General features: G+C 39.4%; 1 protein-coding gene and 1 long non-coding RNA gene across 8 annotated transcripts in view; one reads left to right on the top strand and one right to left on the bottom strand.

The window, feature by feature from the left end:
• The first annotated feature begins 12,086 nt into the window (after positions 1-12,086).
• LOC129449260 (uncharacterized) lies at positions 12,087-23,408 on the top strand. Of its 7 annotated transcripts, none has more exons than XM_073872458.1 (10): positions 12,087-12,106; positions 12,668-12,700; positions 13,028-13,109; positions 15,744-15,835; positions 15,938-15,997; positions 19,656-19,718; positions 19,830-19,889; positions 19,998-20,060; positions 21,911-21,970; positions 22,429-23,320. In XM_073872458.1, the coding sequence occupies exons 3-10, from the start codon at positions 13,102-13,104 to the stop codon at positions 22,641-22,643; spliced, it is 621 nt and encodes a 206-aa protein (XP_073728559.1). In that variant the 5' UTR covers positions 12,087-12,106; positions 12,668-12,700; positions 13,028-13,101; the 3' UTR covers positions 22,644-23,320. The 7 variants fall into 7 exon arrangements, with proteins under 7 accessions (XP_073728559.1, XP_073728596.1, XP_073728582.1 ...); XM_073872495.1 differs by lacking the exon at positions 12,087-12,106 and having other exon boundaries at positions 12,192-12,700; positions 21,914-21,970; positions 22,429-22,484; positions 22,524-23,408; XM_073872489.1 differs by lacking the exon at positions 12,087-12,106 and having other exon boundaries at positions 12,200-12,700; positions 22,429-22,484; positions 22,524-23,362.
• Positions 23,409-55,573: 32,165 nt separating this feature from the next.
• Positions 55,574-61,009, bottom strand: part of LOC141367294 (uncharacterized) — a 9,763-nt gene continuing 4,327 nt past the window's right edge. The window contains exon 2 of the long non-coding RNA XR_012371617.1: positions 55,574-56,162. This is a non-coding gene — a long non-coding RNA (uncharacterized lncRNA). The remainder of the gene's footprint in view (positions 56,163-61,009) is intronic.

The raw sequence follows: 61,009 nt of genomic DNA, 5'->3' as shown, positions 1-61,009 counted from the left end.
AATCCATTCTGGGCCCTGATATGTAACGTGGGCTTCATTACGTGGGTGCAATATGGGCCCTATGTGTGTTGCCCACGTGTGCCCCACATAGGCCCCACTCAGTTTCTATATCAAATTCATGTGGGCAACCCAGGTGGGGCCACAGTGGAACCCATGGACAAACCCATGTACAGCCCACATTGGAAGCCCATATGGGGCCCATATAGGGCCCACATGGGCCCCATGTGTGTTGCCCAGCTGGGCCCCACATAAGCTCCACTCAGTTTCAATATCAAATTCATGTGGGCAACCCACGTGGGGCCATAGTGGAACCCATGGACAAACCCATATAGGGCCCACATAGGAAGCCCATATGGGGCCCACATGGGCCCCACCTTGCAATGTTGGCTGGGGTATAAGGAGGAATAAAATAATGTATTTAAAACGTCTAATCTTGAATGTATAACTTGAATTGCATTCATTCCTCATTTGAGCCTCATTTACATGTCTGAAAATACACCTACAAGACACTTTTGTGTTCTGTTCAAATTAGTTTTGCAAATACTGATTTCAAATGGTTGGTATCTTATTTTATATTGTTTTAATTGGAAGTTTTACAATTACATTGTAAGTTTTACAATTACAATTTTAGAATTTTAAATATACATTTTTAATTTGACATAAAATATGATATTTAAGCATAATATTGGATTACTAATCAGAAAGTGCTCTTGAAAGTGTATGGCGCTGGTACTGGTATCATACATTTTACAGCATGTTTTGGATGTGATCATAATTTGTATGTTTCATGGTTATATTGGTTTCATCTGATGGCATCATTATGTTGTTTGTTTGTTTAAGGTCTCTCAGGTCATATATTTGCCACTTATCAAATGTTTTCCACCCTAGCCCATCTGTTCCCTATCCACGGCCTGCTTTAGTAGCAGCCTTAGTTTTGCAAAAGATGTAAAAGTAGGGCTAAAAGAAAATATAAAAGAGGCTCGTAATGCCAGGTAAAAAAGGTTCTTGAAAGATTGAAACACTCCTCTTGACAGGCTTGATCCTTCGGTCAGCCTTTAAAGTGATAGTTCACTCAAAAATCAAAATAATGTCATTATTGACTCACCCTCATGTCCTTCCAAACTCATAAGTCCTCTGTTCTTCTTCAGAACAAAGTTAAAGATGTAAAGCGCGACTTGCTGAGCAACCTGAATGACTAACTAAAAGTGTTGCTACTAGTCGGTTTGAAACATTCAAATATAAATGAAGCAGCAGTATTGCACAATGTTTCATTGAGTCTTGAATAGGCTTCATGCCCAGCTGCACTATACTTCTACCATTATTGGACAAACTGATTAATCCAGGTGTGTCTGATTATTGTTGTTGTGACTACTGAGGTCAGGCACACCTGGATTAATCAGTTTGTCTAATAATGGCAGACAGGAAACAAGGAGCTGGATGAAGTTCGGGAAGTAGTGTAGCTGGGCATAAAGCCTATTTTCACAGTGATTTGTTGCACAGTAAAACGTTTGAGTTCTGTAGCCCTGTTTAAGCTTTTTGTACGGCTAACAAATGGGTTATTTGCAGCTTAATTGATTAAAAGGGTGATAGAGACGGTATTAGATCTGTGACAGATACTCAAGGTTGTGGTATCGACATTGTTAACAGACATGAAAAGTTGTATCAGCCCAGCCCTAATAAAAACATCATCAACGTGTGACATTAGTGGGTCAGTTAGAATTTGTTGAAGCATCCAAAATACAATTTGGTCCAAAAATAACAAAAATTAAGACTTGTATTGTATCAGCATTGTATTCTGTTCGGGATCTGTGAACCACGTACACGAGACTGCCGTGACGCTGCTGCTGACGTACAACGCTTCTGACATGTTATCTTCAGACATGTTTGCAAAGTTTTTTTTCCAAACTTACACAGCGTCGTACGTCAAACACGTTGCTGCAGTCTCATGAAATTATTTTCTTTTAGAGAGTCTATGCTGCGAACTTTGCATATTTTTGAGAATCCAATGTTTAGCTGATCATGATAACTGCTCATTATTATCCACGTGAACACGACTGATTCTCTTCCTCAATGGAACGTCAGAGCTTTGTTTTCCAGGGACAGAAACTAATTGCGACACTCGCGTCTCCTGGAAATCCTTGTTTATTTCAACCAATCAAAGACGACTTTGACATTCTCACAGGGTTTCCAGAAAAGTGTACGAAAAACATCAGATGTTTAGCCAACAGTCTGTGGGCGAGACGTCTGAGGCTGAGACTATGCATCGGGTGACCTGGGCTTGATTTCTGTCTCAAGGTCCTTTCTCCTAAGTTTGCTTACTGTCGTCTCTATCACTTAAGCAAAAATGACAAGCTGATTTAAGCTGAAATTCTCATCACTGTAACATATCCTGATTTGTCTGAGTGCATTATATGTTGTAATTTAAACATACCCATATAAATTTCTTTGTTTTGAAGAACATGAAGGAGGATATTTTGAGGAATGTTTGTAACCAAACATTTGGTAGAGCCATTCACTTCCATAGTAGGGAAAAAGAAGTAAATGGGGTCCACAAACAGTTTGATTACAAACATTTCTCAAAATCTTCCTTTGTGTTCATCAGAACAAAGACATTTATACGGGTTTGTAACAACATAAGAGTGAGTAAATGATGACAGGATTCTCATTTTTGGGTGAACTATCCCTTTAATGTCTTTAAACATATCAAACATTTTATTAAATGCATATTCAGAAGATTTGTTAATAAGTGTTTTTAAGAAAATCATGTTGGATATCTTGAAAGCAAGATTTTGTGAGAATCACCCATGTATATTTTGGACGTCATGATCAAATTCTGAAAATTGGTCTCATTAAATCCACTTGTTGGAAAAAATGTATTAACTTTCAGCAATATATATTTTATGGTTATTAGCTAACCTTGCTAGCTTTATTCTTTTTTAGGTGTATTAAGCTATTTAATTAAAGGTAGGGTATCTAATTTTGAAGTATGCTAACGGTAGCTGACTAGCAATGAAATCACGATCCTTCGCCATCCAAAGTCACACCTCTTTCAAAACACATGAACACGCACAGATCAGACGGTCACATCGCATGTCTCATTCACCAGTGAGAAAACTTTGCAGTGCAAAGTGAATAACATTACCAAAATAAACAACATAAACAACTGGTTTACATCAGAATTAGTTAAAGCACACTTTCGGTTCTGTAGACAAAGTAACTATATCGTTAAGCTACTACCCAGACAGCACACGTACGTCTGCCCGACGTCGGCTCAAGAGCGTACGTCGGCCTCCTTATTTAAAACATCTAATAAGTATCGGCCAGGCATCTGCCAAATCTACAGTCAAGTCGACGGTATTTCCCGCTCATCAGGCTTGTCTGTTACGTCGGCTTTGGGTCGGATAACTATACCGGAGGCCGATGCCACGCTTCTCTCTGTTGGTGCGTGCCCAGTTATTCCTCCCTTTGCAACCACCAGAGCAAAGGCAACATTATGGGTGTAAGTATGTACAAAAACTAAGTAAATGATAATAAGTGAAGAAAAATGGAATCCGTTAAGTAAATGTAAATGTTTTAATATAATATACAAGTAAAATAAATAATATAGCAGCGCCTTCTTTGCTTTTAATGACACACAGCTGCTAAGTTCCATTATTCCGAAGCAGAAGGGGGCAGTAATGTACATACGCTGGTTGCCAGCCGCCGTTAATACTCAAGTAAGTTAGAGAAAATGCAACTGGGGAAAGTGAGGAAAAATAAGGAATTATTGGCTTGTTTTACACGTATCATTGTTTTGTGTTCCCCTCCTTCATAAAAAACAAATAATTCCACGTCAACTCGAACACGCAAAACCCCGGTATGAAGCATTGTCATGAGCATGCCAAACCAACAGATGGCGATATATTCCTTAACCCAGAGAAGCCACTCCAGTCTCGTCTTGCCATGAACAAGGAAAAAGTGCGGGAGCTGGCTTCGCAAACGGCCGTGGTTCAGGTAAGTTTTCGACAAAAATCTTATATTAAATGTCTGTGACTCTTAAAAGTTAGTATAAGGCACTCCGTCTACTACAGCACAGCAAATAAAGTCATAGTTAGTAACATTTGTAGTACTTGCAGCGCTATTCAGACTTGAGGCATTTTTGCTAAAATGTTTGTGTATTATTATAATTTCCATTAATTTTTGTTGTTCTAAAATGTTTCTGTGAAGCAATACGTGTCAGCTTGTTGTTATGTATAGTCTGACCGACTAGAGGTAATGTTAACGTTGAGGACACAAATGTCATTTATCGTCTAGTTTTTTATACTATGACAAAATGTGGTACTTGAAATCAATCTAAATACCCTTTCACTTGTTCAGTATTGTGTTTTTGTTGCTATATAACGATGCACTTAATATAGGCAGATGGCCATTGCTTTTCTGAACAGCAGTTGGAAATATTCTGAGGTAATTTAAATTTTAGGAAAAATATGAAGATGAGTATCGATGATTATATAATTGAGTTCAATAACATAGTAATTTTGGTTGTTTAATTTCTTTATGAGTGTTTGTTTGGTGTTTAAATTATCAAGTTTAAATCATCAAGCAGTTTTAGTTACTGTATAAAGTGTATTATTATGATCTGGATAGTTTGAGTGCTTACAATGGCAGCAAATTTAAAAGCAAAACAAACAAGATGTTTATGTAAGTTAGTTCAGATACTTTGACAACCATTTTGTTATGCACAGTGCAATCTGATTTACGTTATTGTATGTCAGATGTATGAAATGTACAGTGATTTAATGAACAGGTGTTTCATATCATAGTCATTTGCCATACTGTGTATTTTAAACACATCAAGGGCTGGAAATGACTGAATACATTTCTTGCCTTTTTCCTTAGCTAATATTTCCCTCAGCTAATATTTTCCTTATATATGTTTCCTCTCTTCTTGTGTGTAAACAGGTCATTGGCACTGCTGTGTAAGTATTTCACTGACAGACACCTCAAGACATTTTAGTGGGTGTAACTGGAAATCTTTTATGTAAATCTGTAATATTCAATTGTTGTTTTATGTCTTTGCAAAACAGATCACAACATCATTTGCTGTAAGTTGTTTTTAACCAGCTGTTACAGACATTTTTATTATTTGACTTTAACCCTAAGTGTTTTTAATCTTAACCATACTGTCATATTAGTTTTATCGGAGAAAGGACATGCCACCTCTAAGCCATCTGTTTCTCTGTGCAGGGCATGTACATCTAGGATGCGGCCTATCCAGATGAGATTCTCTCCAATGCCAGCAAACCGACAGTGGAAGACACGAGCCAGCACTTCTCCCCCCACATTGCCTCAGGCTTTGGAGATAACCACTTATAACTGCTCCCTCTTCATGAGACCGGATGCTATGTTGGGATCACCGGGGCCTCCATCGCCCGGCATGTACACGCTACATCAGGTGTAGGTAAGACGCACACTCACTGCTTCCCTGGTGCTTGTGTTCTTAATGTTTCTGTGCAGGTGCCTGGGATAATGAAGACAATTTGGGTTGTCATGTTAAACGCTAGGTGAACAACATCAGAGTGCGGCAGTCAGAGATCCTAAAGAAGGACTCCATATGTTTAGTCGAGACAGTACGCCGTACATCTCTTATGACGAGGATATTTGTGTCAGGACCGCTTTCCCGATACTGACAAGGACATTTAAGGTTCAATGGACAACTTGCTTTCAATGAATGGTTAATGTCTGTAGCCCTTTTCACACACATTATGGAAAAAGTACAGAGTACACTTCCGGGAGTTGTTCGGGATTATTTGATTTTGGTTAATTCACGCTGCCAATATATTTCTGGATTTGTTTGTGCTTTCACACACATGCCATAAAGACAAGACATATTTCTCATTGTGAATGTTAATCTGCATTTAAATCTGCCATGTCAAAGGGGAAAAGGCTATATTTTTGTTGTGATGACACAATATTTTTGTTGACTAATTATTGACGTTGAAATTGACACCGCCGAGTCTATCGACCAAACGCAACAGCTCTAAGTCTAGCATACACATAATTGCATTCACTAACCTTTGCCTCAGGTTATAAATAACTTAATAATCACAACTATCCACTACCTAAAATGCTATGAACAGCAGTCATGCAAATTTTCTCACTTTGCTTTTCTATTTCTACTAGCAATTATGTGTGCTGCAGTCTGGATCCTGCCTCTGTCAGATGACCTAACACAAATTGAAAGATGACATCGGCCCTTGCAAGGACTTCAGACAATGCCAGCACTGGACTACATACAGTGGTAATCATGTGCATTTCATGTTTAACCTTATGCCTTTTGGAGATCATTTCATCTTCCCCTCGCTTAAATGTTTACATTAACAGATTTTTTTTTACCAGGGGTGCCCAAACTTGTGCATGTCACTGTACTGATATATACTATACAAATAATGTAAGTTGAATTTACTTATTTAAAACACATTATATTAAGCACTATACTGCAATGTTGTTTTTAACGTTTGTGCATAATATATTATTTGTCTTTTTCATTCATTAGATTTTCAGTAGTCTGTGTCAAATTTTATTTCAAGGTAAGATAGCTTTACATGTCTTTCATTGTGCTTTAGTGATCAGACAGGCCCTGTTTATGTTCTTAACCGGCATGAGTTTATTTATTGTGATATACACAACACAAGATATTTTGATAAATGATGTTAAGTACACAGCTGCTCATTTACTTCAATAAAATTTATTTTTCCTATTATGGAAGTCAATGGGTACCATCAACTGTATGATTGACATCATTTATCAGATTAAAGAATTTCTGGCAAGTTTATAACAACATGAAGGTGAGTAAATGATACAATTATAATTTTTATATAAACTTTTAGCTTTGCAGGATTATTTACTCAACCCCATGTCATCCAAGATGTTTGTCTTTCTTTCTTTAGCCAAACACAATTAGAGTTATATTAAATACTGTCCTGGCCAGTGGCGGCTCGTGACTGCTCTTCTGAGGGGTGTGAATTCAAAATAAGTGTTCAGAGTGTCATGTGTGTTGCTCGTGTTTTCAAAAATATGTGTTTGTTGCGTCATGTAAACCATGTGCATCACGTGTCTTGTCAAAAGAAGTGCCTGCTGCACACGCGTCAAAACCGTGTATGATAAAAGAGATGCTCACGTTCACAAAATACACACAACACATTCACTTAACATTAAACTCTGATTACGCATGAGAGAATGCAGGTATCTTTTATCATAAACCATTCAGACGTGTGTGCGGCAGGCACTTATTTTGACATGACACCATGTGATTCACATGGGTTTATGCGATAGGCCTAACACATATTTTGAAATGACGAGCCACACACATGACGGGCTACATACATGTTGGGATGAGCTTCGCAATGCATTGTCTCGGAAAATCAAGTAATTGTCCGCCACTGGTCCTGGTTCTTCAATGCTTAATAATGGCATTGACTTGGCATCAATGTTTTGAAGTTCCGGGGGTGCATCCATCCATCAGTAAAGTGATCCATATATAACCCAGTGGGTCTTCTGATGCAAAATGATAGGCTTGTGAGAAAAACTTTATATTTTAAGCTTTAAGCGAGTTATGATGCATACGGTATGCAATGTAAACAGACTACAACAACTCAATCGCATTGTTTCTCATGTGTCTCTACTGTGTTTCATCACAATTCATATTACGACTTGTCATGAGATACATAACATCCAATGCGATAACATGTGCCGCCATATTTAAATTGTCTTTTTAACTTTGTAAATGTCTTGTCTCTATCACAAAAAGCTATAAATATGACGTTTTTCTCACAAACGTATAGTTTCGCTTCTGAAGACATTTATTAATCCATTGGGTTGTAGATGGATTACTTTAATGATGGATGGATATACTTTTGAGCTTTGAAAGGCATTGATCCCAGTCAATGCCATTATAAAGCAAAATATAAATACAATATATAAATGTAAAGAACCAGGAAATTATTTAATATAACTCTGGTTGTGTTCTGTTAAAAAAGTAATAGATAACTTCTTGGATGACATGATGGTAAATAAATTTTGGTGGGAGGAGTAATCCTTTAACTCATTTGAGTCATCTTGTTGCTTTGACTGAATTCAGTTACAGATCAAAATCTCTGGTGGTAAATCAACACTGCTCAGTCTTATCTATTAAAGTACACTGATGATACTGAAGGTGTGTTTAACATTAATAAAATAATGAAGTAATGCATAAAGTGATAATTGAACATTACTGATGATGTGTGTTAACAAGCAGAAGGGTAAAGATAAACTAAAACAACGACGTCAAAGCAACAAGATGACTTGGTTCAGACAACTCAACCCTTTAAAATGTATTTTATTTAACGGTGCATTTTATCCTTTATCTTAGAAAAAGCAGGCCATGCTAATTTCATTTAATACATTCTGGAACAAATCTGGGTCCACTTATCATTTCTACTTACAAATTAACATTTCTGTTCTGCTCCGTTTACAGTGTTTGGGTGAGATCTAGACCGAGGACTAAGGCGTATTCTAGGACAGAACTAAGTGTTGTGGCCCACAGGTGAGACAAACTTTGCTACTTGGTATCTGTTAGACACGATACATTGAAGAAGGGCCCATTCATATTATACTTATTAACTTGGTCCAGGACCATTTGATTTTTGGTTCATTCACACTGTCAAATGATTTTCCGGAATCTGTGTTTATGCCGTAAAGACACATGATGTGTTTAAAGTCCTGCACTTGATAGGTTTTATCCACAGTGTCTGAAGGTTTGTTGTTATTGGTTATTTCTCTCTGCAGAAGACTGCATTTTTGTTTATGATAAGACTATAATGGAATGCGTGATGCGCTGTTCTAGTATGCACATGAATTAACCCAATTTCAAAGTGGATATTTGAAACTCCCTGAACTCGGTCCTAGTCCAGTTTGCAGACATTTCTCATCGTGAATGTAAATGTTCATTAAATCCCCCGTTTTAAAGAGCTGAACGGTATATCTTGTTGCGATGGCGCACATGTATTTTGTTTAATATAAGCTCATGTGAGCGCCTGACACGCTAGAACTGTTATGCTGCTAAATGATCTCTGCTTCAGCGTGGATAGTGACGAGCTCCATGATCTCTGCTTCAGTACAGTTTGCCGACCTTTGTAAAACCCTTGTTTTAAAGAGCTGAACCATAACTTAAAAACTACGCCATTGTTTCTGCATCTCATTCACAAAGAGGGCTTTCCAGGTATGTTACGGTAATGATACTAGGTCCTCTTTCCTGGAACAATCCCAGAACATCTGCAGCACATGTTTGCGTTCACACAAATGCCTGTCTGCCAATTTTATGGATATTTTCTGGGACCAAAGTGCTGTGTGAATAAGGTTATACTTTACTCGATTACACGAACACTGATGCAAGCACTTGTTCAACACAGTTTGGTGGTAAGCAAGTGGGTGACTGTTATCTTTAGATATCTTTAACAATAAAATGTATAATTTTCAAGACATTTGCATTAATTCCTCCTATAGCACTCATTTTAAGTATAGCTGAGGATGCAAAGAAGAATTAACTCTGTTTATAATGCACCGCCAGACATTCAGGAATGCAACAACACAGTAGACCAGATGTTTTATATGCTTACATAAAGTGCTGTATGCTTTGTGGGTCCACTTTTTGATTATCTATCCAATATACACGATTGTTCATGTTTGCCATAGGCACCTAAATTTAAATATAAAAATGTGATCGTATGATTAATAATTTTTGGGATGTTTCCATTTCAGGTGATCCTAAAGCAACAAAAGAGGAACAATGGATAGGAAGAAGTGGTGTCCAGGGGCCTCATGTATAAAACTGTGCGTGGGATTCTTACTAAAAGTCTACGTACGCACAAAAGCCAAAAATGGCATACACCAAAAATTATGAAGACTTATAAAACAAAGCAATGTTCCCTTTATAAATCACAGATCACCTGCAAGTGTGTGTACATGAATCATCCTAATATCCCACCCTGCAAGCCCATTCTCCCATCAAGTTTGTTTTTTTATAAATCACAACCTTTGCGTGGGAACTGGCGTACGCACGTTTCCAGCCCTGTTTTGTGCGTACGCATGCTTTATACATGAGGCCCCAGATGTTTAAAAGGCGGCGTTCGGGACAGGAAACAAAGGCAAAAAGAAGACCTCTAAGGTTTAAAGGCGCTGCTTGCAGAGACAAGTGTAGGAAACAAAGACAGAAGACCTGACGAGAATGTTTTATGATTAAATGTTTTTGTTATGTACATGCACATTATTATTATTTACAATATATTTCTAAGATACATAAATATGTGACCTTGTATATGAAATCCAGGCTACTGTCTTAACATCTAATGACATCTAAAGTTTGAATTTACTGATTTAACATTAAGTTCAGTCTTTGGCATGACCTTACTCAGTCAGTATTGAAGATGTCAAGATTATATTTTCAGAGAATGTTTTCTGTATTGTGTAGGATGATTTTATGTAGAAAACAGTAAGTCACAAAGAAATACTTTGCTGGGTTTTCACAGGCTGTGTCCCATTTGTACAACATATGTGAATTATCTTGAGACTAAAACTTCTGAAATCCAAACTGTTATATTTTAGCATTTCAAATGCAGCCACCCTTTGCCTAGAATTTGACATATATACCCTTGGGTTTTTTCAGTAATTTTTTGAGATCTTACCCTGAGATATTTTAATAGAAATTTCCATGTATTATGGGCTTGAATTACTTGTTTATTTTATCATTTTGTCCAAGTAATTTGAAAAAAGTTTTAATTTAAATTTTAGTTCTCAATTGAAATAAATGTATATGTTGAGACTATTTTTGTCCACAAACGTAATTGAATCATATACCTTAAGAGTAAATTATTTTGAAGGGTATAAGAAATATTTTAGTTAAGTGTTTAAAAACGTTTACACAGTAGTATAGCAGTATATAATAGTTACAGAATATGTAATTTATGTGTGACACATCTAAATATTCTGTTACTGATTTATTAATTTGACCTGTTTATATGTTATATTTGTCAAATGAATAAATTTGCAACGGTTATTGACAGTGGTGTACTTGTTTTAAGTTGTTATTGCACAGAAGCACATTATTCTGAATAAGTGTGAATGAATAAAGGTTTAAATTAATAAATAAATGCCCGGTAAAGCCCGTGCAGAGCGGCTGAAATTGCATCGTTTAAACATCGGCCCGAGGGCATTTGCGACGAGATGCCGACATCTAGACGACATCTTCCCAATGAGCAAACGCTCCCTGAGCGACATCTTGCCGATGGAACTTTGAAAGTCGGCACAACGTCGGCCAGATGTATGTGTGCTGTCTGGGAAGTTTCTCACTGATGAGATGTGACCGTCTGATCTGTGTGTTCATGTGTTTTGAAAGAGGTGTGACTTTGGATGGCGATTTGAATGGAGGGTGGGATTGTGATTTCATTGCTAGTCGGCTTCTGTTAGCATTTTTCAAAATTAGATACCCTACCTTTAAGCGAGTGACATACATCCGCTTGGGAGGAGTAAAGTGCGGATGCATGTGGTTTCAACAACCAGAGATGCATTTACATCTGTTTAGTTTTGACAGAATAAAAAACTTAAAAGTTGTCCATATGGTGTTGGTGTGGATGTTAGGCTACTTATGTTAGGCATAAATAAAGTGAAAAAGTCAAAACCACATTATCAGTTTTTTACTAATGTTTTTCACTTTTAATTAATATTACCCTTCTATCTTATCTCATTATATCTAATCTATTTCATCTATAGGCCCAATTTAATTGAGCTTGCATGCATTTATGTGGAAAGTGATTTCATACTAAGGGTGTAAAACTAATATAATAAACTAAAATTAAAATCTAAAGCAACACTATCCCCAATTAATAATATAGAAAGTGTAAAATAAAGTGTAAATGCATGTTGAGTTATTGCTGCAGTTCAGATTGTGAAATTGGTGAAGCACAGCTAAAGCAGGATGGGGGAGGGGAGGAGAGGCCACGTGGGGGATGGTAGAGCACGTTGCTGTGTGGGGGAGGTGAAGACATTTTGGCAGCTTTACTCACTGTGCAGAGAGACTGAGTGACAGAGTCAGGTAAGACATGCTTAATTTTAATTAACTTTGAGCTGTTTTTATAGTCTCTTCAGGATTGTTTTTAAACTGTTTAAGGTTTGCATTAGTTTAATTAACAACATTACATGAAGTTCTTACATTTGGTAGCAATTGTGTTTTTCAATTAACATCATTATTCTAGTCAATTAGAACCTAAACTGTCTGTGAAAACCTTGCTAAAGTCTTGTTTAACTTTTTAATACAGTTGATTTTCTACATTAAATCATCTTTCATAGTGTAATTTTTATCAACATTTTGTGAAAACATTGATATCTTTAATATTTACTGAGTAAGATCGTCTGAAATATTGAAGTCATAAAGAAATTGATAACATTAGGTGAAATCAAACTTTTAAAATGTCTCCAGTTTGAGGATTTAACGTTTTATTCTGTTTTTAACGTTTTATTCACATTTATTAACTGAGTGGTACTGGTTATATTTACTACATTCCTGTGAATGAATAATTTAACCCATTGTAATTGAAATAATGTGATGATTTACTTTGTGGTGATCTTGATCAAATAGATTTTTTTTATTTAACAGATAATGGAAAGACAGAATCAAGAAAATGAGCAGGTATGTCTGTAGCACCTCAGTTGTTTACAGGCAAAGTTGTATTTGACATTAGCATGTGTTATGAACATGAGGAAAATCGTCTTTAATACACAATAAAATCTTCATAAGAGTGTGGATTTAAATGACTACGTGCTTATACCACCATTAATGTTTTACAATTTCATGATAAAAGTTCAGTTTCATTAATTAAAGGAAAATATGATTAATTTGTATGCACCACATCTCTTTTAATGCTTAATGTCTCTTAGGTTTCATAACACCTACAAGATTAACACGCTGATCAATGTAATCAATCAATAAATAACATAATTATATGTATTTACACAGGTATCAGAAAAAAAGAGGCAGGAAGAGATCAAGAGAGCATCATAGCCCTGGACAGGCAGAGAGAAGTGAAGAAGATGACCAGGTAAGCATTTTAAATGTATGTTTTAAAGGAAAACACCACCCTTTTTCAATAGTTTACTTTGTTCTTACCTCAACTTAGATTAATTAATACATACCTATCTTTTTCAATGCTTGCACTTAATCTTTGTACAGCGCCTTGTGAATGCCTTAGCATTTAGCCTAGCCCCATTTATTTCTTAGGATCCAAACAGGGATGAATTTAGAAGCCACCAAACACTTCTATGTTTTCCCTATAAAGGGTCATTTCATCAATAGAAACATTAATCTTTATTGAAAGTGGGTCATATTTGTAGTCGAAATGTAACATAAATTTAGATTTTTTTGCCTATTTGACCGAGAAAAGACAGAACGTGACTTTAGAGCACATTTGTATGAAAAACTATAACTCCCACTATGCACCACAATGCACAGCTCTGCAAGCCACTCCCATTAATCGGAACACGGCTCAGATATGCTATTGTGTACATAAATGCCACGTTAGTAAAACAAAGAAAATAGCCATCACCACTGTGTCTGACAGACACCAATCATGATTTACTTTTAAACTTGATGTTACGTTGTGTTACACACAATAACACTCTGGCCTGGTGTGTAGCAAAGTCTTATTCAAACAGTAACGTGCGGTGCAGATCCGCAGTACAAATGTCTTTTCAAGTATTTAAAAAAGGGTATGCATATTAAATGTTTATTTAGTTTTACCAATTTTCTTTTTGACTCTTGTTTACTGTAATTACTGTAATTACATATGTTTGTACAGTGTTATATCAGCCTCATTGCTTTCACAATATCTACATAAAAACCGCTCAGATATGATATTGTGTACATAAATCATTGGTTATCCACAACGGAGTAAAGACGCAAATCTTTAGAGATAAAACCCGCCACTGACCTGATGATTTGATTGCCTTCTCCAAATCTACAGCCAGGTGCTGTTAGCCGTGCAATGTGTGCTCTCAACATGGCACGAACAGGCTAAACACGTGGAAAAGTAGCGCTGCGTTCTCTGTGAATAACCGGACCTGTCACGTGCCACAAAGCTCCGTATAGTAATCAAAACGGGTGCCAATATGCACAACATGGGCATGAACGACAGGATACATTTCGGTACATAGCAAAATCCCCAGAGGAATACACAACGGATTTTCAATATTTTACCATGTTCTTACCTCAACTTAGCAAATTAATACATCCCTATCTTTTTTCAATGCTTGCACTTTTAATCTTTGTACAGCGTGTCGTGAATGTGTTAGCATTAGCCTAGCCCTATTTGTTCCTTAGGATCCAAACAGGGATGAATTTAGAAGCCACCAAACACTTCCATGTTTTCCCTATTTAAAGACTGTTACATAAGTATTTACACCAGTAAGTATGGTTGCACAAAATTAAACGTTTGTTTGGATCTTAAAGCATCATGAAACGCTAACTTTTTTAGATGTTAACAAAGTTAGTTGTGTTGCACGTCATAGAAGACAATGTCAGTATCTGTTAATTTTAACATCAGGAGAAAACTAGTTAATTTTCAGCTTTGTTGTGATATTTTTATCTTCCGGGTTTAAACTCCATATCTTGTAAACGTCACGGGCTGTGACGTGGCAAACATGAGAAAAAGCACAACGCGTCATAACCTGAAAACCACGCCCACTGGTGTCTCATTATTATTTATAAGATAGCGTGTTCTTATCCAATGCGGAGATGTTGTGTGTGTGTGCATGTGCTCCGTGCGGCCAGGTCGTTGGATGACTTTCCCCACGTTGCAGTCAGGATTAGACTCACCATCAACTAAATTTGCTCTGGAAAGCTACGGGAGGCAGGTGGACTTTGATCTGTTCTGAGGTACCATGTCCTGAGGACTTTTAATTATCTTCAAACACGCTATTATTTCAACTATAACAGTTTTACTTGACCTTTGTTTTAATTAAATATTATATTCAGTTGAATTATTTCTGTAATACTGCTAATCATAGAAAATCTTATCTTATTTCAGTTACCCCGCCCACTCATCATTGTTCTTCTCACAGCGTCCACGCCCATTTAAGTTGCATTTTTCAAAATGATAGTGAGGTAGACTGGAACTGAAACAGCTGGGTCTAATAAATGGGGCTAGGCTTAATGCTAACACATTCACAAGGTGCTGTACAAAAATTAAAAGTGCACGCATTGAATAAAAATAGGTATGTATTAATTTGTCTAAGTTGAGAAGAACATAGTAAAATATTGAAAAAAGGTGGCGCTTTCCTTAAATCAACTCTGCTGGGTGTACATATTGTCTATTGATACTGTTGGAAAGCATCTTTTGCAGCGATTTTTGTGTGAGCATATCAGTGAACACCCCTGACCACCCGATGAGTTTCACGTCTTTGTAAACGAAAGTTTAATGCATTTTAGGAAGGATTGTTCCTGTGCACCTATACACCCATTGTAGAGGTGGGAGGTGATACAACAAACACCCGGAAATTCTCGGGCCAGAATCATTTGTCCAAATTTCAGTCAAAACTGTTCTATTTCATAATAAACAATCTGAAAAATAAGGCTTTAAGTGTAAAATACAGAACATGTCCTTTAAGATTGCCTTGAAAGGTTGTTCAGGAATTTCAATTAGTATTGCTGTGATAATTGATTGCCTTTTCCAATACAGATATACAGATGTTCTCTTTCCTCTTCGAGAATATTCCAGAACCCAGAAAGAAAGACCTGAGCCAGATGAGCCTTATGATTCCAACTCAGATGGTATGTATTTTATCAGACTTTATAAAGACTTTCAGACATGTAGAGCCAAGTATGTTTTGACTTGATTTGTGCATATATCATGATGTCTTGTTCTTCACACAGAAGGCCCTGACTCACACATAAAGACCAAACACAAGAGATCATCAAAGACTGAGAGAAATGGTAAGATTGTTTGAAGTTAATTCATACAAAAAAGTCCAGTGTTAAATTAACTCTCACGGAGCTGATTTCAACACTTTTTCAGAGTTTATATAGCTCCACACTTATCAGAGTTAAATGAACACTTTCAAGAGAGTCAAATTTTTAACACTAGGCCAGAGTTTCATTTTTTTTTACTTAAAATAGTGTTAAAATAACACTAAAAGGGATTCAGAAAATGCACACTGTTCAGAGTTAGGTTTGACTATTTAGGAAGTACTAGTGAAACTCAGTGCAGAGTTAAATATTTAACACAATGCCAGAGTTTCTTTGACTCATAGAAGTGTTAAAGGGGTCATATTATGAGACTTTTTAAAGATGTATATTAAGTATTTGGTGTCCCCAGAGTGCATATGTGAAGATTTAGCTCAAAATACCCCAGAGTAGGGCTGCACGATATGAGGAAAAGCTGCGATGTGCGATGACGTTGTTTAAAGGCGCAAAAGAGGATGTTTCCGCCGATTGAGAATCCAAAGACCGTTACTGAGTTTTTTAAATAAGCGCATGCGTAAGAACAGCATCCCTCCTTCACAGCTCATTTCTAGGGAACACCTTCCAAAACTCGTGCACAAGTATTTGAACACGAGTGTTTGTTTACCACCGGCATATGCTGTGTCGCGTCAGTGGATTCATTATGTGAAATGATATGATAATAAACACATAAGACGTAAAGTTAGATCAGTCGACGCTACTCCCATTTCAACTAGCATGTAGCAGACTTACAACTACAGTACAAGAACAACGTCAATATACCTGAATAACAGTACAACAATAATTATTCCACAAAGAAAGAATAATCACTGTTACCTGTCGAGGAGAATTTTTGCGAACTGCGCGTCTGTCTTGACATCTCTCTGTTCCTTCATTGCTCTCCAGCATTGAAATGTTTCTCCAATAATGACTCTGGCTAGATTACGTTATTCTGACAATTTTCTCCTCTTCTCAGCGACTTAAAAAGTCTTTCTTTTACATCCTCCTTCGGGTTTCTTCTCTTCCATGGTGCAAATTCGAGGAGGAAAGGAGGAGCGACAATGAAAACATACCGAAACTAAAGACGGAGTTTCATGCGCTATGCGCATGCGTCACTCGTGTAAAGTTACTGGAGCGTGGTTTTACTTAGCACTTTACTGTATACGTTACATTATTAATACGCTTGCTTGTACGGTTTAACCTTAGCCGCTATATTCTACATCTTATATTATCTATTGATTTTCTGTGTTCTCCTCTACATCTATTCATGTAAAGCTGATTTGCAACAATTAACAATTGTGAAAAGCGCTATATAAATAAAATTGAATTGAATTGAACGTTTCTCACAAGGAACGGAATGGCAGTGATTGACAAGCCAGAGGGCCAATCGCTGATGCGATGATTGCGTCAACGATTGGCTGATGTTTTTAAGGCCCTACCTTATGCACAGATGGCATATATTAATAGTATTACTTTCAGTGCACCTAATAAATAGTCTTTTATCATTTAGTAAAGACTTATTATGTAAATGTATTAAACAAACATCCTCTTTTCCACCTTTAATGTTGCGATGACAATGTGATTTGCAATAAATATTATATAATTTTTTCATGTTTTAGGTGCCTAAAAATGCGTGGAAAATGCTCGGCACATAGGTTCTTGAGTTTCGTTTTTAACTTGATGCAGTGCGGACACGCCTGGAAAAACAATTGCATTGCACTGTGTGAGTGTCACGACCGCTTCACTTTCTGTTATGAGCGCGCATACATTAGAAATAACAAACTTGTACGTACAAAAGACACGATATGTAAATCATCCCTTACACAGTACCTGTGTTTGTAACGCGTCATCTCCCCTAAATCCAAATAATTCCATATAGCTGAAGTGCTGTTCCTTTTCACCACAAGGTCTTCGTCAGACACCACATTTTCCTCACTCATCTTTCCTTCCTCCGCTATCGTATTTGCTAACGAGCACAGCGTCACAACTAAATTGACACCTCACAAATCAATCAGAGCATAGCTGACCTGGGGGTTCCCCTGATTGGCCTAATAGCATGAACGCGCCAACCATGTCTTCAGGGCTAAAAGTGATAGGTCAATCGGTTATAACACGCGCTTAGCGTGTTTTCCCTTATTCATCGTGTTAGGCTGTCTGTTGTGATGTGTTCATATTGCAATGATGATAAAAATTCTATGTATCGTTCAGCCCTACCACACAGATATTTTTTATACCATGTTAAAATTGCCACTTTGTAGGTGTGAGCAAAAATGTGCCGTTGTGGGGTGTGTCCCTTAAAATGTGAATGAGCTAATGAAATGCAAACACTGATCGCAATGATGGTGACTTTAAATGAAACAGCCAATATCTAAACTAAGTTAAGAAAATAACTTTACATGTAAAATGCAAGTTTAGGTTTCAAACATAGATGGTGATAGAAAGGATAATGTTACAGATTGCAGCTTTTAACTCTGCATCAGTTTTACTTATTTAACACTCTTTAAGATTGGGACAATACACCCAGCAGTGTTCACCCAGCAGTGTTCAGGATTTTGATTTGTGTTCAGATATAGATACTGAACATTAGAAATAAGCATAGTATGCAGCCACAGAAAATAAGTTTATAAAATGTAATAAAAGTTAAAATCAGAGCATTAAATCTAAGTCTAATAATTTAGTTTTACTTACCATTCAATCAGCAGGACACATGGAAACAGAAGACTGAAATGTGTGGGCGGAGTGTAATTACATCTCTAATGCTGCTCACCAACCGCGTTTGAGGCGTCAAAATCGCATCTACCGCATCTAGTTTGCCGCTTGAACAGTTTGAATGCATTCGCGTGTCTAAAAAAAGCAAGCATTTGACGCACATCAGAGGTAAAATCCGCTTCTTGTGAGAGGGGCAAGTGCTATGCGGTTGTCTGTTTGCAAGATGACTGATGTTGATTGTGCATTTATCGAAAGGGTTACCAGTTTGTATTTGGTAACCTTACTATAGGGGGAAAATAAATGCAGTGGGTCGATAAACGTCACGTGACTCAAAAGTGAAATGTGTATTACAACTTACCAGGTTGCTCAATGTCCTCACTAACACTCTTCCAAGTGAGGTCCTTTTTATTTCTGTCTCTATAGAAATAAGAACTTGTGTCGTATAGCTCCAGGTGACTGCTCACGGACAATATTAAGCGTTCCTTTAGGTTGAATGAGTGACTCCACAGCAGCAAGCGGGCTCCTGATTGCTTAACGCGGCGCGAAATTCCGCCAAAGTTAAAAAATTTGCGTCAAACGCAAAATGCACAAAAAGCACCATTCGCATGTACCGCGCCAGGCGCTCAATTCGCGGCATTTGTGTGAACTAGACGTGCGAATGAGGCAGAATTGCGTCTTCGCGCACTTCACGCCTTTACCGCGGCTGGTGTAAACGCAGCATAAGGAGTTGGGTTAACACTGGCATGATTAACTCTGGCAATTAACTCAATTAAGTTAAATTTACTCTTTAGGTGTTGAATTCAACTCAGAAATGTTTAACACTGATATTTTAACTCTCCAATTTTTGCTGTGTATAGTTGATTGCTTTGTCCACTGACATTATTCACGTTTACCAATACAGATGTAACTTGTAATGTGTGATCTTCGCTTTCCTCTTTTCCAGAATATTCCAGAACCCAGAAAGAAAGACTTGAGCCAGACGAGCCTTATGATTCCAACTCAGATGGCATGTATTTTATCATACTGTATACAGCTTAAGACTTTCAGACATGTAGAGCAAAGTATGTTTTGACTTGATTTGTGCATATATCATGAACTATCTATGTTCTTTACCCAGAAGGCCCTGACTCACACATAAAGACCAAAGACAAGAGATCATCAAAGACTGAGAGAAATGGTAAGATTGTTTGATGTAAAGTTAATTCATATAGTTGATTGTCTTCTCCACTGACATTATTCACGGTACCAATACAGATGTACAGATACTTTCTTTTCTCTTTTCCAGAATTGTGCAGAACCCAGAAAGAAAGACCTGAGCCAGACGAGCCTTATGATTCCAACTCAGATGGTATGTATTTTATCATACTGTATACAGCTTACGCCTGTATCACACATACTCCGTATGCAGTACGTTTGCGGTGCGTAATTTTTTACGTGCCCATGTTAACAGGTTAGAGACAGTTTCAGCAATAACAACATAAACAAGCGGCTGTCGCGATCCGCACGTAACTTCCGGTAAACTCCACTAAGAATAAATAACAACAAAGTTCTTTAAACGTAGTTTATTTATATAACAAGCACAAAAAAACAACACATAGATTACCTAGGAAACCAAAACATTTGTTATTTTCGACGAGGCATTTGTTCAAGAGATCAGTTTAGCAACTAGTCAGACCATTAAAAAAACGAAACCGGAAGTAAGGTTCGGATCCAGACGTGTATCACGTGCATCCGATGAAACCGTCTATACGTATGCGGCCCGCCCGGTCCATTGCAGATGCGGTGCAGCAGTGCTGCGATCGTTTCGGCAGCGAGTCTATTTTTGCTGTACGGCACGCAAGCTGCACACGCTGATTTAAAGTGATAGCGCATGTTTTGTGGTCAGAATAAACACAGATTTACACAAAAATGCAGAAATTTCACCCTAAATGGATGTAAATACAGTTTTTCAGTAGTTTTTTCTGTATTTGTTTAATCCCCGTATGAAGCAATTAAAGAAAAACACTTATCACGAGTTGAAAAATTATATGTATAACATCTTGTTAAATATTCTACCGTGTATGTATGCTATTAATTTTACCATTGTTTAATATACTAACATAGTCTTTTAGTTTTTATTTGTAGTAAAACACCAGTAACCATATACTATTGTCTCACCACAATAACCATAACCATGGAATTTGTAGTTAAACTAAGGTAATACAAATCATAATCAATCTGACAAAAACAGTTTTTATTATATTAAAATTATTGTTAATTTTTCTAAGGAGAGCTATAAAAAAATGATCTGTTTGAAAGACGGGAAAGCGCACCTGTCAATCAGCGCTATTATAACAGAGTAAGGCCAGATACGAACGTGCTCAGTAATATGAAATAATGTGTGGATCTTGAATGATTGTAAGAATACATTTGCTTTAAATATAATGTTTGTCATATAACGTTTTGAGAGATGATAATGTTTTTTTTCAATTGTTATTGAGCTTATTTAGACTTGTTGCAGTTAACAGCGTTTGGCGTATTTACCTCAGAGTTTATTTCAGTAATATTGCTGTATTTCCCGTAATAATAATACAATTTGCATGTCTCTCTTGCTTCCTTGTCTGTTTATTCATGTCATTATGCTCTTACTTTAATTATGGGAGAATATTTCTTGCCATATGAGACATTCATTGCCATTATATAAATACTCTCATCTATGCAAATACATAAATAGTAGGAAATGTATAATGTAATTATGCCTGTGACCTATATTTTCTCTTCAAAAGTTATAATGCTAATTTATATTTATGATATATGTGGAGATAAATAGACCTTTGATCCTTTCATGTGTCCTGACCACTACACTAGAGATTTTAAACATCCTAAATAGTCTAACAAATAATATCTAAAGTATATTGTTTTGTGAAGAAAAAGACACAGCAGGCTATTATATTGTTTATTGAGGAGGTGCTTTTCAACAGAAAGTGTCAATCACATGATCATTTGATACGCAGAAGCAGCGGTTAGCAACGCACTGCAAACGGAGTAAGTGTGAAAGCACAACACGGATGCTTGACGGATCCCACCGTATACATACTGCAATATGCACTGCATACGGAGTATGTGTGAAACAGGCGTTAGACTTTCAGACATGTAGAGCAAAGTATGTTTTGACTTGATTTGTGCATATATCATGAACTATCTATGTTCTTTACCCAGAAGGCCCTGACTCACACATAAAGACCAAAGACAAGAGATCATCAAAGACTGAGAGAAATGGTAAGATTGTTTAATGTAAAGTTAATTCATAAAGGTCCCTACTACATATTAATACTACATAAAGGTACTACATATTAATTCGGTTGTCACTTCACCTTTTAATGCTTAATCCTGTTCTGTACACACACAGTTCAGTAATTTTCGGAACTGGTTATTTTCATATTTAAGTAAATTTAGTTAAACATGTAGCTATATACAATCTATGAAACATGCCCCTTTCAAGAGCTGACCCGGACTCTACAGTTCCAAGCCAGTTCCAAAATATATTACTATATTTTTTTCTTGAGTTTAGGTTTAATGCACATATAAAATATTATAATACACAAAAATTATAAGACATGCATACATAGTGATTTTAATGATGTTGCTTGCTATAAATATTTACATACTGTTTGCAATCATTCTATGGTTTTATGACTTGGAGATTAAACTTGTGTCTTTCTGTTTACTGTTTTTAGGTTCTCCTAGGCAGAAGAGTGGGAAAAGGCCCTGGAGTGATGCTGAAAAAAAGGCAATTTGTCGGCATCTTGGAAACACGATCATGTTAATGAAAGTTCCTGGCAAAGACAAGTGCACCAAGAGAAAGAACCAGTGCTACAAAACAGGGACTGGAGAGATATTAAAAATCATGTGCACAATACCATTCAATCTTAAAAGAAAAAAAGTTGATTAACTTTTTGTGTGTAAAACATGTTTTTTTCTGCTTAAAGAGATAGTTTATTCAAAATTGATAATAAGTATGAGTAATTTGACATCTTACATTTTTGGGCAATTTTTTTACTGTTTAGGAGCACGTTTGTTTGGAAATAGGCTTATTCTCCCACTCCCCCACTGTTAATAAGTTAGGTTTGACCCTTTTGGAATCTATTCAGTCGATCTCCGGGTCTGGCGATAACACTTTTAGCATACATCAATAAATCTAATTAGACCATTAACATCACATGTAACCTGGAGATCAGCTGAATAGATTTAAAAAAGGTTCAACTTAACTTATAACTGCGGGGAAGTTGGAAAACAAGCACATTTCCAAATAAAGGGAAGTGTTGGCCTTGTAAGCCATTGATATATATTGAGGTTTGATTTTGACTAACACGGTTTGACAGGCTTTGGATTCATCATTTTCATTAAAATTATATATACAAGTATATATTCTTGAATATTCAGATAAATGTCTTCTGATTTCTTATTTTGGAGATTGAATTGTGATGGATGTCAAACCTTTTATCTTAAGTTCATGCAACAGGTTTAAAATTATAATTATACAAAAACTTGGAATGGTATTGGTTAATGTAAATGTTCATCATAGATTTATTATATATTACAAACAAATTTAACAGATTAATTTTGTTAATAGCACTTCACCATTTTATTGATTCTTAATTCACTGATACACAACAAATATGTAAAAAAAATTAACCATGGTTTTACTACAGTTAAAAAAACAAAAACATGGTTACTATAGTAAAACCATGGTAACCACAAAATAACCATAGTTTTGACAACCATGGTTTTCAAAAACCATAGTTATCCCATGGTTAGTGTAGTAAAACCATGGTTTTGCTCATAGTAATCAATACACCAAAAAAAACATGGTTACTACACTTTTACCACAATAAAACCATGGTTAATTTTCATAAGGGTTGTGTCAATGACCATCAATCAATAAACGAGACTATATAACCTACTATATAAGAAACTTGAATTCAAAATTTATTTGAACACAAAAGTGGCTTGTAGTGCAATTACATTCATTAGAACACGTTTATATTAGTCATGTTTTAAATGCAACATTTAAATAGGAATCAAATTACTGAAATACCGTAAAACTTCAAATAATAGCCTAGTCCCAAATAGACGCCTGTCTCTTTTAGACGCCTGGTGTGACGACAGGTTTGGGTAAATAAACGCCTGTCTCAAATAAAGGCCTGGTCTGTTTTTTAGTTTCGGGTTGTATTTAATCTTCTAAAACCCATCAGATCATCTGTTTAAGCCAGTTCTATGGTGCAGATTGCGCTAAAGTTTTGATTACCTGTAGATGTCACGTGACGGACGCAGTCGTTCCTTTACTCATCACTATGACAACACAACAAGCTTCGTCGTCAGGATTGAGGTGATGATGACAGTAGCAAAGTGGCAATCGGGAGAGTCAGGACTTTTCCCGGTGGGCCGGTAGTGTTTTGGGGCCGCTGATAATAGCCGGGCTTTCAGTCTTTTGTCATGCATGCACTCCCGCCACACATTGTATTTCTCACGCGGAAACACTATTTATCATATTTAATATGCTGCAGCACCCAAAATGTATCTGGCCGCACTGCTCTCTCTCTCTTTCAAGCCCGTCTTCCCTAGAGTTCTAGTCGAGCGAGCCAATACAAAAAAAAAGAGGCTACACAATAGCCAATCAGAAAATAACACTGTTGTATCTGGGTAAGATTTCACGCAACAACCAATAAAACAACATATCCTTGTTTGCTTTATTTATACTGCCAATAATTTAAGGCTGTTGTTCTTACACAAACTAATTTGTTAAACGCATTCAAATTATAAATAAAACGTAATATGTAGTAACCTCCTGCTGTCATGCTGGAACAATTAAATTAAAAGCCTGTCTCTTATAGACGCCTGTCTCTTTTAGACGCCTGGTGTGACGATAGGTTTGGGAAAATAAAAGCCCGGGCTATTATTTGAAGTTTTACGGTAGTACATAAAAATAAAATAAGTTCATTAAGTGATTAAAACTGTTCTTTAGTCTTATAAAGATTAGTACCTATATAACTCTTTAAAACCGCGTCCAATGAGTCTTTAAAACCGCCATTATGTGATCTCAAATCTGCATAGCAACCGCCGTGTCCTCACAACCCCGACCAACTTCACCAGTTTCGCGAGTATCGTGTTTGTTGGAATTTTAAGTGATATTCTGTTTGTCTACTCCCCCCTAGTGGTCAAAATATTTTTTTCATTGTCCTAGTGTCAGGGGAACACTGGGTCCTCACAACACACCCTCGGGTCATGGTCCTCACAAATGTACTAAAACACGTATGTGTGTGTGTGTGTGTGTGTGTGTGTGTGTGTGTGTGTGTGTGTGTGTGTGTGTGTGTGTGTGTGTGTGTGTGTGTGTGTGTGTGTGTGTGTGTGTGTGCAAAATCTCACAGAGTTCGTCACTGTACATTAAAGGGGTCATATGATGAAAATGTTAGCATTGCCACTTTGTAGGTGTGAGCAAAAACAGGTCATTGAAATTTGGCTTTCATTATGATGTCATAAGGATATCTTATTAGAATAATACCGCCTCCTTAATCTGAACTCTCCAATCACTGCACTGCCGTTTAGTGCAGAGAGTAAGAGAGAGAAAAGAAGGACTTGACAGCACAATTGAGTTTGAATTACAACAAACCACCATCATTGTGATCAGTGTTTGAACTTTAACCGCTCATTTGCATTTTAAAAAACACACCCAAAACGACACATTTTTGCTCAAACCTACAAAGTGGCAATGCTAACATTTTCATCATATGACCCCTTTAAAATCCCACACAAACATTACAGCGTAAATGCTAGGATTAAGATTGATTTTATATATAACAGATAATCTAGATACATTTATCCTAATAAGTTTTTTTAAAACATGGTAATGTTTTAATGTTTTGCTTTAGTGTTTTAATGTCATACAATCATTGAATGGGAAAAATGAAGAGAAAGGCAGCAGATATAGCATCCTTCTTCAGAAAGAGTAGCAAGAAGCAGCCAAATGAATCTTAGTAAAATACATTTCAGTGGCCTACAAAATTCACGTGATTTTCTGGTCTCTATAGTTTTTTCAGCAATGGGAGATATAAATTATGGTTTCAAAGTCAATTTCAAAAGTTTTATTTGATTAAATAGTTTAAAAAAACATGAGGTTGAATTATGACTATAAATTGTATGTTAATCTCAATTAATTTTAATTAAAATTAAAGTATTGTGGCAATTGTATGTTATACATTATTCTGATTAACACACCTATAATACTTAAAAGGATTTTAAGGTTGGATGATATAGAGATTTTATATGCCACCCCAGAGTAACTAGAGTAACCCCTATGAAAAAATCCCTTGCTCTGCCACTGATTAGCAAAACACAAAAAATACATTATCTTATAAATCTTTACCCGGACAAGTGACTTTTGTGCATGGACATGTGAAACACAAATTTACTTGTCCAAAGGACAAGTTCCTCAAAAAGTTAATGTCAAGCCGTGTCAATATTGCACCAAAATACGAAATTTTACTTTCTTTACATGAAGTTGATAGGAATAACTGTTCTCAAAATATTAAAATGCAATTAGAAAGACAGACAGACAGACACACACACACACAGAGGAGATTCTTGCCTCAAGTGTGCGTTGTTCTCATAGCATGCCTGAGGCACGTTGCCTCCGGCTTGCACTGTTCTGTAGTTTATTAAAGCGTAACTAAACCCCTGGTCAGAGCCTGACTCCACCCACTGGCAATATTTGAAAAATGCAAGAAAAGTGGGCAGATGCCAACAGAGATAGAGGGGACGAACTAAGCTCGTACCAAGTGTGCGGTGAGATCGTAACAAGGGCGTGGTGAGCTTGAACTTGCTTACGTCACGAGTCATTTTTTGGACCCAACATCCCAGCCACCGTTTAACCTGAAGAGGGCAGCACTCAGATGTTTTTACACCATATATTGTAGTATTGAAACACTTTATGGGCCCTATTTTAACGATCTGAAACGCAAGTCCGAAGCGCAAAGCGCAAGTGACTTTGTGGGCGGATCTTGGGCGCTGTTGCTATTTTCCCGGCGGGAGAAATAAGTCTTGCGCCGGGCGCAAATCAATAAGGGGTTGGTCTGAAGTAGGTTCATTATTCATAGGTGTGGTTTGGGCGTAACGTCAAATAAACCAATCAGAACGCTATCCAACATTCCCTTTAAACCCAAGGGCGCAAGTTCCATGGCGGGTTGCTATTATTATGACGGATTTGACAGCCGCACGCCAGGAGCGGTTCACAGCCGAGGAGACCGACGTTCTTGGAAGAGCAGTCAAAGACAGAGAAGTTGTTTTGTATGGGGATGGGAGAAACCCGCCCAAATCAGCGTCGGTTAAACAGGCGTGAGAGGAAATAGCTGCAATTGTCTCATCAGCTACGCCAAGCACTACAATGATGTCAGGAGACGGGGGGATCCCAAGCTTGCCAGCATAAATCGGGCACGCCGGGCACACAGGAGGACATCGCTGCGTCCACCCTCACCGCTGAAAGGGTTTGGGGGCTTTGAAATCGGACACAAGAAACGCAAGCAAGGTCCAACCCCAAAGTACACTTACAAATCAAGTTCACATACATTAAGGTTTCTTATGAAAACATTTTAATTATTATTTAGATAAAATAAACGTAATACAGCCACACAACAAACTTATGAAAATATTTTTATCGTTATTTGCATGATAATTGTTTAACGCTGCCACACAAAATAAATAAAAACTATCACCACAATGCTCACCACAATGATTTCCCTTATCTCATGTATCAATATTTTTTATTGTAACAATTTATGATTTAATGATTTCCCTTATCTTATATTTTTTATTGTAACAATTTATGATTTGCAAAAATAACTGTTGCATCTGTGTAGATTAGATAAGCAATGCGCGTTGTGCACGGTCGAGCATGCGCCCTTAAAATAGCATAATGAACCACGCGCAACGCGCCACTGACTTTAGACTAGTTTTTTTTGGTTAGTAGCGCAATTGTTTTTTGAAACTGCAAAATAGCATAAGAGATGGTTTGCGCCGGAGCACGCCTCCTTTTTTGCGCTGAACCGCCCAGGGAGCGCAAGTTCATTCCCTATTTTGCCGACGTGCGTCTGTGGAGGGAAAAACCCGCTGTGCGCCGGTGCAAAATACGAAATGATACGTGCGTCACTGACAAAGTCAATTGCGCTGGGTGCAAGATAGGGCCCTATATCCAAATGTCCAAAAACCTACCAAATGCAATGAACAGCACTAATAAACCATCATTCTTACAGACCAGTAACTAAAAAAAAAGTTGGATTAGGGTTTAGTTACTCTTTAAAAGTTTATTCATTTTGAACGTGTCACATGTCCATACTGCACCAATATGCAACACTACACTCCCTTGGGTCCGCAGCAACACACCTGCCCAGAGCACAGAGATTCCTTCCTTTAGAGAGAAACATATGAAGAGTTTGGTTCCAAAACGCAATAAATCCATTTTGACAAATTTCGGTAAAAATGTGTTTTCTATACCAAGAAAGTGACAAGATGAAAAACACTATTTTCTGTTACAAACTTTCACATAGCATCTTTAGGTTATAAAAACATAAAAAATTCAAATCCATAACTTGATTTTCAAAGATTTATTATAAAAATGAATTATTTTTTTCCACAAAATCCAATAAATCCATGACAAGTTTTTTTTTCAAAATGCTATAAATCTATTTAATCAATGTATAAAAATGTGCATTCATCTTTGCCATGTTATATTCATTTAGTTGAACAGTGGTATACACTAATAAAAAATTAACATTATGGCATTAATCAAAACACTTACTTTGTTATATTAATGACACTGTCATTGCTGCGGTTATACTTGACGCTGTCGCTTAACATTTTTCAAAGCGATCCGCTGTAAAAAGGTTTGGTCCTGCTCGATTTTCGTTGACTTTGAGTAAAATAATGGAAATAATGGAAAGATCCCCTGGGGTCAATGTGTTAGAATCACATAAACTTCACAGATGCTGTCAGGAGAACAAGCACCCGTCTCCCAAGTGCCTCTCGCATTGGATGTTGATGACTTACAATCTTTCCCGTCACAGAAAACCACCACAGGTTTATCAATGCCATTAAAGTATTATTTTGCTTTTGTTTGTTTGTTGATCACGAAATACTAAGTAGATGAGGAAAACTAGGATTCCGTGTACTCAACGTGCCGTCATTGTTTGTTTACATTGCGTGGAGGAAATGGTGCGCTGTAATATGTGGAGTGGATTTATTGCGTTCTGTAGAAAAGGAGGAGTGGCGTTTATCGCATTTTGGGAAAAAATTGAGAAAAGATGACAGAATAACATTGAGGATATTGGATTTTGCGTAAAATTAAGAATTTACTTTTAAATACTGACCTGATATAATACTGATGTTGGCGTTTATCGCGTTTTGGAACCAAACTCTTCATATATTCAGCCCCTCCTTCCAAAGCTTTGAATATTCGCTTTAATTTCTACTAGAGCTTCGAAGCTCAAAAAATGCTATTTCGGACCAGCCCTAGATAAAACACGGATATTTTACACATCAGCAGAAAAATAACAATAGTTCAAGATGAGTAATCGGGAGGCTCAACACAATCTTCCTCGGCCGGACAATCGAGGAAGCCAGAGGTAAGTTTGTAATAACTAACAAAGTAAATAGAAAAATCGCAATGCAAGTTTTATTCATGTGCAGTTGTGCAGAGCAAAGATAGTTACGTAACAGACCATTTGTTCCTACTTGGTCTACTTTGGCACGTGTTTTAGGCTTACAATGGATAAGCAATTCTATCTTTATTGTTGTTCATACAAAAACAAATGTAAGATTTTAACCTAATTCCGCTTTTCTTTTTATATTACTTGTCAGGACCAAAAAGTTTCATTTCTCCAGGTAGGTACTGAACCAGTTCATGTTGTTCTCTGTATATAAAATACCAATTTAAAGGGGCTCTGGTAAATTTTTAGGTGTTTTTAGTTTTGTTTATTAGATTTGAAATGTAACAAGTTCAGCATAGAATTCATGTTAGCTTACTATGCATTATTCCTACAAGAATGAAACTATATGGATTACCTTCTGGATCTTACTCAGCAAGAACTAACATTGGCAATTGCTGCATCAAATCATGTTGATATCCCAGGGGAATTTGCATCCATGTACAACTAAAAAATAGGGCTAGCCCCATTCATGGTAAATAAGAAGAATTGAATGGCTTTCAGTGTTACCACGTTTACCACAGGTGATGGTTTCAATTTCAAAAACCCTCAACTGATTTCCTGAAGATTCTGTCAAACTTGGAGACATATTAATTACGTTTATTAACTCATGTAGACCTTTATTTATTATCCTAGGAATAAAACTTTGTTTGTGCAAAAAACAAACAAGCACTGTGCTACAATGTTAAAATGAAGCCTTGAAAGTGGTAGTCATGTTTGCTGTTACTGGTGGGATAGAAAGCTCTCATTGAAAAGAAAACATTTTAAAGATCTTTACTTGTGATCAGAAGATGAACAAAAGTCTTAAGGGTTTGAAACGACATGATGGTGAGTAAATGATGACAGAATTGTATTATTTAGGTGTATTAGCAGCATTCTAAAAGTACATATCTGCACCACATAGGTGGTATTCCACCTACCTGCCCTTAATGTACTAATTTGGTATACTATAATACTTCACATGATGATTTACTATGGACAAACATTGCTTTTTTATAGGCTATGTTTTGACCATACTTATGTTTCACTTTTGTTTTAGAATTGAGCCTCTATGGCGTGATGTTGGGTCAGCCAAGCCGTCTCTTGTACTATGAAGAACTGCATACAATGGAAGAAGAGACTGTGCTTGATTTGTCAGATGAACTGCACCTATTTTTTAAGACCAGATTTAATTTTAGAATATTTATCAAGAATAAATGTGAAAAAAACATTTATGAATGTACGTTTCCTTTTTCATCTTTTAATTTTATTCATAATTATAGCTGGGTAGCTGGCATGACATTAAACTATTAATAAACAAAATATTAACAAACAATGTAATAATACATCCTTTCCCCCCACACTTTTTTGCAAAGTCATCATTAAGCTATTAATTGTCATAGTAAGTAGTGTGCTGTCCCCTTCCCCTTAAAGCAAATGTGGTCTCAAGACTCATCCAATGCCATGTGTAAATAGGGCCTACTTTATATTACATGAGGTTGGGACTGACATAATTCATGTGTATTACAATTAAATTTGTGTCCGTTCATAGAGGAAAAAAACCAACGTTTTCTATCTGTACACATTTCCTTGCAAGTACAGAGAATGAATGAAAATACCCGGATGTGTTCTTGACATCGAGGATGCATCGAGTGCAGACTTGCGTGCTGAAAACGTGTTACGCCCCAGAAGTCATTGCGGCAAAACAATGGGAGAGGTCAGGTGACCATCAGGAAGATCGCACTTGATCTCACTTGTCGTCGTCTTGTTTTTTTACAATGGTTGGCATCCAGCTTATTGGTGCATTACCGCCACCTTCTGTTCCGGGGTTCCAGTTCGATGAACTGTCAATCAAAATCTCACAAGCAAATAAGTGCGAACCGCTGTTAAGCCCGCCCCTCACGAGAGGTATGTCAAAATGGCGAACGTAAATGTTCGATGTGCAAACAAAAACTTGGAAATCGAAAATGGAAACACTGGCAGTGCATTCAAAACTATGTTTATTGAAAGTGAAGCTTAGAAAACCATAAACAAACAATGCAGTATATTTAAAGATGATGTAAATTTTTTGGCTAGTTAGTTGGATGTTTTTATATTCAGAGTGTTTTTATCAATGTAAATTTTTGATAGTTTTTGTGAAACTTGCGTTCGTTTTATTTGGCACAAATCTAATTCCATAGATTTCCGTCAGGCTGTGGGAGTTTGCAAAAGTTATTGTACTTTTCTCCGCCTACCTGGGGATAAACAGCAGATTCTGAGAAAGTGAGAATGCTGGGTTGTTTCAACCCATGGTTGGGTAAAATATGGACACACCCAACTGTTGGATTTAAATTAACTGGATTGTTCCAACCCACAGGAACAGACATTGATCAAGTTTGTTCAAGACAACACTGTAAAAAATACTTTGCTGCCTTGTAAATCCGAGTCGATTCAACAAAAAATTATAAGTCATTTCAACTTACTATTATTTATCTTGACTAGAGATGAGTTGTTATAACTACAGGTGAGTTGTTATAACTTATAAAATTCATCTCATCTGTGTTGACATGACTTGTAAATCTGAGTTGATTCAACAAAAAATTTTAAGGCAGCAAAGTATTTTTTTTACAGTGAATGGGTCTCATTCACTAATAATTCCATATGTTTTATACGCACACTCTGACCGGAGTAACATTAAATAAGTTTTGGATACGTTAACAAATATGAAATTTAATCAATATGACAGAGACGGGCATCTGTATCTAAAATGAAACAGACAGGAGATCAAGTGATTGATGTTTGGACTCATTACATTTATAATATTTGAGTAAAAGTACAGATACCTTACTGTAAAAATTACTCCACTACAAGTTACAAGTCATCAATTTAAATACGACTTGAGTAAAAGTCTAGAAAGTCATAGTCTTTTGACTAAAATTTTATTTAGTTTTAGTCATATTTTAATCATCTGAATTGATTTAGTTTTAGTCTAGTTTTAGTCTACTAAATGCCATGAGTTTTTAGTCGACGAAATCTACATTAAATTGAATTCAAACCCATTTAATTTGAGTCTAGTCTCATTGTATACTTGAATGTGCCATGCTGATAAATATGTAGCCTAACTGTTGTGATACAAATATTCTTATATAGGCCTATCCTAAAAAGTTATAATCTTAATATTTCAAAAATTCCAGTATTAGAGTCCAGTAGGTTGTTACAGTAAATATACAGTAACAGAAAGTTGATAATGCATATAAAAAACTTGAAGTTGTTCATTTGAAAGATTAATTGAAAACACATGTAGTAGACGTAACAGCACTATCTCAAATTAAGTGCACTACATTTCTTCAGTCATGCATCCCACTTTACAGTAAATACATTACAGCATACTTGATTAAATGTGAGGACAGTGAAATTGTACACTTATTATCAATCTTATAATGTAACGTTACTTAAGTTACACAGGCAATCAGTACAGGACATCGCTGGTTTATTTTGGCTTATATAGTAAGTTATATCAAGTTATGTACCAGCTCAGGTTAGCTGATAAAGTAGCATCAGTATATAAAACATTTGTTCTTTCTGACCCTCCTGCAATCGTGCTTCACTTTGGTTTTGATTGTAGCATCACAAGTTAAACAAAGGGTCCCTTTGAAACTATATTTTATGTCGTAATAGCACTTTTGGGAGTACTTGGACTCGCCTGAAAAGTCCGCTCCCCTTCTCACTCTCATAATGGGAGAGGGAGGGTGTTACTGCGCCGAGTCGAAGTACTCCCATAAGTGCTATTACGTCATAAAATATAGTTCCTCTTTTAAATCCGCTTAGAAAAGCGCTACGTTTTATTTTGTACCACCAAACTTGCTCGTATAACTACTCGTCTTAAATAGGAAAAACGTTGATGTGTTTGGTCACTTCTAACTTTATCTCTAAATGGTACAATTGAATGAATGGGGCTAAGCTAAATGCTATCGAAGCGTCGCAGCGCGCTCCAGCGCTTACGTGCACGCACACAGATGATAGAGGGATGTATCAACTAGGGATGCACCGAATCCAGATTTTTTAGGTTCGGCCGAATCCCGAATCCACCGTTTAAGATTCGTCCGAAACCGAATACCGAATCCTACTCGCATCCTTATTCCATTAACACAGTAAAGCACATTAATGAAGTAAACAACGTCCACAGCAGTGTATTTTTCATTTTATTTAATTTTAACTGTACATTATGCCAGGATGACAAGTTGGAAAACTATTTTGACAATTACCATAAGCCTATGCATAATGAAAGCGATGCGTTGTGACACGCTCGTTTTTCCAATAAGCAAGCAGCTCCGCGCTGAAAACTATATACTTTGAGTTAGAAGCTCCGCTCGTCAATGTCACAGTCTTCACACGGCCGTCCAATTACAGTGGAGGAGGGGCGGGACATTACCACAGCAACCAACCGGCTCACAGCTGAAGCATCACTGCGACCAAGCGCTCGGCTGAAAAACAGCTGGCATTTGGCGTCCTCAAGACTTTTTCAGCCGTGTTTAAAAGTTTTGGTGTGTCCAGCCCCTAAGGTTTACCGAAAGAAAAAGCTCATCTCCACGTCAGCACCCGATGTGTGTAATCAACGGCCGCGTGACGTCGACCAGCGTAGCACAAGCCAAGGGTTCGGTTCGGTGGAAAAAAAGTCTAGGATTCGGCCGAACCCGAACCCCGTCAAAAAGCCCAGTATTCGGCCGAATCCGAACCCTGGATTCGGTGCATCCCTAGTATCAACAGTTCTTAGTTAAGGTAATAACATATTTTAATATTGAAAATGAGTAGACTATTCCTTTAAATCCTTTTAAGTGTAATCTACAAAGCTCACATATGGTTTAATACATTTCTGACAGATAATATCTGATCACATTGTAAAGGCTTAATATAACTGCATGACAGGTACCATCTGATCACATAGTAAAGGTTTAATATAACTGCACAACATCTGATCACATAGTAAAGTTATTTTATAAAAATAACTATGGATTAGAAACAGCTAACTTTTCAGCAAGACCACCCTGCAATAAATAAAGACACAGCTTTATCAGAGTCATCAGGAGCTGATCCCAAGTGTATATCTGGAAGCTGTTGGTGTATGTACTGGTAAAGTGCTTGGCAACTGAATGTAACATGCAATATCAATCCTGTGTAAAGCTGACAAAGATGGTTGTTTCTCAGCAGAGAGAGATATGTACATTTGTGCCAGCTCAACACATTGAAGCAGTTTCAGACAGGGTTTACATGACTAGGCCTTAATTATATTAGGACATTTTAGTTTTTACAAACAAACCCTACAAAAAAAACAAGACTGGTGCGCATCTTGTGACAAAACAATGGCACTCTTATATGTTGATGTATGTCAGTAAAAGGTGTTTTCAAATTATTGTAGCTAAAATATGTATTTTAGCCTGGGACCAGGATAAGCCCTGTCCGGGAAACTGCACCATTGTTTTCCCATATCAGATGTAGGTTGCTTCAGGCTGATTTTGAAATGATTGGTTGTGATGATGGTTGTGATTTTAAAGTGTAGTTGTGGTCAGAGACGGATGGATCCTCCCATTGTGTTTCTGCATCACAGTTTAGGAACATGCTGATTGTATCATCCTCACATTTGTCCACTGCATCACTAAACATTAATGCATCTGTGAAAACAATATAACCATAAACATTTTTATGTTAGCATTTAAAATAAACTTGCATCATGAGAATCATCTAAAATCTCGGTAACTTGTAGGAATCACGTGAGTACAGTAATGTACTATAATATCTCGTTGAACTATTGTAAATATAAAAATATAGGTGGGCAATGAAAATCATTCAAACTAGTTGCATTTTATTAGCTAACAGTACCTATCCTAATTGTATTCGTAGAACAGACACAAATCTAACGTTAGGCGAACAAGCACATAGTTAGCTTACCTGAAACTGACCACATTTTCAACACCCGGGATTTCTGCCTTATCTATACATATACCTAAGACATAAACAAATGTTTTTATTGGAAAAAGAATACTGTGGAGATCATTTTGTTTGTATGTGTCCTGTCAAGAACAGAAAGATTTTATGTTTGCTTGCTTTCTGAAACGCGTCTCTCCATGTGTGCACTACTGAGTGCACTTAAATGCGTGCGCACACACAGATGGAGGAAAAATTACAAATGGCGCAGCATAAAAACGTTTTTCAGTGCTCTATTCCTCAAATGTATGTTAATGGACTACAGTATGACACACAGTAGCATAACTCTCTCTAAAGTGTAAACATTAAGTGTTCTGATCTCTAAAGGGCATAGTGAGGATCACGTCTGACTGAAGCTGGACACATTCAACCGCATGTGCGTCCAGAAAGCTGCTCACTTTAGCACCTTTTTGTGGGTTAAATAGTTTAAAATCACTTGAAATGTTAACATTTGCAAGCCTTTGAAACGTGCAAATTATAAACTTTCCCTATTTAAATTTGAGGATTAATCCACGAATCACATGCGTGTCGAACCGTGGGTCTGTCACACCACTAGCAGCTGCTGCAAAAATTAAACATACTGTAAATAATCATGCAAACATATCTTTATCTTGCTCTTTTTACTACTTCTCTTTACTTTTCTTCTTTCTCTTTTCAGCACCAGAGGGATACATCCCTTTTTGTGACATCGCTTATCATTTATTACAGTGACGCGCACTTGCGCGCCGGCATGAATTGTCAATGCAGGCGAGGTGTCTATATTGCGCATGACTCAAACGCTAGCACTGCAGACACACAGCAGTTGTCTGCAAATCAGAATTTTCTTGTCTTGAATTATAAATGTATTCATTAGTATTCATTCAATTCATTCATTCATTTATATTACTTGTTTAAGTTATTTGAATGTTTAAAAAAACGATTGAGATTGAGTTCGCTTATGCCTGGGGCCAGCCCTGGTATATTTAGAAGACATTTTGATATGAAGATTTTTGTTGAATCACGATTTGTTTGTGAAAACATCCGTAGTACGCACACCTGACGAACAAATTTGTGCGTACGCATGCTTAATGAATGAGACCCATTGTTTGTTTGAATTAACTTGTTCTGTCCTTGCAGAACTAAATGTGTGGAAAAGTTTTCTTAAACTTAATTTGTTAAACAAGAAACAGAAGCATTTACATTTATTAAGTTGGTGTAACAAAATAAATTTTGTTAAAATGAACTTATTCTATTTTTGTTGTACAGACCTAAACTAATTGCATGGAAATGTTTTCCTTCATTTAATTAAGTTGATTGAACTATTATGAACTATTTTGCATGGTTTGTGTAAAATATGGACGAACCCAACTCTTGTTTTAAATGTATTTTTTATTAAATTCATGTCCATATTTGATCTTATATATATGATGATCTAAGATGATCTTAGATATTTGAATTACATTTCCAACGGGCATTTCAATTTGATTTTATAAATTATGTCAACTTTTCACAAGCGTAAACTTAACTAAGATGTTTTAACTTCATGCTGCATTTTTTTACAGAGCAGGGTCTGGAGTATTTATGTATGGAGGAATAATTTTTGATCACTTGCAATGAATTCTTCAACCTCCACAGACATACAAGACTGAGCTGTTATCCTTGAAAATGGAGGTACCAAAGAGGATTAAATCAAGAGTTCAAAGTTGCGAGTCAGTGAGGAGAGAGGAGAGAAATTCATAGCGCACACCTGAATGCACGTTCCAGTTTTGTCAGAAGTAGGGCTGCATGATATACTGAAAATGTATTGTCATCTCGATGGGTGTGCAATATACTTATTGCAGGGAGCTGTGATAACTCACATTTATTTTACGTGTCCATCATTTGTGTGTTGCATGCTTAGGTTGTCCAAATTACACCTTACACATCAGAAGGTGTTTCCCACAAAGTAAAAGCTCAGTGTCACATTGTATCCTTCCATGTTCCTGAACTTGATAATTGTATCCATTAGAGGTCTTCACGGAGGACACGGGTCTATATTTTGAAAGGTCAGTCGGGTCTGAGTTGGCCCCATTTTAATTATTTCAGGTACCGGGTCTGTTTAAACCCGAGTCGATCAGAGAACGGCCGTGAACAGAGTCAGTCAGTGCTAACGCGCTACAGTGCATGTACAGTCTCAAGTTTCTATAGCGATAAAACTAGCTCTTGTTTATATAAAGTCACGGCCACATGCTGCATTTTCTTTCTCTCATTTTATAATATTATTATTAATGAACCATCTTTTTATATCTAAAATGTGTGCTACATAGATGGTAGCAAATAAGCACTGTTAATGCCAAGCCCATTGCACTGAACGAGCCATTATAGCTTAAACTGTCAAACAGTCATTATGTAAACTGATTCTACATATTAACACTTTTAGAGGAAGTCCAAGCAACACAGGTGGCGCTGCTCAGCGGCTGATACGCACATGGGAGCTCTGATTGTTTGGTCAATGTTTGTTACTAGTACATATTGTTTTTTTTGTTTTTGGTTTGCTAAGTAGGCTACAGACTTTGATGGTAAAGGAACAGTATGTAGGATTGTGGCCAAAAATGGTATTGCAATCATAAAACTTGTGGCTAAAACTGGTACTGCAATCATGGTGGCCAATACACAACATGACAACATAAACATCAGTTGAGGGCTGCAACTCCACTTTTTAAATGACAATATCCTGACAGGAGCACTGTTGTCAGTGATATAAGTATTTAAAATGAAAAGGAAGGACAAGTTCGGTATTTTACACTTAAAGCCCTTTTTGTTTATGATGAAATAGAACGGTTTTGACTGAAATTTGGACATATGATGCTGCCCGGAGAATTTTTGGGTGTTTGTGTTTCACCTCCCACCTTTACAATGGGTTTAAGGTTGCACTGGAACAATCCTTCCTAAAATGCATTAAACTTTCGTTTACAAAGACGTGAAACTCAGCGAGTGGTCTGGGGTGTTCACTGATACGCTCACACAAAAATCGCTGCAAAATACGCATTCCAACAGCTGTTTTATCATAGTTTTTGCCACTCCAATGACATGTATTAGATGTGCTGTGGGGTACGGTATTACTCCGCGCCGGAATTTTTTTCTATTCTTGTAATTGGCAAAGGCGGATTAGCGCCACCACTTGGGCTGGAGTGTCTATTATTCAAGCTCTAAGTGGAAGAATGTACGGGTGTGAGGCGTTTGGAAAAAAAAGGTCCACAAGTTTACGACGAATGCTAAAACACCTGTTGGAAAGCATCTTTTGCAGCGATTTTTGTGTGAGCATATCAGTGAACACCCCTGACCACTCGGTGAGTTTCACGTCTTTGTAAACAAAAGTTTAATGCATTTTAGGAAGGATTGTTCCAGTGCACCATTAAACCCATTGTAGAGGTGTGAGGCATGTAAAATGTAAATGTCTGCAATTGGATGTAAACAATGTATGGCTGGGTTTACACTTTGCATTAACATGCGATCTCTGTGATCCGATCACGCAGATCGTATCATCAGTATATCAGGACACGGCGTTTTTACTTTTGTCACATCAAAGTGGCTTCTGTATCTGGATGTGTGATCGGATCCCGTTCGGGGAGACGCGCTGGATGAATAGCTGTCAATCAAAATGGCTACAGCTGTCTTTAGCCACATGATTTAGGGTTGTCCCGCTAACCGCAATCCTATATTGTACAGTGCTACTGAGAATCAAACAGCAGAGAATTAGTAGCAACCCTAATAACCGCGATGTTCACATTTCAAGCGCTATATTTTATTTTTGTTTATCTGCAGCATCCAACGTTACCTGAACTTGACTTTCACCCGCATGATTTTCATCAACAAAAGCCGTGTAAAATATTAGGATAACCATCCCGACTCCACTGTTTTAATCTGCCTTATTAAAATTACCAGAGCCAAAAGCCTGTTTTTATGATTTACATAAGAGCTAAAAGTTTCCTAAATTTCCTGTTCATAGTGCATTAGAAGTGAAGTAATGCAATTTACAAACACATTTATAAATAACCTACTTTGCATAAAAGAAACACTCAATAAATGTATTTGGTTAATGTTATTATGTGTTGTACGTGTTTTCAAGTAACTTAAGATGTGTTAAGTAAGATAGAAACAGTTGACTGACCAGAAAGAAGCGCAACATTCACGTAATGACCTTGATATGTCGGTTATGGAAACTCAAACATTATAACGATCCATTCAATTTTGCCATTAAATATTAAATCTTAGTTGGAACATATTTAACATATGCCTAAATAAGTTAAATACAGTCAGTAGTAAAATGCCTTTGTATATCAATTTATTTCAAGATACTTTTAAGCTTAGCTAGCATTGCTCCACAAATATGAATTTGTGCCCTCCATGACTTAATGTCCTCTATTTTTGACAGCTGTCAGTAATAGATGATAGTGGGCAGGGTTTTGTGTGACGTTGACCTGTAAATGCAGATATGGCGGCTGGATTGCATTTACATTACACTGAGATCCGATCACAAAGCGTCCTCGACTACCTCTGCATCAGGACACACTGATCAGATAACATTCCGAACACAAACGCGTTTACACTTGTCTTTTCAATGTGTATGTGTACTACATCCAGATACAGGTCGCATGTTAATGCCAAGTGTAAACACAGCCTATGGTAACATGGTTTACTTGGAACTCTTTTTGGCCATTCACGATAACCTACGGCAGACATAAACTTATTCAGCTGGGCCTAAGAACACCACTGCAGTGGACACCTCCAACAGATTTCCCTGTAGAATATCTTCATTCACATGAACAGATATCTTTCAGGACAAAGAGAAAGCGTGGTTCGAAAGGAGGATGATAAACAGATGATAAACATTTAAACTACAAAAATTTCCGCTCAGGCGCAAGGATACAGTTTCTACCAGAGCAGCAGGAGTCCCACACAACCGTTACACGTATAATTTATTCCGTGTTGTGTTTTTAGAAAATGTAATACTACTTAAAAAAGATGTAATTCTTATTTTACATCTTTAAAAAAATCTCATAATATGCCCCCTTTAAAGATCCTGTCAACAGGTTCTCTTTGTTTGAAGTTTGATACCCTTTCCATGATAGTCTCTGCCTTTCCCATGTTAAAACTAGGTAAATATCTTAAATGAGTTTAATTCTCGATTAGTTTGTCAAAAGCGTCAGTTGTGTGTCAACACCGTAAGATGGTGGTTTTTCAATTTTATAAAAAAATGTATGTTTCTTTTGTTTAAGTGAGTGTGTTCATATATTAAAACACCAACTTATCTACATGAATCAGTGGCTTGTGTGTACAAAATCATTGATTGTATATATTAAAAAATTTTAAATTAGTAAACTAAATGAAGGTAATTTAAAATGGCTAATTCCAAAACAATGTGTATACAATACAATCTATCACTTACCCTTGCTAAGGCACACCATTTCTACACACTTAAAGACTTTACAGTGTTGTTGAATTGATCAAACACACAAAACAACATATTTCATGTGTCAGACGAAGTTGAAAAATGTTAAGTTACTAAGTGAGTAAATATAATTTTTTATTAAAAGTGGTTAAATAAAAAACCTGTTCCTTTTCCTTATAGATGATACGATATCCAGTTCAAATTAATGTAGTAATGAATTTTTGTTTGTCACTTTTCAAAAGTACTTTTGTCCCTTATCTCAAGAATCAGTGTATACCTGACTCCACAAGAATGTTTTTGGAACGCCCTAAGTTGCTTACATACTGTACACTGAAAGTTATCGAAAGTTATCCGCATATTTAACATTATTTCTCATAGCTGGCTTCTGGAATAACCACAGACTCAACTGTTTCTCAAATATAAAAATGCGGAGACTGGTCTTATTAGGCAACCTTGGAAGAACAAACTCTGAAGAATGCGGAAAAACACATTTTTGTGAGTATGAGATGAAGAAGATTTCCTTGTGATTACCTGACATTCTCAACATACTTTAACTAAATTTGATGTTGCAACATTTATAAAATGATAAACATACCATTATTTACAGTACATTGTTTATCAACATTGCTTTATTGCATGCTATTGTTGTATTTTGTCATTTAAAAAAAATATACACATATAAAATATAGTATATATTGTTTCAAATGCCTTAAGATTGTGTGCTTTGTCAATTAAACATGCATTTTAATGTACATTCCATTTAAAGCTTTATAGTTGTCCATATTTTTCTTTTGGCTGCATGTCCTCATGTTAATTTTTTATATATCCCCCCCCCTTAACTTCTGCCTGTCATTTTTTCCTTGTCGTTTTTATTGTTGATTTGTATGTTCTCAATATTTGGTTGCATGGTTGACTATTTTAACCAAGACAAAAGGCTAGCTCAAAAATGTTCAACAGCATTAACGTCTCGGTTACGGATGTAACCCTTGTTCCCTGAAGGAGGGAACGGAGACGTCACGTCGTGACCGACGAATTGGGAACTCGCTTAGAGAGACCAATCTGCTTCGAATACTACAAAAAACGCCAATGAACTTGGCATTGAGATATTTGCATAATGCTGGCGCCGCCCCGCCAGGTGCGTATATAAGGCGCACGTGCAAATAAGGAAATCAGCTTCTGTTCGCTGAGAAAGCCGGAAGGTGACCGGCCTAAACAGCAGGTGGCAGCACCTGTGGCGACGGGACGTGACGTCTCCGTTCCCTCCTTCAGGGAACGAGGGTTACATCCGTAACCGAGACGTTCCCTTTCAGTCGGTCACTACGACGTCACGTCGTGACCGACGAATTGGGAATCCCTACCAAAACGCCACTAGGGGCTGACCTCTTCCAGTGTCTGCATAAAGCCCTCCGGTTTCCACTTAAGGATAAGGAGAATTAGGTTTTAAGGCAGAAGGCCGGGCACTAGATGTTCCTTTAACCCACAGTAGTGCCAGCGACTGGGAAGCGCCCTACCAGAGCGGAATAGGAACGCTGCGGAAGCCACCGCCCCGTTAAGGGCTATTGGTGGGCGAAAGTCAACCGTAGTTGAGGTAAAAATGACAGCCGTGGCTGTGTAAGCAAAGCAGTGCTCTGCTAAGGGAAACGTGGGCTGGTAGGATTAACCCCACGGAATAATACTCACAAAGGAACCCGTTGGGACACAATGTGGGCCCTGGCCAAACACATAGGTTCGTAAGAATACAACTAGTGAAAGGCTGACAGCCAATGCTCCACAACAAAGGCTGTCAAGGCAGTGGAGAGAGCAAATCAAACCATTACGCATTTTTGCTCTGTTAGCCTTCCATACTGAAACTCAATTTGGAGCCTCAGTCGGAGGCTGCAAGCCGACTTGCGAGTCTGCTCTCCGTGTCCTCCCTGGTGAGGACAGAACACGAGAGGATACAGGCTCGATACGAACATTGTAAAATCTAATGAACGTATTAGGTGTCGCCCAACCAGCAGCTCTACAAATGTCTGTCAGCGAGGAACCACGAGCTAATGCCCAAGATGAGGCAACACTCCGTGTGGAATGCGCCCTCAGTTTAAGGGGGCAAGGAATGCCCTGCAAATTGTAAGCAAGGGCGATAGTGTCAACTATCCAATGAGACATCCTCTGCTTAGTGACAGCTTTCCCTTTCTGCTGGCCACCATAACAAACAAAGAGCTGGTCTGAGGTCCTGAAGCTTTGCGTGCGATCCACGTAGAATCGCAGTGCGCGTACGGGGCACAACAAAGCCTCTGTTGGGTTTGCCTGCTCCAAAGGCAATGCTTGCAAGCTCACCACTTGATCTCTAAAAGGAGTAGTGGGAACTTTAGGCACGTAGCCTGGTCTGGGTCTCAAGGTCACGCTCGAGACAGAAGGACCAAACTGAAGGCACGAATCGTCAACAGAGAATGCATGTAGATCCCCTATTCTCTTCACCGAGGCCAATGCTAGTAGGGTCAAAGCCTTCATTGATAGAAGCTTCAGACTCGCAGACTGCAAAGGCTCGAACGGAGGACTCTGTAGTGCTTTCAGCACCATGGACAAGTCCCAGGGAGGAATAGAAGGGGGGCGCGAGGGGTTTAGCCTGCGAGCGCCTCTTAGGAATCTGATAACCAAATCATGCTGGCCCACTGATCTGCCATTAATAAGTGAGTGATGGGCAGATATAGCGGCAATATCAACTTTAATAGTGGAGGGTGACAGCCTACCATCTAACCTATGTTGAAGATATAGAAGCACGATGTTAATAGGGCATTCTCTGGGGTCCTCGCGTTGCGAAGAACACCAAGTGACGAAGAGGTTCCATTTTAACGCGTAAGCCCGTCTCGTAGACGGAGCTCGAGCCGCGTCGATAGTGTTAGATACCGCCTGGGGTAAATCACTTAAACCTTGCGCGCGCTCAACGACCAAACGTGGAGATTCCACAGGTCGGGGCGCGGGTGCCATAATGTGCCCCCTCCTTGAGAAAGAAGGTCCTTCCTCAGGGGAATCCGCCAGGGAGGGGCTGTCGCGAGGAGCATTAGTTCCGGAAACCAATTCCTGGTCGTCCAATATGGGGCGACCATTAAAAGGCTCTCCTCGTCCTGCCTGACTTTGCACAGAATTTGCGCTATTAGACTCACTGGGGGGAACGCGTATTTGCGCATGCCCCGCGGCCAGCTGTGTGCCAACGCATCCACGCCGAGGCTGCCCTCGGCTAGTGAATAAAACAGGCGACAATGGGTATCGTTCGGTGACGCAAATAAGTCTATCTGTGCACGACCGAATTTCCTCCAAATCAGCTGAACCGTCTGGGGGTGGAGTCGCCATTCGCCGGGGCGCGCCGCTCGGGAAAGCGCGTCTGCCGCAGTATTGAGCGATCCCGGAATGTAAATGGCACGAAGGGACCTCAGATGCTTCTGACTCCAAAGGAGGAGATGACGAGCGAGATGCGACAGGTGACGAGAGCGCAAACCGCCCTGACGGTTGATATACGCTACAGTCGCAGTGTTGTCTGAGCGCACTAGTACATCTTTCCCTCGCAGCTCCGTCGCGAAGCGAACGAGTCCCAGATATACTGCCCATAACTCGCGGCAATTGATATGCCAATGCAACTGGGGTGCTGTCCACACCCCCGAAGCCGTGAGCTCGTCGTACGTGGCTCCCCAGCCCGTGTCGGAGGCATCTGTGTGTACAACAGCATGCCGGGAGACCTGTCTCATGGAGACACCGGCTCTGAGAAACGCGGGGTCTGACCACGGGGGGAATGTTAGGCGACACGCAGGTGTAATGGTTACACGGTGGATGCCGGCACGCCACGCTCTCCTCGGGACTCGATCGTGAAGCCAACGCTGAAGCGGTCTCATATGGAGCAGCCCGAGCGGTGTCACGGCCGCTGCTGCTGCCATACGCCCCAGGAGCCTCTGAAATTGTTTCAGAGGAACCGCATTCTTCCCTCGGAATGACCCGAGGCAAGTCAGAATTGATTGAACGCGTTCTTCTGTCAAACGCGCCGATAAATCGATCGAGTCCAGTTCCATACCGAGAAAAGAGATCCTCTGCGTGGGGCAGAGTTTGCTCTTCTCCCAGTTGACCCGAAGACCCAAACGGGCGAGATGTTGAAGTGTTAGATCTCTGTGTTCGCACAGCGTCCGCCGAGAATGCGCTATTATAAGCCAATCGTCGAGGTAAGCCAAAATGCGAACACCGCTCTCTCTGAGGGGCTTTAACGCCGCCTCTATTACTTTCGTGAATACACGGGGAGAGAGAGACAGCCCGAACGGTAAAACCTTGTATTGATATGCCCGACCCTCGAACGCAAACCGGAGAAACGGTCTGTGACGAGGGAGAATGGACACATGAAAATACGCGTCTTTCAGGTCTATTGCTGCAAACCAATCGTGGGGGCGTATTGCACTGAAAATTTGTTTCGGTGTAATCATCCTGAAAGACCTCTTCTGAAGAGATTTGTTCAGGACACGCAAATCCAAAATCGGTCGTAACCCGCCGCCTTTCTTGGGAACTATGAAATACGGGCTGTAAAAACCCGATCTCATCTCGGTAAGAGGGATCGGCTCGATCGCGTCCTTCGCCAACAGGACCTCGACCTCTGCACGCAGTACATGTGCATCGAACGCTTTCACCGTGGTGAAACGTACGCCCGCAAATTTGGGAGTGTGCCGATTGAATTGAATTTCGTAACCGAGGCGGATCGTGCGTAAAACCCAACGAGACGGGTTGGGAAGCTGAAGCCAAGCTCCCAAAGACCGTACGAGAGGAATTAACGGCACAACCGGTGAACCCGCGGCGGGGCAGCGATGCGGGACAGGCGGGACTGCCGGTGCGTCTGCCGTGACAGCATAAGCATCTACAGTATGTGTGTGTGTGACACTGACCTGAACCCGCTGAGAGAGACGGTCGTCCGGTCTCCTCAGCGGAGGACGCAGACTCCGAAGGGTATGCTGGTGGTCCGGTCTCCGCAGTGGAGAACTCGAACTCGCCAGAACACCCGCTGGCGATAGAGGAGAGGGAGGAAGAGCATCTGACTGCCCGCTCACATCTCTCTCGATCCTCTGGAGACCTGGAGAAGGAATAGGAATGCACTCTTTTTGTGGTTTTGTGGGTGCCGGCTGAGAAGCCGGCGGAACAGAAACAAAACGAAACCAAAGATTCTCTACCCGGCCCTCTACCGGTGGAAGGAGTGGTGCCATCACCGTCTCCCGTAGAGTGATCCCATCCAAATCCAGGTCGCCCGTCTCAGGGCCGCTTCGATTTCCGTTTACCACGGGAAGCGGGTGGGGCGGGCGGGGCGGGCTGCCGACGGCTGTTCCCCCTCCGTGGCCTGGAAGATGTTCTAGCGGGGGGGGGCGGAGGCAGCCGCCGGAGGGCGCCCTCGGCGAGGAGCAGACGGGGCCGCCGGCGCTGGAGGGCGAGATGCAGGTCGCTTGCGCCGGGGCATGATCTGAGCGATCGCTTCCGTCTGCTTCTGGGCGGCGGAGAACTGCTGGGCGAAAGACTCCACCGACTCACCGAAAAGGCCCGCCTGGGACACGGGGGCGTCCAAGAACTTATTCTTCTCCGCCTCAGACATGTCCGCCAGACAGAGCCATAGAGGCGTTCCTGGACCACCATCGTGGACATCGCACGACCGATCGCCTGCGCTGTGACTTTCGTAGCACGAAGGGCCAGATCCGTAGCGGCCCGGAGCTCCGAAAGCACAGGCGAGTCGTGTCCTCCCTCATGCAGATCTCTCAAAGCTTTTGCCTGATGTACCTGCAGCAACGCCATAGCGTGCAGGGCTGAAGCCGCCTCTCCGCATGCCTGGTGGGCAGCCCCCGTTAAACCGGAAGACTGTCTGCAAGCACGGGAGGGTAGGGTTGGGCGGTCCTTCCAGGAGGGAGCGGTGGCCGGACACAATTGCATCGCGACCGCACGCTCCACGGGGGGGGATCCCCGTATAACCCTTAGCAGCTCCATCGGTGAGGGAGGTGAGGGGGGAGGGCTGAAAAGACCGTAATCTGGTAGAAAACGGTGACTTCCAGGTCCTAGTCAGCTCCTCGTGCACCTCGGGGAAGAATGGTACCGGCGGAGAGGGTTGTGAAACCCGGGCAGCTCCAAAGAACCAATCATCCAGGCGGGACGGTTCGGGCTGTGGGGGGTGAACCCACTCCAACCCTACGGTCTCCGCCGCTCGAGAGAGCACGGCCACCATCTCTGGATCGAAATCCGGCGTCACGACCCGTCCGGATGGGGGGAGGACATCCGGATCCTCAGAGGGAGAGGGCCCACCCTCGGATGCTGCGGTCTCCGTGGACCCGGAGGGAGGCACGACAGATCCTGCAGACATCGCAGAACACGACTCTGCAGTCTCCATCGGCACATCAACCGGCTGTGGATGAGGAGGCTGAGAGCCGGAGGACGAATCCCCCGACCGGCTCAGCACAGTGATGCGGAGATCATCCTTTGAGAGCCTCACGGCCGCTCCGTGGCGGCGTTCGGAACTCGCTGGACGTGGGTTGCGTTTTTCCCGGAGGAAAGACAACCGTCTCCGCAAATCCACAAGGGACATGTTCTCGCAGTGAGAACACTTACCCCCAGCGAACGCTGCCTCTGCGTGCTCGATGCCCAAACACGAAAGACAACGCTCGTGACCGTCCTTCGGACCCATATACTTCCCGCATCCAAGATCACACGGACGAAAAGCCATCCTGAAAAGGACGCTAATCGCCGGATATACGAGAGAGTGGCTGCCTTTAACAAGGCACAAAGCTCTCTCGTATCACTCTTTTAGGGAAATTCACTCAGATGCTCAGTTGATGATGCGCACAGGGAAAGGCAACGCACACACTAAACTCAAAACAAAAAGATGCAGAGCCTGTGAAATACTGCGAAGCGTCCGCTGTGGTACTGCCAGTCCAACCAACTTCCGCAATCGATCCCAACAGAGTAAAGTAGCTTCTCAGTAGCAGATACTGCCGGCTTTCGAAGCGATAAAAAGCTGATTTCCTTATTTGCACGTGCGCCTTATATACGCACCTGGCGGGGCGGCGCCAGCATTATGCAAATATCTCAATGCCAAGTTCATTGGCGTTTTTTGTAGTATTCGAAGCAGATTGGTCTCTCTAAGCGAGTTCCCAATTCGTCGGTCACGACGTGACGTCGTAGTGACCGACTGAAAGGGAACTTAAAGGACAAGTTCGGTATTTTACACTTAAAGGATAATTCCGGTATTTAACACTTTGAGCCCTATCTTGCACCCAGCGCAATTGACTTTGTCAGTGACGCATGTATCATTTCGTATTTTGCACCGGCGCACAGCGGGTTTTTCCCTCCACAGACGCACGTCGGCAAACTAGGGAATGAACTTGCGCTCCCTGGGCGGTTCAGCGCAAAAAGGAGGCGTGCTCCGGCGCAAACCATCTCTGATGCTATTTTGCAGTTTCAAAAAACAATTGCGCTACTAACCAAAAAAAACTAGTCTAAAGTCAGTGGCGCGTTGCGCGTGGTTCATTATGCTATTTTAAGGGCGCATGCTTGACCATAATGTATAGCGTGCACTACGCGCATTGCTTATCTAATCTACACAGATGCAACAGTTATTTTTGCAAATCATAAATTGTTACAATAAAAAATATAAGATAAGGGAAATCATTAAATCATAAATTGTTACAATAAAAAATATTAATACATGAGATAAGGGAAATCATTTTGGTGAGCATTGTGGTGATAGTTTTTATTTATTTTGTGTGGCAGCGTTAAACAATTATCATGCAAATAACGATTAAAATATTTTCATAAGTTTGTTGTGTGGCTGTATTACGTTTATTTTATCTAAATAATAATTAAAATGTTTTCATAAGAAACCTTCATGTATGTGAACTTGATTTGTAAGTGTACTTTGGGGTTGGACATTGCTTCCGTTACTTGGGTCCGATTTCAAAGCCCCCAAACCCTTTTAGCGGTGAGGGTGGACGCAGCGATGTCCTCCTGTGTGCCCGGCGTGCCCGATTTATGCTGGCAAGCTTGGGATCCCCCCGTCTCCTGACATCATTGGCGCAGCTGATGAGACAATTGCGGCTATTTCCTCTCACGCCTGTTTAACCTACGCTGATTTGGGCGGGTTTCTCCCATCCCCATACAAAACAACTTCTCTGTCTTTGACTGCTCTTACAAGAACGTGGGTCTCCTCGGCTGTGAACCGCTCCTGGCGTGCGCCTGTCAAATCCGTCATAATAATAGCAACCCGCCATGGAACTTGCGCCCTTGCGTTTAAAGGGAATGTTGCATAGCGTTCTGATTGGTTTATTTGACGTTACGCCCAAACCACACCTATGAATAATGAACCTACTTCAGACCAACCCCTTATTGATTTGCGCCCAGCGCAAGACTTATTTCTCCCGCCGGGAAAATAGCAACAGCGCCCAAGATCCGCCCACAAAGTCACTTGCGCTTTGCGCTTCGCACTTGCGTTTCAAATCGTTAAAATAGGGCCCTTTGAGTCTCATTTCTGTTTTTTTTTTGGATGAACTACAGTGATGGACACAGAAATTTTGACAATGGGTCGTGTCTTGAGTTTTTGACTCGTTTAGAAGCGTCTCTTGCCTGCTTCAGAATGGAAGCCAATGGCCATGCACAAACACGTCACCAAAACAACACTTGACGTTCATTTTCAAAACTGTGCTGCTCACCGAGTGGTTCGTGGTGTTCGTTGATGATTAAAAACAAATATATTGGCGAAATGTATGATTTCAATCCGTGTTATTTGCTATAGTGGAACTATTTTTTCAGATACCTCACAACCGCGTATATACTTCCGCTCTATATTTGAGTCTGAAGCGTTAGCACACTCCTGACCACTTGATGGCGACAACCACTTTGCCATACGCTCGGTGTCTAGCGTATAGACAGTCACAATCGAGCTCAACTTCAAACCTAAAGCTGGTCACTGAGCCATCAAATATGTAGGGCTGTTCCGAATACCATTGTTTGAGCTTCGAAGCTCTAGTAGAAATCAAATTGAATATTCGAAGCTTCGGAAAGAGGGGCTGAACATATTTTTCTCTTTATTAAAGGCAGGAATCTCTGTGTGTGTGTGTGTGTGTGTGTGTGTGTGTGTGTGTGTGTGTGTGTGTGTGTGTGTGTGTGTGTGTGTCTGTCTGTCTACAGTTTTATTATGTGGCGGATGTGTTGCTGCGGACCTAAGGGAGTGTAGTGCCTTTTTTCGTGCAATATGGACATGCGACACGATTAGAATTAATAAACTTTAGAAATACTACAGAACAGCGGCGGTGTGCCTGTCACGCGTCCTGCGGGAACAGCATTAGTGAAACAAAACACAAGAGCAACACTTTTAATAAGGTAACCTAACATTTTTCTAACAAAAAACATTCCCGTATCAGAAATAAGCAGCACAGTAATTACTGACAACGTAAAGGGTAGGCTATTTAAATAAAACAACGACAATAAATGAACAAAGTTCAACAATCTGTAATAAAACGGTAGCATACTTTCGAAATCAAGTTTATTTATAACACACCATCCAATATATTTTTTTTATCAGCAGAACAATAAAGAAGATATTTTGCAGAAACCCCAGTGCTCCGTCATGCAAGTCAACCGATCCGCACACTTTAAGAGCTAAAGCATATATATCCAATACAACAGTAATCCCCCATAACTCCGTGTGACATATTGACGTCTTGTGAAGCAAATCAATCAGTTTTTGCAAGAAACTGAACGTTATTTATAACTCTATAAGCGTGAATGCCAAAGCAGGAAGTGTGCTTTTCGTTTGAGCCGATCTCTTCCACTGGTGGCGTTTGGTGGCTGTTGGCTATGGATGTTGGTCTCTCTACGCCACCTATAGAGCGGGAGCGTGAAGCGCACTTCCTGCTTGGCAAAAGCTCCAATAGTATATTCCTGCACAACCGGAGGCTGCAGTTTTATGATCGCAGTTTTATGACCGCAGTTCTATGACCCTACGTTTTTGTGACAGCGCCACCCACCGAACCGGATGATATAGCGGCGGCTGCAGTTTCAGGTCCGCAGTTCTGTGCCCCTGGTTGTTTAGTTTGTAATAATTATATCAATATAGTTATATATACATAATTATATCAATATAGTAATCTCAGTACTATTTCTTCATAAATGTAATTTTAAATGTAAGGTTAATTACCAAATGTGCTTTAAGTGACAATTTTCAGTGTAAATAAATTTACACAAACTATAAATGAAAAATGTATATTTTAAAATGTATTAGTCTTAATATCTTGAATTATAACCCTAAACCTAAGTTAAGTTTAGCTCTATAAGCTTAACTAATTAGCTAATTATCAGGTAAAATAAAGATGGAATCAGCATATGCAGTCACTAAATTACAGCCAAATTTTTAAGGTTGTAGAGAGGCAAGACAAGACTCAAGAATCATTCAAGAATGTATATTTATATGTATATATTTATATGTATATATCTATATATTTACATGTGATTTTACCAATAACATTGCAACAACAATGCAACCAATAACAATGCAACCAATGCATCAGCTGCTGCAATTAAAGAATGGCTGCAGGCTTGAACTCTAGAGAGAGAGGGGGGGGGGGGGGGAGAGGGAGAATGTTAAATAAGGAACATTTGTTTAACATGCTCAACTGAAATAGAGAGAGAGAGAGAGAGACTTTGACTTTCAAAAAACTCTTTTAATTAATAAACATTAAGATAAACATAAAAAAAACAAATTATTACAATCTATTACCAATTAAATTCCAGAGTCCCTGATTCACTTATAGTCACCAATGCTTCTCCAAAGCCCCATCTCCATTCAAAATACAGAATATTATTTGTATGCCGATAGTAAGTATATCCAATGATCACTCTTGATTTCACCAAAGACTTGAATAGGGTTACCAAATTTATATCCTCACCAGAATTTTTACACTGATGTGTCTTATAAATTGCAAGCTTAGCTTGCCCTATCAAAAAGTTGGCAAGTGTACACTGTTGCGCCAAGACCTCTTATACCGCCAACCCATTATAAATAGTGTATTGGTATAAGGGATACACAACTTTCCAATAATTTCCCCTAACAATTCAAACAATGAGCAAAGTCGAGAACACTCACAAAACATATGGAAAATAGTGCCATGTACATTACAAAAGGGACACATTGGTAAAACAGTCTCATTAAGCTTTGAAATAAAAGAGTTTGAGGCAACAATACAGTGCAGTAATCTCCACTGAAGGTCCCCACATCTCTTAGAGATAGGAGGTTTATACAACAGACTCCAAGATGGATATATCCCATCAGGAATAGATAGAAAGGACCTCCATTTAGTATCAGGTCTTTGCTTCAATTGTCCCAGATGTATAGATTTGACACAAATATGATCCCAATTTTTCCAATGCAAGAAAATACCAAATCCCCATAACCTTTAAGCAAGTTTGTCTGACTTGTTTCATCATCAAATTCCCAATCTTTTAGAACCACCTTAAAATCGGGAAACTCAGTCTGAGAAATAAAACCATTCAGAAAACCATTATCAATTAAAGAAGTCAGCATCGGAGGGAAAGAGGCCTTAAAATCCCCAATTAATCTCGCTGTTTAATTTTAGAAGGTCTATTTATTATAGGCCTCATATTATTTTACACTTACTTCAACACATTACCAATGACATTGCATAACATATCACAAAAGAGAAAAGCAAAACTAACCAAAGAATGGCTGCAGGCTTGAACTCTAGAGAGAGAGCGAGAGAATGTTAAATAAGAAATATTTGTTTAACATGCTCAACTGAAATATATATCTCTGCTTTAACACTTATGTACTTGTTGGGGAGAGAGAGGGAGAGAGAGAGAGAGAGACAGAATATTTGTAAGTACATAACAGCAATACCCACCAATTGAATGATCTCCCTTCTTTCCTCAATTGTTTTTCAATCTTCAATTAAATTCTTCCCGTTCACTAAAAAAAGTTATCAGAGGAAGTTATCACTGTTGTGTTGACAAATATTGGTAGCAAAAGGGTGCACTGGGCACTGTGTAAACATAATTCATATTTTCCTCTGACCTGTAATCATATTGTGGACCAGAAAGGAAGACCTGCTCAGCCGCCTGTAAGGAGATATCCTGGAGGACAGCCAGGGCATTTATGATGGCCTATAACAAATGTTAAAAATATATATATATATATATATATTGTTAAAGCACTACTGAACAGCAAGCCATTACACATGGGTCCATACAAATAACACTAGCATGCATTTTATACAGTAGATTTTGTACGTGCAGGAGCAGGACACACATCTTACACACTTCACATCAACATGCTCTTTTTATCTTGTTAAGTTGAATTAATGTGCTGGCTAGATTAATGTAGTCATTTAACGTTAAACTCAACAAGGATTTATGAAATGAAATATGGCCACGGACTAAGAATGTCGTAGTAATTTATAAAACTAGCACACGAATTTTTAATTCGTGGGAATTAATTATTAATTCAGTTCGCGCTATGTAAACTTTGCATCGTTTAAACGTTATAAAATAAAACTTCATTAAATACTCACAGTCTGATTGCTTTCCATGTCGTCCATCTCAAATGAATGGTTTTGCTCATCCAGTTCGGTAGTTGGAGCTGTCACAAAAACGTAGGGTCATAGAACTGCGGTCATAGAACTGGGGTCCTAAAACTGCAGCCTCCAGTTGTGCAGGAATACCCCTCTCAAAAGCTCTGCATTAAATCTGTAAAATATTTATATATATATTCGAATCTCAAAACTGAAAATCGAATGTCAACCCACGTAACGAATATTCGAATATTCTGGTCCAGCCCTACAAATATGGGAAAAATTTCTTCTGAGAGAAACCGAGCGAAAAAACTACAACCACATGTATACAGACCCTTTTCTGTTTCCCGGCGGCAGAGTGATATATCAGCGAGCAATGAGTCTTTCAAGAGAAGTCAATGGAATTTTACAAAATGCCAAATAAAACACGACAGAAACTGTATTTCGCTACACAACTTGTTTTTAATCATCAACAAACACCACGAACCACTCGGTGAGTAGCACAGTTTTGAAAATGAACGTTAAAGGGCGATTTATAGTCGTGCGTAGGTCCTACGCCGTAGCCTGTACGTAGCTCTGCGTAGCCTGACGCGCACCTCACAACATTTTTAAGAGCGCGTCAGATCTATGCGGACCGCAAGCGCTGTGATTGGTTCACCAGAACCCCTCCTGTCAGGTAAAAAAAACTGCATCATAGGTATTTCCGTTTGTGACGGTGAAAACAAAGATGAGCCAAGTTGAGGAGTGATTTAACTCAAACTGCATCAAAAGTCGCTGTTTATTTACTTCCATCATTGCTGGTCTTCTCAAATTATACACAACAAGTTGCTGTTTCTTCTTCGTTTGAGGGTTAACTTGCTAAGTTTCTTTCACGTTTGTGCTGCTACTGTGGTTACACGTGTGGATACTGCCTACCAGCGGTCGCGCGTGTGTTTGCACGTCGACGCGGACGACGACACAAAAGTATAAATGAAAAACCGGCGTGGAACCTACGCCGTCTATGCTACGCCGTAGGACCTACGCACGACTATAACGAGCCCTTTAGTGTTGTTTTAATGACATGTTTGTGCATGGCCCTTGACCTCCATTCTGAAGCAGTTAAGAGACGCTTCTAAACGAGTCAAAAACTCAAGACACGACCCATTGTCAAAATTTCTGTGTCCATCACTGTAGTTCATCCAAAACAAACCAGAAATGAGACTCAAAGTGTAAAATACCGGAATTATCCTTTAAAGCCCTGTTTTCAGATTGTTTATGGTGAAATGGAATGGTTTTGACAGAAATTTCGACATATGCGGCTGCCCTGAGAATTTTCGGGTGTTTGTGTTTCGCCTCACACCTCTACAATGGGTTTAATGGTGCACTGGAACAATCCTTCCAAAAATGCATTAAACTTTCATTTACAAAGACGTGAAACTCATCGAGTGGTCAGGGGTGTTCACTGATATGCTCACACAAAAATTGCTGCAAAAGACGCTTTCCAACAGCTGTTTTAGCATTCGTTGTTAACTTGTGGACCTTTTTTTCCAAACGCCTCACACTCGTACATTCTTCCGCTGAGAGCTTGAATAACAGATTTGCAAGGCACCGTTATAAATAACCGCATATCACTACGCATTAGTCTATTTATTTGTCATGATGGAACTTCATTCAAAGCAGAGCTCACCAAAGAGCTTGCAGTCGGATCTCCGGCGTGTGGTGTTGGCTGCGAATTAAAAAAATGCGTTTGCCAGCAAATAGTATGAGAGAAACACATCTTTCACTCTCAACCAAACTAACAAACTAGCCAATCAGAAGTAGAATGGGGAGGGGTCTTTGAGGTGCGGCTGAGGTCCAGCTGCTACAGATGCCGCGCGGCCCCGCGGAGATGTCATAACAAGTTAACGTTGTCAGCAGGATGAAGAGTATGTATATGAAGCCTAGGCTAGGTAAGACAATGTAATTGATAAAGGACCTAAATCAGTGGCGCTGGGCAGGGATAGAAGGAATAGGCAGAGACAAACAGCATTTTAATAGTAAGAAAATTAAGAGAACCCGCCAGGTGTTTGTTGCTTTGACAAAACTGTCCGTTTCAAATCAGGCTATGCCAGTAATGTAAATATCAGATTTCTCGTCGAGGTGAAATGCTGTCTCGCAATATCAATATAAAGTTGCGTGTGTGTGTCAAAACGTTGGCTTGCATTATTATTCTGTAATCACTTACGTTAACGCACGCATATCCACACTATTCCTGAGGTAAATGCGGGCGACGCCATCTTGAGCTCAGATGGGTAAAACTTCCGGTGAGCTACTACAGCTAATAGTAGTCCTATTGCGAGGGATACGAGTCTGCCGTTTTGACTGGCATTTTAATGCTTATTATGAAATCCAGGAATATCGGCATAATTTGTGCAGTTAGGGGTCAACATAATAGATGATACAAACGCAGGAAATCTTTACAAAACGGTTGTTTTAACTATAATACACGCACAAGAACTGAATGTTTATGTGGCGCACGTGCATCTATTAACTGTATCATCACATCCATCCAGTAAAACCTTTCATAGAAACTGACAGTGAACAATAAATACAATAATTATTCAAAAACAACATATTATGCAGATAAAAATATGCTGATTTATTTATTCTGCTACTTTATATTATTACAAAAATGAGATTACAGTCCATAATATATAGCCTACGACATTAACTGCTTATTAGTTAATGTTTATAATAGTTCGTGATGTGTTACGTATACCGTTACTTTTGTTGTGTTTTAAATGAATTTTTTAAGCAAATAATTTCATAAGCTCATGTCTTATTTACTGTATGTAGCGCCCCCTACCCGTAAACTATAATTAGGTGGAGGACCGGGTTCTCTTTTGTCTCTTTAATGGGATATTACTTTCCTTCCTAAAGTATTTTTGTCTACTGGTAATCTTAATTATTCAGTGTACACACTAGCTGCAGTAAGTTATCACCAGACTTCAACAAACTCAAAAGGTAAGTAAACTAAATTACATTTATTTATGTACAAAATAGAAATATAAAAATAATTGTTTGTATATAGGTACCCCAAAAATATCAATAAAGCAAAAATAAAAGTAAACCTGTTGTGTGTTTCTTTTTTCTCTGTATAAACCTTTAAACTACCTGCTCAGAGGTTCACAGGTTATATTTCACAATACTCAAAAAAGATGTCTGATTCGTTACAATAAATTGCATCAATCATTAAAAGTATCAAACCCCAAGTAAACAATGTGATCAGATGTGTTACACATATATTTAGATCACTTCAGGAACATAAACAAAAGTATTGATAACCAAAACTCCAGGTAAATAGAATACACAATATTGTAACTCAGTCAAAATCATATGCGTGGGCCCACACACACAAACCAGTAAAAAACCCTAACCTGTAGCAGGCCTGAAAGTTGCTGGGGAGCGTGGTGGCCTTTAAAACTTGAAAATGGCCTCTTCACTCTTACGAGCTAAAATAAAACAATAAACAAATCACCTGAATAGCTTCCAAGGTGGTTGAAACACGAAATCCTCTCTTACAAAGCAGTAGATCTGTCTGTAGTTTCTCTGCCTCCTCTACAGAACAACAGCGCGATCCTCCATTACCATGGCAACGACACCCCGAACCACGTCCAACGTAGCGTCACAACGGGTCCATGAATTTCTCTTCACCACGATAATTAAATACTGAATGCACCGCAGTACTGTTGAAAAGCAGTCCTGTAGAATGTTTTCGTGCTAAATCGCTATAAATAGCGTAGCTTCGGGCTACGCTGTACAGCAGACTCAGAAGAAGTAAACGTAACTTTTACTCTTAAACAGAGCAAACAACTAAATAAAGTAGATAGTCGACGTAGATAACACTTTTTTCGCCAAATATAGACATTTAACACACTTTGCTAGTGGTTATTAATCTATATCCAACTCAAACTTACAGGAGCAAACAAACACAGACCTCTCTCTTCCATCGGCAGTCCTCAACTCTCCCTCTATCCAATCATAATTCTCTGTATATGCAGAGAGGCGGGATTAAGAGGTAAAACGGCGAATCACAAAAAAATAAAAAAACTTGCTAGGCACGGACACGTTTTGAGCCAGTGCATTACTACCAAACCTTATACATGCAAAAACTCTTAAAGGGGAAGTACACAATTATTTCCACAGTATACACAGACACAATTATGATACTATTTGGACAGCCAACAATCATAAATGCACAATCACATAAAAAAATAACAAATTAAGCTTAATATAACCCTAGCTGGGCTACACTCTCCCCCTTCTAATTGACTCATGTCCTCATGAGACTAACTCATTACATTTTCATTTTGGCTTGTAACTTTAGATTTGCAGTTAAACTAGAACATAGAGAACACTGGGCCATTGAGTGGCACCACCATGTTTTGCAAACCTGTTTCACTCTTTGGGAATTTTCAATTTGTACTATCATACCCCTATATACAAGAGTTAAGGGCCTGTCTGAGGATTTACCCAGTTCATCATAACTCAGTTTTTTCACTGGTCTTACTTCTCTTTTAGGACGAAGTTCAACTTTATCAGCTTCTACTTCTAGTGGGACATTTATGCATTGACCCTCTCCCCCTTCTAATTCCTGATCCACTATTCTCTCAGGAGTTGGCAGATAGCGGTTTTCAGCCTCACATTCAGGGGTTTTTCTCATCACTACCCTTTGATTAGGGTCCCTAGCAGGGCTGTTACTGACTTCTACATTGTCTTTGGTCAGTTCTGTGGTAAATATTGAGTTAAGTGGTCTCCTTTGCTCCACTATGAAATAGTCACTCAGGCTGCTTTCATCACTATCAGAGGCCTGCTCTACATACTGACAATGATTTTGTGCAGATTGCTCTCTTTGTGCTCTCTCCACAGCTCGTGCCCTGGTTCTCACTGTCCTCGGGACATCTTTCCTTTCATCAGGTAAGTTTATCCTCACTCCATCTCCAATAGGCAACAAATGGTCTCTATGCAATGTCCTGATACCTCCTGTACCAGTCTCGGGTTTTACTCTATATACAGGCAAGTTTGGCAGTTTCTCCATGACAATGAAAGGTAAGGAATTCCAACGATCCAGTAACTTCTGCTTTCCTGTTATGGCCAAGTTCCTTATAAGTACACGATCTCCTCTCTGCAGAGTTTGATGTTTCACTTTCCTGTCGTAAAGTCTCTTGTTCTTTTGTTGTAGCCTTGAAGAACTCTCCGATGCCAGCTGATAGGCATGCTGCAGCTCTCTTTTCAATCTTTCAACATACTGCTGATGTTTTACCTCATCCTCACCATTCACTGAAGATCCAAAACATATGTCCACTGGAAGACGAGCTTCTCTGCCAAACAACAGATAATACGGTGAATAACCCGTAGCTTCATTTTTAGTACAGTTGTAGGCGTGTACCAACTGACTGATGCTTTGGCTCCACTGGCTTTTCCGGGCAGGATCTAGAGTTCCCAGCATGGAAAGGAGGGTCCGGTTAAAACGCTCTGGCTGGGGGTCTCCTTGAGGGTGGTACGGTGATGTCCTAGATTTGTGAATTCCCAGGATTCCAAGAAGTTCTTTGATAAGACTACTTTCAAAATTCCGCCCCTGGTCTGAGTGGATGCGGGCTGGCAAGCCATAGTGTACAAAAAACTTTTCCACAAGAATCTTGGCTACTGTTACTGCTCGCTGATCTTTTGCAGGAAAGGCCTGAGCGTAGCGGGTAAAATGATCAGTTACGACCAGTATGTTGGCAATTCCCTTCGCATCAGGCTCAATAGACAGGAAATCAATGCAAATCAGATCCAATGGGCCACTGCTGCTGATATGATTCAAGTAAGCTGAGCGTTGTGGTAAACTCTTTCTAGCAATGCATCGTCCACATTCCTTTACAAATTGTTCCACATCTTTGTTCATGTGTGGCCAGTAAAAACGATCTTTACAAAGCTCTGTCGTCTTTTCTATTCCCAGGTGACCTGACTCGTCATGAAGAGAATGTAACACCTGCATATGATACTTTTCTGGCAAAACTAGCTGCTGTCTCTCCTTTCCATTGGAAATTTTGGTAATTCTGAACAAGAGATTGTGTCGAATCGCCAACTTTGCACCTTGTTGCCGTAAAAGAGTCTCCCGAGGATTAGAACTCTTTGTTACAGTAAGGGTATTTCCTTTTTCCACTTCCCGTTTCACAGGTCCAATGATGGAGTCTTTCTCTTGTGATAGTGTCAATTCAGAATTTGTCAACTGCTCCTTGTGTCCCATTTCCAACTGCACAGGACAAACGTATACTGATGGAATGACATTTGAAGTAGCCCCCAATTGATCCACTAACCTGCCACTAGATTCTTCAGAGTGGTAAGTATCGCCAAGCTGACAGATGGCCCTCACCCCTGACCGTGGTAGGTCCACCCATTCTTGAGATGTTTCAATAGGATAGCGAGACAAGGCATCTGCATCAATGTTGAGACGGCCGGGCTTGTACTGAAGGCTGAAATTGTAAGTGGCCAAGGCAGCCAGCCACCGATGTCCTGTAGCACTAAGCTTAGCACTGGTCAACACATAAGTGAGGGGGTTGTTATCGGTCTGGACGGTGAACTTGGCCCCATACAAGTAATCATGGAACTTATCCACAATAGCCCATTTGAGGGCCAGAAATTCCAACTGATGGATTGGATAGTGACTTTCGGCCACACTCAATTTTCGGCTGGCATATGCGACCGGCCTCAGGCCTTCTGGGTGTTCCTGATTCAACACGGCACCTAATCCACTCAGGCTCGCGTCAACATGTAGGACATAAGGTTTAGCTGGATCGGCATATGCCAGTACAGGGGCATGTGTAAGGCAATATATGATATTATGAAAGGCCTCTGTGCACTGTTGGTCCCAACGTTCACCAAATGGCTCTGACTCACTGTAGTACTTGCCTTTCTGTACTGCTTTATTTCCACTTTTGGCCGGGGAATAGCCTCTGGTCAAATCAGTGAGGGGTCTCACTATGGCAGAGTAGTTTTTAACAAAGCGTCTGTAGAACCCACAAAATCCTAGAAAGGATCTTAACGACTTCAAATCATGAGGCATCTTCCAATCTGACACGGCATTCACTTTTTCAGGGTCAGGAGCTACCCCCGCAGCAGATACAATGTGTCCCACATATTTTACTTGCGGCTGACAAAACTGACACTTGTCTATGGACAACTTGAGCCCGTATTCCTCCAGCCGATCCAACACCTTCAGCAGTCTCTCCTCATGCTCTTCTAAAGTACGCCCAAAGACAATGAGGTCGTCAAGGTAAGCAATGACCTGGAGCAGATGCATATCTCCAACAGCTCTCTCCATTAGCCGCTGAAATGTTGCGGGAGCCCCAGTGATCCCTTGCGGCATGCGTTCGAACTGATAAAAACCTAGAGGACAGATGAATGCTGTTTTTTCTTTGTCCTCATCGGCCATCTCAATTTGATAATAGCCGCTGCGCAAGTCCAATACAGAGAACCATCTGCTTCCAGAGAGAGAGTCCAACGCATCATCCATTCTTGGAGTGGTGTACTGATCAGGGATTGTCCTAGCATTCAATGTCCGATAATCTATGCACATACGAATGGCTCCGTTCTTCTTCCTTGCAATAACTATTGGGGAGGCATACGGACTCCTGGATTCTGTTATGAT

Source organism: Misgurnus anguillicaudatus, chromosome 2 (genome assembly GCF_027580225.2).
Source record: "Misgurnus anguillicaudatus chromosome 2, ASM2758022v2, whole genome shotgun sequence".
Lineage (NCBI taxonomy): Eukaryota > Metazoa > Chordata > Actinopteri > Cypriniformes > Cobitidae > Misgurnus > Misgurnus anguillicaudatus.
The sequence above is the reverse complement of the archived record's forward strand: the minus strand, read 5'-3'. Positions and strand labels throughout refer to the sequence as shown.

Excerpts from the sequence above, each read along its gene's own strand:
- LOC129449260 (XM_073872458.1), top strand. Across the intron at positions 15,836-15,937 it reads TTATGATTCCAACTCAGATG|AAGGCCCTGACTCACACATA; the intron begins GTATGTATTTTA and ends TTCTTCACACAG. Across the intron at positions 20,061-21,910 it reads TTATGATTCCAACTCAGATG|AAGGCCCTGACTCACACATA; the intron begins GTATGTATTTTA and ends TTCTTTACCCAG.